Source organism: Aegilops tauschii, chromosome 7 (genome assembly GCF_002575655.3).
Source record: "Aegilops tauschii subsp. strangulata cultivar AL8/78 chromosome 7, Aet v6.0, whole genome shotgun sequence".
In the NCBI taxonomy this organism is placed as follows: Eukaryota; Viridiplantae; Streptophyta; class Magnoliopsida; order Poales; family Poaceae; genus Aegilops; species Aegilops tauschii.
The window spans coordinates 642,546,948-642,618,403 of record NC_053041.3 but is presented as its reverse complement, the minus strand read 5'-3'; the positions used below and the strand labels follow the sequence as shown (position 1 = coordinate 642,618,403).

Here is a 71,456-nt window from a genome sequence, read left to right as displayed (position 1 = left end):
GTGGGGTATATCCCTGACATTAGCCCCCAGTTTAATTCGGATTCATCCATGTTAAATCGATCCTGCAAAATAAACACAAGAAGAGATTTGACAGGTTGTGCTCCAGGTTAAAATTTTTCTTGAACCGACACCTGATCATCCTTAGTCCTTGTCATTTCCTTCTTGATACGTGTCCATGGTCTCATAGCAAATCTCCTTTAACAAATATGTTCAAACTTTGCCAATGCAAAAAATCCAGGTACTTCTTCTGAAAAGTCTGGGTCAATAGGCCAGCTTAAAAATCAATTTGCTGACATTGGTTTCTTGCAGAAAAATATTATAAAGAATAATCCATTTGATTCAGCTTCCAATGCTTAAAAAAAGTATTGGTCTTGAAATACTCATCTGATTTTCAGCTGGCTTGAAGATGTAGATCCTGCCAATTTATGATTACCCAAATTACCGTGTTATAAAATAGATGTTGCCGGGTGATGATTGTTGCTGACACCGGGTCAATCTTATAGCGACTTGGTGCTTACTGGTTTGCTCAAAACTGAGAATTTGAAGATGTTCCTCCCTTATATGCATATCACCTATAGCCCCCAAGTCTTAAAAAGAGAACGTAGTGATAGCTTAAGACTTGCTTTAAAATGTTCGCAGCTTTAGAGAAATCCGGGTTGTTCATGCAAATCGCCAATCATAAAGTGCACATTTTGAACTTTGACAAGAGCAATTAATAGCCCCCAAGGGCCGGCTCATCACCATGTGATGCGTCGGGTCTTCAATGAGGCGAGTTAAAATGACTTTGCATTAGCCCCCAAGTGCCATGGTGCATGCTTGCAGTGACATGAGACTTGCATACAAGATGTAATCTTGATTTGAATAATGGAGCCCCCAAGTGCCGGGTCGTATGCCTGCAGCGACTCAAGACTAAATAAAACCATATTCATTGTCCGAATGATGTTTGTAGAAAGCCTTTGCATATCAATATTGAATCATTCTCTCTGTTGTGAACCGATACTCTTGGATGAAGAAATAATAGCCATTGCTCTGAAGCGGCTTTTGAAAACCTCAATCATCCAATATTGGTTATAATAATCATAATGAAAATCCAGCCATTTTGGCTATTTAAAGATTTGAATAATATAATCCGGTCTGAAAACCTGGCGGCTCTTGGCCGATGGCAACTTAATGTGCATCCATTGTACTCCAGGATGTAACCTGACGGCTTATAGACTTTGTAAAAATCAAGAACTGATAACCCCTTTAAAACACCAATTTTAATCTTTGATGATGGGTTTGAACTTAATCATTTATGCAAGACATAGCTCTGCATGTCCTCCACCAAGTTAAACAACATATTCCCTGGCGACTTAACGTCAAAAGCCAGGGCGGGTAAGACCCCAAATATAATATAGTCTTATGTAATTATGGTAAAAACTAGAATTAGGGCTATCAAAGCCAAAATATACTGGCAACTTAAAGTCAAAGGCCAAGGCGGGTTATCAAACCTCGCATATTCATATAACCAGGAAAACATACCTGTAGATTTGATTTTAAATGGTGCATTTTGAACACACAAAAAGTCTGGAGTTCAAATAAGTTTAAAAAATAAATCCCTTTGTAACAGATGAGTTTGAATCCGAAACCCTGATACTTCGAAAGAGATTGTCCATTTTGTACATGAAGTGCATCCAGCTTTTGCCGTAACCCTCTCAACTTTTTAGGACATGCTATGTGGGTGAAATGATGATACCATGCCAACTTTCAATCTTTTCAGAGTTCATTTATAGTGCTTTTCAATTTCAGGGCTATTTAGCTATAAAAAATCAGTAAATGCATGAAAAATACCAAATAAAGTCGGAAAGGGTTAAAAATTGATGATGTGGCTTTGAATGGTGCATTTTGAACACATAAAAAGGCTGGAGTTCATATAAGTTCAAAAAAATGAATTCCCTTTGTAACAAATGAGTTTTCGTCCGAAACCCTGATACTCCGAAAGAGATTGTCCATTTTGTACACGAAGTGCATCCAGCTTTTGCCGTAACACTACTAGGGAAAACCTTATACACAGAAGCTTACCGGTAGCGCGGTTTAAAAGGAGGCGCTACTGCTACTTAGTACTAGCGAGAGGTATAAAACCCGCGCTACTACTATTAACCCGCGCTACTAAGTGGTCTTCACCATGCCCCAGGACAGGCCATAGTAGTAGCAAGGGGTGTAAAACCTGTACTACTGCTAAGTTAGTAGCTATAGCGCATGTAAGCCCGCACGCTATTACTAAGCATGTCACCATCCACCCCGGCCCGATCCACTTCCACCCCACCACTCTCTCTCTCTCGTCCCTAAAAAAACTCTCTCTCTCATCCTCGGTCCACCCCATCCCGGCTCTCCCCACGATCTCCTCGCCGCCGCCGCCACCCACTCCGGCTGTTCCGGCGAGCACGGGCCGCGCGCAACACTCCCCCAAGCTCCCACCTTCCTCTGCTCCGATCCCCATGGAAGCCACCGCCGCCGCCTCCCTCGCACGGACCCTCGCCTCCTCGCCGCTCCCCCGCGGCACCCGCCGTAGCCGCGTGCGCGTGGCCGTGGCGCCGGAGCGGCGGAGGAGGGGTAGGGCGGTGCTCGCCGCGGCGGCCTCGACGGGCAACTACGTGGTGCCGCTGGACCCCGCACCGTCGGGGATCACGCGCCCGCTCGTCGAGATCCTGCGCGTGGCCGTGGCGCCGGAGCGGCTGAGTCGGGGTAGGGCTTCTCCGGCAAGGAGGAGGAGAGCGAGCTGGTGCCGTCCTCCCTCGCGCCCATCGTTCCCATCCTCAGTATGGCGAGCTGGTGCTCCAGAGTTGGTAGCAGCAGTATCCGTCGCCCGCATCTCCTCTGGGAAGACGAGTAGACGACCAAGGTATATATGTGCTTCAGGCCTTGTGTGAACAGGAACGGGGTATGGAATGGGTGCAGCAGATTAATTATAAGCGGAACCATCCGAATCTAGTTTTGACATCAGGCCTTGTCTGCAATTGTTAAACTTGTGATGTTAGGCAAACTCAATTTCTTCTCTTTTTTGATGTACCAATTGCTCAACACCATCAATGTGTATTGTGAATGTGTAGTATTTTCTCATTGTCAGGGGGGAAACATGTATCACTGCTGATAAAATCCATTGCCTATCTTTGATTTTACCTGATGATGAATATGGGTTGCAGTACATCGGGCCTGACTGACTGATTGCGTCTAGCCAAAATCTGCTCCTAGAGTAGTGTGTGGCAACATCTGAGGAGTGATTGTATTGTGGTTGTGCAGGGCTAGGGAGTGCTAGCCTTGATGTGCAAGGAAAGAAACCTGCCTGCCTTTGCGCTAAGTCCGCTTCAGAAAAGCTTGATTGATGCCGCTTTTCAGAGCCGCGACTGCGGATGGCCGTGATGTATGCTGGAGCGCCGTGACCTTGTGCTTGGAAGTGGTGGTCTGTTCCCTTTGTTGCAGCAGCTCAATGAGCATGGCAAGCTCTCAATGCTCAGGAATGCCACATGGACACTCTCCAACTTCTGCCGTGGGAAACCACAGCTAAACTTTGAACAGGTTTAATTCTGGGAAGTTGTCTCATTGATTGAACTTGCTGTAAAAAATGATGCTTATGAGTTGATCTGTGTGTGTGGCAGGTCAAACCGGCTCTCTCAGCACTGCAGCGCCTTATCCACTCTCAGGATGAGGAGGTGCTCACTGATGCCTGCTGGGCTCTCTCGTACCTGTCTGATGGTACTAATGACAAGATCAACTCATAAGCATCAGGTAAGCTCATTTGAGTGCTGTTCTCTTTTTATATATGACCTGCTGTTATTTCAATGATTAAAGCTGCAATTCCTTGTTGTCCATGTGGTAGTTAGTAGTACCTTGGGTATTTAATTATGTGTCCTCAATGTCTATAAATTTTAACATAACTTACAGCTCATAGAAGTGATAAAATAACTTGACAGCTATTATATGTTCGTTTATGTCGGAGCTTATTTAGGTATGTTGGTGGTTGAATTGCAGTGCTGGTTCATGGAATGTATGATTCTTAGATGTGTTTTGTTAAATAGTAGCTCATTTATTTAGCTTTGTTGGTCCCTCTCTTTTCATAATTTAGATGCTGTTTAACAATTCCTTTTCCTGGCTACACGAGTACAGCATGCATGCGTCTAAGTAGTGCTCCAAACAAGATGATCCTTTCGTTATCAATTTTATTATGGCAACCATACAACTTTTTTTTGCTTTTTGGTCTAAGATGAAGTTTATTCATGATAATTTTTTATCATGTCAACCATACAAGTTATAACACTAACTATAGGAAGATTACCCTTGAGAAAACTATTAGGAAAATCTAAAAAATAAGATGAACTATAATAAGGGTTAGATATAAAATTTTGCCTAAGTAACCGACCATGTGTCATATGAAAAACTTAATTTAGTTTAGCATATGTGGTTGCCTCACTTTCACGCTAGCACTAAATTTTGTTCATGTAGCTCATTGCTCCTCTGTTTTGTTTTCCACCTGACTGACTGACTTGTTGAATTATGTTACACAAGGCCGTTTTACTGCATTCGAGAAGGTGCACAAGATGGATCCAAACTCGAGCAGGCGCGGGGTTCGGCAGTTTAAAACCTATCTGCTGCATAGGCTGGAAAAGGTATGTATGCGCACGCATGCTGCTATAACCAAATTACTTACTGCAAAAGCAGAGGATTAATCATCTCTTAGTGTCATGATAAATTCGTCCGGCCGGCCAAGTAATTTTGTTGAAATGCAGCAATCCAGAGGAGCAGGTCGCTAGAAAAGTAACATGTGCCCAGCCGCCAGCGGCGGCAGTAGAAGGACTAATCACCTAACTGAAACACTAATATTCTGTAAATGTCCAGGTTGGTTCCATTTTCTGTATATGTCCTTGTACACTTATATTCTCCCATGATTGAGGTCTGCAATTCTTATGGGACAATCTTTGTTTGCAGGTTAAAAGAGTTGCAAAAGGTAATTTTGGGTCAAATTTCCATTGCAGCAGGATAATAAGATGTTGAAGCGGCAGACTGAATCCATGACACCGAAGTGCAATTGCGGCAGATTATCTCTATTTTTTCTTTTCATTTTTCTTATTAGTGGAGTGACAACAGGTAGAATGAGGAACTGTGATAGTAGATACAACAACTGTAGTAAAGAGAAACTTTTGTTTGCAATTGTTAATGACATACATACTTGCATGTTCTTTGATGTGGCACTAGTAGAAAAAGGGCCTATTGTCCCGGATCGTGAGGGCCTTCTGTCTCGGTTTTTGAACTGGGACTAAAAGGTCGTTACTAATGCCCTTGGCCTTTAGTTTCGGTTCTTACATGAACCGGGACAGATGGTCCTTCACGTGGCCGCTGCGGCCAGCCAAGGCAGGGTGGCCTCAGACACCAACCGGGACCAATAGGCATCCACGCGTCAGCATTTCAGTTGCTGGGTTTTTTGTTTTTTTTTGAAAGGGGGGGGGGTGTTTAGGGGGTTTTGGGGGGTTAATTTAGGTGTTTGTGTTAGCTAGCTAATTAATAGAGAGAAGTGTGTCCTCTCTTATCTCCGTGCTTGGTCGACGCTGCGTACTATACGTATAGAGAGGACTAGACACGCTAGCTAGCTAGTAAGCAAATGAAGGAAACAGATAAGTGACCAAATTAATAGAGGTTCATCATCATATTAAAACCAAAGTACATACATAGTTCTCATTGAACAACATATAGTTCTCCAGAGCATCTAATTATACCATACATTGAAATTATGTAAAACATTTCAATGCAACAACAAATGCGATCATAATCGCAATCAAGGTAACAACTGATCCAACTGCATAATGATATCAAGCCTCGGTATGAATGGCATATTTTCTAATCTTTTTAATCTTCAACCGCATTGCATCCATCTTGATCTTGTGATCATCGACAACATCCGCAACATGCAACTCCAATATCATCTTCTCCTCCTCAATTTTTCTTATTTTTTCCTTCAAGTAATTGTTTTCTTCTTCAACTAAATTTAACCTCTCGACAATAGGGTCGGTTGGAATTTCCGGTTCAACAACCTCCTAGATAAATAAAATCTATGTCACGTTGGTCGGCATAATTGTCATAAACAATAAATGAACCAAATAGTTATGAAAAGATAATATATACCACATCTGAATCATAGACAGGACGAGGGCCGATGGGGGCGGATACCAAAACCATCGCACTATATAATAACAAGGAATAATAAAAGTAAGAAAATTAGACAAGTATCTATCTAAAGTAAGAATTTTTTTCTTTCAGAAAGAACATAAGAACAAGAGGCTCACCACGGTGGTGCCGGTGACGAGACGGCAGTGAAGACGGGGACGGGACGTGATGGACCGCTAAACCTAGACAAATCTCGGGGAAAATGGAGCTCGGAGGTCGAGTTTCGAGAGAAGAAAGATTAACTAGTGTGGCTCAGACATTTCATCGAACACCTCATGTGCAAGGTGGTGAGCTAGAGAGCACCCAAATGCCCTTCCCTCGCCGGCTGTGGAGTGCTCTGCCGTGGCGATGGGGTATATATAGGCAACTCATTTGTCCCGGTTCATGGCTACAACCGGGACTAAAGCTCCACCTTCTGTCCCGGTTCTAGCCACGAACCGGTACCAATGGTTGTGGTTGTGGGCCAGGAGCGAGGCCCATTGGTCCCAGTTCGTGCCTAGAACCGGGACCAATGCCCACGAGGCCCGGCCGGCCCCCTGGGCTAACGAACCGGGATGAATGCCCCCATGGGTCCCGGTTCTTGACTGAACCGGGACTAATGGGCTTGTCCTGCCTGAACGAAAGCCCTGTTTTCTACTAGTATGGTCATTCGTGCGTAGTAATGCATAATGATGGTTTTTGGCTCATTTATTGCCTTCGGTGTCTGGTTAACCATGAAATAGGAGCCAGAGCAGTGGTCACTATCGTGTTTGTCTGGAATTGTATGCATAAAACGGAATTGGTTGATTTTATTTTTTTAATTTCTAATAAGTTAGTAGTGGCGTGGGAAAAAACTGCGCGCTACTAGTATTTAGGATACTAGTAGCGTTGGTACTATAGACATGCTACTACTATTTCGTTAGTAGTAGCGCGGGTCCGTAATAGCAGTAGCGCGGGTGGCACACATGCTACTAATAACAAAGTTAGTAGTAGCGCGGGTGCATCCACGCTACTACTAACTATTAGCTGTAGCATGATACTAGTAGCGCGGGTACCCGCGCTGCTAGTAGCCATTTTACCCGCGCTGGTAGTAGCCTTTTACCTAGTAGTGTAACCCTCTCAACTTTTTAGCACATGCTATGTGAGCGAAATGATGATATCATGCCATTTCAACCTTTTCAGAATTCATTTGTAGTGCTTTTCAATTTAAGGGTCATTTAGCTCAAAGAATGAACTAATAGCAAAATGAATGAACTAAAAATAAAATATTCTGTTATGATCAACTAAAAGAAAACTATAATATTCCTCAATAGCAAAAAGAATCAACTAAAAAGCTTTTATAAAACTCTAATAGCAAAAGAAATCAACTAAAAAGATTTTATAAACCTCTAGTATTTTTGAAACTAAAATTATATAAAATTTATGCAACTAAAATTATCATAGTATTTTTTTGTTCAAAACGTTAATAGCAAAAAGATTTTTCATAAAGATTTTTTGTTAAAACTTTAATAGCAAACTAAAATAACAAAATCAGTTTTTCATTAAAACAAACATTTAAAATAACCTAAAAACTACCAAATTGAATATAATGATAAAACACAGTAATATTAAGTAGTAGGAAAAAGAATCACTAAAAAAATCTGTTTTTATAGAATAGTTATTCACAAACTAGTGATTCACACAAATTTCAAAGAATTCGAATTTAAACTATTCAAATTTGAAAACTAATGGCACTAACAGAAAGTTTATAATTTTTGTGACCTAAATTTGAAATGGGAAGATTGTCTTCCATGTGCCGAATTCTCCTACAACAACAGCTTCCAAGCGAGTTCGGGCAAGTCCCCATTCGAGATTCTATATGGCAGAAAGTGCCGTACTCCTCTCAATTGGTCAGAGACTGGTGAACGCCAACTTCTTGGCAATGACTTAATCACAGAGGCTGAAGAAATGTGTAAAGTCATCCGTGAGAATCTCAAAGCCGCGCAATCGCGCTAGAAGAGTTACTATGATAGCAAGCACCATGATTTGGCTTTCGAGATCGGAGATCATGTCTACCTCCGCGTCTCTCCAATGAAAGGCACTCGTCGCTTCGGTATCAAAAGGAAGCTTGCCCCTAGATACGTGGGTCCTTTCAAGATCATTGGCAAAAGAGGCGACCTCGCCTATCAACTTGAGCTTCCCTCCAACTTCGCGAACGTGCACGATGTGTTCCACGTGTCACAGCTTCGCAAGTGCTTCAAGACTCTTGAGCGCACCATCAACTTCGAAGAGATTGATCTCCAAGAAGATCTGTCTTATCATGAGCACCCCGTTGCTATTCTTGAAAAAACTGAGCGCAAGACTCGCAACAAGTCAATCAAATTCCTGAAAGTGAAGTGGTCGCACCATTCCGACCGAGAAGCCACCTGGGAACGCGAGGACCACCTCCGTTCCGAATATCCGGAGTTCTTTCAGTCCTAGATCTCGAGACGAGATCCTCTCGTAGTGGTGGAGTGTTGTAACACACCGGATATAACTTTCCATAATTGTAACTCCAACTCTTGCCATTTTCGACTATGTGTTATGATATTCCCTCCGTGGTCGGGTTTTTGTTTTTCGTTTTGCATTTTGTTCATGTCATGCATTTCATATCATGTCATCATGTGCATTGCATTTGCATACGTGTTCGTCTCTTGCATCTAAGCATTTTCCCCGTTGTCCGTTTTGCAATCCGACACTCCCACGTGCACCGGCGCACCCCTCTTGTTTCTTTTCGTGAGCGGGTGTTAAATGTTCTCGGAATGGACCGAGGTTTGCCAAGTGGCCTTGGTATACCACCGGTAGACCACCTGTCAAGTTTCGTTCCATTTGAAGGTCGTTTGATGCTCCAACGGTTAACCGGGTAACCGCAAAGTCCTTTTGTGTGTTCCAGAAAACCCCCCTCCTAACAGCCCAAAACCCACCTAAGTCCCCTCCATGCTCTCGGTCGTTCGATCACGATCGTGTGGGCGAAAACCGCACTCCATTTGGAGTCTCCTAGCTCCCTCTAGCTATAAATAAGTGAACCCCCTCGGATTTTTCGCACAGATCAAACCCTAACCCGCTCCCTCTCCGCCGCCGGACGCGTCCGCCCCGCGCCGGACGTTTCCGCCGCCGCACGTCGCCTCCACCGGAGCTCCCGCCGTCCCGCGCCCCGGCGAGCTCTGCCGCCCGTGCCCGCCTCCCCCGACGGACCCGGTGACCTCCTCCCTCTCCGGCGCCCTTCCTCTCCGCTCCGCCCGCCGTGCGCCCCGACGCCGGCGTCCTCGAGCCCGATCCAGATCTAGGTTGACTTCTCCCTCCCTCCGAATTTCTCTAAGTCCCATATATTTTACATTATATGCTCCTGTTCATCGCATCATATCTCCGTGCACACTGCTCCGTTTCGTGCGTGTAAGATGTCCTCAATCACTTTGGGTTTGTAGGTTTGGGTTTAGGATTTGGGTTTTCCTCACTTCATGATTTTCGCTCAAAGTCCTCGAGGATGGGATGCTCTCAAATGACAAGTGTTAGTTTCTCTCGGAGCAGCCAACCAGCTAGTGGTTGTAAGGGGCGGCTAGTTATATCCTAGGGACACTACTGGAATCAGCTTCTTTGCCGTCCTCCATGGCGGACGGCAAAGGCACAGATCCCGGACGCAAAGGCCTTTGCCGTCAGCCAGCAGACGGCAAAACGTCCTGCTGAAAGAGCGACGGCAAAGGGCACTTTGCCGTCTGCGGGCGGACGGCAAAGGTCATGCCTCTTTGCCGTATGCTGGCGGACGACAAAGACAGGCTCTTTGCCGTCTGCGGGCAGATGGCAAAGACCGGATCTTTGCCGTCTGCGGGCAGATGGCAAAGACTGGATCTTTGCCGTCTTCCAGCTAATGGCCAAGAGGCCTCTTTGCCATCTGCTGGCAGACGGCAAAGACTGCAGGCTCTTCGCCATCTGCTGGTAGATGGCAAAGAGACCAAATAGGCATTAATTCTGTTTCTTCTTATATGCATTCATTTTCACAGAAAATCAAACACACACACACACACACACACACACACACACACATATATATGACCAATATAGGATATTCAACACATGTTACCAATAGTAGCAAGTTTCATCCATACATATACATAGTTTCATCAATATTACACAGTTTCATCCATAGGTAGCAAGTTTCACAAAGTAAAAAACAAAAACTAAAGACAAGCACTCCATATCTGAAATTACAAGAAATGACCTAAAACTAAATATCTATTTTCCTAGGCAGCACACACTTGACCACCATAGCAGCTTGCCAGACCGTTGTATCTGTGGAGCACAAAACAACAGTCAGCCTGATTAGAAATTTTAAGAAGAGCAGTGCTAGTTTAAGAGTTATGAACAGATAGAAATGGTGCATAAATTAATATTATTCAACAAACATAAGTTCTTTCCAAGTGAAACACGGGGCAATGTTATCCACTTCAAAATAGAACAGAACACATAGGTACACACATCGTCAAGTTTTTTCCACAAATGAGTTACTGTTTGAGTTCAAGAATGACCAAGGGCCTAATTGGTTCACATGACCTAAAAACTCATAAATAGGAAAATCACTGGGTTGCAATGTCATGCCCTCTCTTGATACAATATGATCGACAGGATGTTTGAGTGCATCATAGAAAACCATAGGAGTTTTTCAAGGCCGCATATTACAATCATATGGAATAATTTGAAGCAGAGAGGCCCCAAAAGGGGAAATCATGTTGTGTGGGAAAAGAGAATACCATTCGCCGCAATGAAAAATATAGAATGCCAGAATCACTATTCTAGAGCACATATCCGTACCAAAACATTTATAGTGTTTACAACTCTTCTAAGCATGTGAGAGCACTATGAGGACAATCAAATTGAGTTATCTAAGCAATTTGACAATCAAATGGAGTTAACACGGGCCCCAGCGTTAGGGATTTAGTGACGGCAGCAGTCTACCAGCCGGCTTCCTCGATAGAAGGGACAGACCCAGTGCTAGAAGCAGAACAAGAACATTGATACACAAGATAAGCACAAGCCCTTGAGAGCAGTCTGCTTGGCAGAACAATTAATTAACCTCTAGAAGCAGAAGAAGCACGTTGATAGACAAGTTATTATGAAGAACCAACCTTGACAGCAGTCTGCTTGCGCAAGATATCATTGGACTTGAACATGACTGTGGCAATCCAGATCATGACGAAGAAACCTACACAATATAAACTCAATTGTAATGAGGAACTCGCCATCATCTTCTGACCAAGAGGCATCAAGTACCTAGACAAAAAAGTAAGAGCACAATAAGATACAATGTATGCCGGTGGACATGTTTAACAGCAAGAAAACTACCCTATGAATAGCATAGTTAAATGGATTCCTCCTAGTAGTATGTGTTCTATTATTCATAGTGATGAGAGCCCGACACTATGCCAATATTGTCCAGAAAGAAAAGGCCTCCAAAATGTAGCATTATTTCAGTAGCAAGATTTTCTTTTCGGAAATAGGTTTATCCGAGGAGCATTGACCTTCGTCACATAATGTAATACAGGCACTTCATTTGTTTTTAAGAAACTTGAGATTACTGCTGGTGCTAAAACAAACCCCACCAAAATCCTCTTTCAGTTAAAATACCAATTCACGTACTAGCTAGCATCACTAGTTAAGAAAACAGATTTATCACTTATAGCAGCGCTGACCAAATTGCCACGGCAGCAGAACCCCAGCCATATGAGTACCCTGTCTTAAATCTAGACTATACCAATTGTGCAACTGACATTGAGATTTCAGAGGGCGGGCGCAGCAGAACGGCAAGTGCTATACCCTCACATTGGGGTCCCTCAGGTTGGCGTGCAGTCACTCGGCGGACACAACAGGCTCGGTCTGCGGCACCGCGTGGACGACGCCCGACGCAGCGTTGGCGGCGGCGGCCTCCGCTGACGACGTGGCGTTGAAGCGCGCGGCGATCCCGAACCGCGTCATTGACGGCGACAGCGACGCCCCGCACCCGACCTCCGCCGGGCGCGCCCATCCGACCCTGCCCTACAAGTTTCCAAGAAAATTATGACAGCCTCAACAAGTACTGAACGAAAAGAAGATCTGACAACTACTGCCTCTGTCTCATAATATACAGAAACATCAGAAACTTGTGTACCTTCCAAATGGACCAATCACTTTGTTGATCGCTTGGAGAAAATATATGCTTTGAGGAAGAAGAATTATTGTCGCGCTGCCTACGTAAGAAGGTTGCCGCATAAGTAATCAGGTTGATCATGAGGGTGGTTTATGCTATGCAAGAGGAGAGTACAAGGTTGTGGTCAGAATATTGTTTTTTTACCTGAAACACACTCGGCCATTCATGGCCTCTACGGATCTGCAGTATCAGGTGGTGGCATCAGAATTCAAGCGTACAAACATGTGTGTGTCTCTGCTTCAGTCACGCTCTTGAAAGCCTGTCCAAAATCCAACTTTCGCAGACCTGAAATCATTGGTAAATTGGCATTGGCAATCTGCAGTGAACCACAATTGGATGTGCTTGGCGTCCGTTAGTAGCAAATGTTCAGAACTACCCACACATGTACAGTCAAGAGCTTAACACTAAGCAGTTACAGAAAGTAGTAGAGATGAAGCAAGCAACAATATTTACTTCCGGGATATTATCGGCGGATCCATGAGACATAGCATTTTTCGATTTTCATAGGATTCAATCCACGCATCGAAAGGATTTGGACCAGTGGAAACATTTGAGCCGTGTCAAGTGTACTACCTCTCAATAATATTTTTACTCCTGTTAGAACTTGTTTAGCCGCTGTTTAGGGGCAGTACAGGGGGTCACTCGATGTAATATTGGTAAAGCTAGCTAGATGCATCTACAGTAGTTAGTAGCAGCAGTACAGCAAACAGCGATGCAAGCAGTAACTGCAGCAGCAGAAGTAGCAGCGCAGCAGGGGAGCATGCTAGCGGACGGCAGCGGGCGCGCGCAGCGTAGGGGACGGGCAGGGGTGGCGTAGGGCCGTAGCAACAGGGGGCGGCGCCGGCGCAGCCGGGCGAAGACAGGCGCGGCCAAGCGGAGCGCGCGCGTAGCGAGGCAAGGCCGCGGGTGCAGCGCAGCAGCGGGCAGCGTCGGGGTGGTCGCGGGCGTGCGGACAGCAGCAGTCTACAGCAGCGGGGCGCGTACAACACGTGTACGACCATGGACGAGCACAAGGCGACGACTACAACGACATATCAAAGGGGGAAAGGAGGGAAATCGACATAGGAGCTCACCACGGAGCTTGTGGACGTGGTCAGGGAGCGCGGGGGTGGCCGGACACGAAAGACTCGAGGACGAGATGCGGCGGCCGTGGGCGAAGACGACGGCGATGGCGAGCGTGCGGGGCCTCCTAGTTCGAGCCCTTATGCGAGGGCAAAGAAGACGACGATGGAGGAGCTCCTAGACGTCTTGGCGCGGCGAGGGGGAGCTGGTGAAGGGGAAATGGCGACAGGGCTGCGGGTGCGGGCGGATCTGAGCGAGGGAGACAAGGGTGAGGGGAAATGGTGAGGTGGCAGCGCGCATCGGCGGGCGGAGGCGAGGTGGCGCAGCGGCGCGGGGTCGAGGGAGGCGGGGTCGGGAGGCTCTCGGCTGTGGGGCGGGCGTCGTCGAATCCCGCCGGAGCTCACCGGAATCGGCCGGCGTAGCTTCTCGTGGCAGGGAGAGGGAGAGACGAGCGGGAGAGAGAGAGGGTTGGGGCAGAGAGAGGGGCGGAGAGAGAGGGGATAGGGATAGAGGAGGTGGGGCAATGGTTTTTTTACCCGCAAAAAAAAAGATAGCCCCCTCGTTGCCGTCTGCCAGCAGATGGCGAAGAATCTTTGCCGTCCGCGAGCAGACGGCAAAAAGTGGGGTTGGACCATTGCAGTATACTGGCATCCGGTGGCACCTCTTTGCCGTTCGCTGGCAGATGGCAAAGATCTGCCAGCAGACGGCAAACAAATAACAGATGGCAAAGACTTTCTTTGCCGTCTGCCAGTTCTTTGCCGTCTGTTGTTTGGTAGCAGATGGCAAAGATCTTCTTTGCCGTCCGCAAGCAGACGGCAAAGAACTGGCAGACGGCAAAATCCCTGATTCCAGTAGTGGGAGCAGCCTGACATGATAAGACATAAATGCCCTTCAACGATATGACCGTTAGATGGGTAGATATTTTGGGACAGCTGGCACGTAGCACAGCAACGGTCAGATATTTGAGGTTCGAATTCCTTAGGGATATCATGTTCCTCACTGTGTAGGCAATCCGCACTGACGAATTCCTAACTCCTCAGTCAGAACAAATTCCTCAGAGTCTTCGTCTCTGTCACTGAAGAAATTGACTGAACTGATATGAGATTTCCAATGGCTTCACTGGAAGGATTGGGTAGGTGTAGGATTTTGAGATGAGCATCACTTGGAAATCAGTTTCCTCAGTATTACCTCGACCCCCTTTAACAGTACGGTGTTTCCTATGACTCACGAAGAAGAAAACGAAACTATGAAAACAAAAGTCTTCGCGCTTCATAATCCTCGCATGAATATCCAAGTCTTCAAGGTCACACCAATTTCTTCACTTTCAAAGTCTTCGGGACAACCAAAGTCTTCAGCCGAAGACATTCATTTTTAGGGGTTGACTTTCAATATAAATATCAAACTCCTCATCGACTTATAGAACCTGTGTACACTCACAAACATATTAGCCCTTGACCTATAAGTCTTCAATACACCAAAATCACTAAGGGGCACTAGAAGCACTTACAGTTAGTCCCAAAAATAAAATAAAATAGCATATAAATGCATATTAAACATCCAAAACAGATAATATAATAGCATGGATCAATAAAAAAATTTAGATACGTTGGAGACGTAAAGGCCCGAAGAAAAGGTTGCGCCAGAATGAAAAGTTCACGATCACAGAAATCGCGGACGATGGCCAACCGATTGCTCCCAAGTGGACCAAGGACACATTTGTATCTCAGTGCGGAGCTATTGTTATGGACAACATCCTGATAAGCATCCATCAGTGGACTAAGAGTAATGACGACCCTAAAGTTTCTTATGTCCATGATAGAATGAAAGGTGATCTTTGGACCTCGCTAATGACAAATTTCAGCCTCCCACCAGAGGAGGATCCGAATAACCCTGTTATAGAGCCAAAGGTCAAGGCGTTTCCTTTTAAGAAGATGGCTGATCTATTCAGGAACAGGAAGAGAGAGTTGAACACAAAGTTTCTCTACAAATGGAAGACTACATAATTCACCAGTCGATACAAGAATATAAGAGATCAATGACCCACATTTGTGGCCTACAAGAAATCAGAGAAGGGTCTGAAAAGGTCAGCGACAAACAAGAAAAATGTTGCAAAGAAGAAGTATCACCATCACATGGTGTCAGGTGGTTACTACAAAGCCCGGCCATTGTGGGATAAAGTTGAGCAAGACCTGCTTGCTAAAGGGGTCCAACTAGTGACATTGAATTGGCCAGACCATGCAAGGACTTGGTTCTTCAGGGTTGGGGGAACTTTGGACTCAGTGACAGGGGAGTGTGTTTGGACGGACAAGCAACTTGCAATACCCATCAAGAAGCTTCACAAATATATCAGGCCAGCGCAGAAAAGGACGTTCATTCCCGACAGAGAGAAGGACAAGCTGACAGAGGTCATCGGGAATCCTGAGCACCCTGGAGGAACACGAGGCACACCAGGCTCCATTTCGTGGGTGCATGGGTTTCCCGGCCAACCATCTCAGCGGTGGTTACAGAAGCCGAGAGAGGAAGAGCAAAATGGAGAAGCTCAATGGAAGAATAGCAGCGCTAGATGAACTTGAGAGCCAGCGAGCTACCGGCCAACATCTCACAGTGGCACGAAGATCCTTGCTTCGATGCTGCCCCAGAAGCTACCCAGCATCTTAGCGAAGAAGCTGTGTGGCTTCCACGGAGCTCGTTTAGCTTGATTTCACGGCTCCTCGCTACCCTGCGGATAGTATCACGGAGGCTGAAAATTGCGAGCTAATGACAAAATTCATGAACCTGACTTTGAAGGCGGCGGTCGGCTCTACTATACCTCCTCAAGCTGAGGGTACTGTTCATTGCCATCCGATTCCACATGGCTATGCTGTTGTGACGGTGGATGAAATAATGGAGGGATTTGAGGAGCCGGAGTTTGACTTCCCTACAGGTGAAGGGGAGAATCATCTGCGAGCAGATTTAAGGAATACATTTCTATGGAGGAAGGAGTACATCAAGCTTCCAAATTGGACGCCTCCTCCTCCTCCTCCTCCGGCGAGTCAGTACACACTACTAGGGAAAAGCCTAGCAGTACCGCGTGTTTTTGGCCTATCAGTAGCGCGGGCAACCGCGCTTGTGAAAAGGCACTACTGCTAAAGATTATCAGTAGCTTGTGTCCACCCGCGCTACTGCTATATCCACTTAGTAGTAGTGCTTCCTCGGAAGAGCGCTACTGGTAATTACTAGTAGCGCTTCTGGCAGCCCGTGCTACTACTATTATTCCTTATTCTACTTCTTTTTTATTTCATGTTGTATTGATACACCTTTATACAAGTTTTCATACAGTAGCAATTTAGAGATTCTTTTTAGATCATAATGAGTTATTACATCACGGCGTGAAAGAATCGTGGACTAGTTTCAAGTGGATGTCCATCCACTTGAAACTAATCTGCGGTTCTTTCACCCAATGATATAATAAATATCATCATCATCATCAAATCATTAACAACTTATCATCATAATACATCATTGTCATATAAAACCTCCTCATGATCATCATTTTCATCAATGAGACATCATATAGCAAGTTGGTCACTAGTCATAATCACAACTCTTCCTCATCATCATTAACACATTGTACCTAGGACCTACTTCTCTCATAGGACCTAGTACCTTCTCTTAGGTAAAATAGCATAAAACAAGATAGGCCCTGACTCTCCATTATGAAGAATGGAGATTATCCTATCTCCAATTATTTCCCTTCGCACAATGTTGCTTCCAAGTAGCTCCCTACGAGTGACCATACATTTTTTTTCCAATCTTTGATTGTCATGTCTTCATTGGTTTTAGAAATCCAATATGGATAGGAGTGATTCGTAGGATGACCTGGCCATGTATTCAAAACATCAAGGCGACCTTTCTGAAACATCAGATGAGGCACACACTCCTGCGGGATTATCTGTTGAAAAACATAGTAATAACTTCGTAGTTAGCAATGTAGTTCAGTTTTAGAAGAATTTATGCAAAAGATGCACAGATGTCGTAATACTAAAAAAACTTACCATGACATCTCCATGGATGTTACCATAGGAACCCTAGGAACCTTAGCTCGGCAGAGGTAGGGGAGGAGGAGGAGGAGGAGGTGTAGGCGTGCTCACCTCGGGCGCCGGCGGAGTTAGGGAGCAGTCGAGGGAGGGGCACGCGGCATCGACGTCGGGGTCGGGGTCGGTGTGGAGGTCGGGGTCGGGGTCGGGGTCGGCATCGAAGACGGGGTTGGGGTCGAGGGCAGCAGCGGGCGTGCGGAGGGCGATGTGAGAGCGCGCGGCGGCCGACGGCGATGCAGGGCGACAACGGCGGCTAAAGCAGATCGAGGTTGGGGGAAGTGGCCGAGGGAAAGAAGAATCGCGCGGTTAAATCAAAAATAGCAGTAGCGCGTTCGCGAAAATGCGCTACTGCTACATTAGCTATAGCTAACATAGCTATAGCGCGGGCTAACAGAACGCGCTACTGATATGTTAGCTATAGCGCTTGTACTGAAAGTACGCTGCTGCTATGCCTTTCTCCTTTATTTTTATTTTTCTTTTATTTTCCTTCACATTTTATTTTTTTCCTTTCCATTTTTTCTATTTCTTTCACTTTCATTTACTTTTGTATATGTTTTTATTTTCTTTTCTTTTCATTATCAGTAGCGGTTCCCGCGCAAAACACACTGCTACAACCATCTTAGCAGCAGCGCGCTTTCCTTGAGCTCGCTGCTACTATTCCTAGCCTGCGGAGAACAGTGTCGGAATTATAGTAGTAGAGCTTCTTTGGCCTGGCATGCTACTGCTATAATATTAGCTGTAGTGCATTTATTTTACGGGCGCTAGTGGTAAGTAGTAGTGGCGATTCTTTTTTACGAGCGCTACTGGTACGGTTCTGTGATCAGGGCACTCCGCCTCCTCCGGCGCGTGAGGCCACTCCAGCTCCACCTCCGCCTCCTCCGGCACGTCGGAGCACTCTGCCTCCTCTGGCGCGTGAGGGCACTCCGGCTCCTCCTCCGCCTCCTCCGGCGTGTCAGCAGACTCCGTCGCGTCAGCAACGGCGGACGAGAGACGCCGCCGCTCCGGCGGCTAGTAGTACAATCAGAGGCGGGAAGCAATTCAAATACGGTCCATGTCTCAAGGCTCCGGAAAAGTTACTCTATGAGAGGACAGACAAGGAAAACGCGGACATCTGTGCTGCCGAAGTGAGGGACTTTTTTGCATGGAACCTCCACCTCCGAAGGAAACGTTAGATCCGGTGAAAGTGGAGCGCACTCTGGACGCTCTTAAGCGACCAGCACCGCCTCCACCGCAATCCAACTATGAGCGCATTATTGAAAGGACATATAAGGAAGCGCAGCGGTCGGGAAGTACTTCCAGTGATGCAATATTAGCACAACAAAGAAGTGGGAAAACAATTCCCCAGCTCGGCGAACAGGCGATGCAATCGTGCCCCGCGCTTAGGGTGTCTAGCGATATCGTCGCTAATCATCCGGGGCTATTGCCCGGTAGCAATGCTGGTGATTACCTGAGCGATGATGTAGAGTTTGAAACGTTAGAGGCAGTAGAGATCTTCAGATACGAGCATGGGAAGCCTCTCGTCAAACCTGATCATCCTTCTCTAACAACGATGATGCGAAGATTGCATGAATGGTACATGGATAGCTGCAGGAAGTCTGGGAAGGATAGTTTGATGCTGAGAATTAAAGAGGAGCACGACCTCGTTGGAACTGATCTGTTGCCTGTTTAATTTGTGGAGTTATTCCAGTTATACAAACAAGACGCCCTCGACAAACAACTCGTGACTTGCTACTGTCTGTAAGTATTACTTATGTAATTAAGTCTCTATAGCTCACCTCTTTCATTGCATATATATATATATATATATATATATATATATATATAATTATAATTATAATTATCCTCACTATATTATGCAGCCTGAAGATTGTCGAATGCAAAAAAAAAACAAATCTATGACATTGGGTTCATTAACCCAAATACCATAACTGAATGGTCGGTTAAAAAGAGAGTCGAAGATATTCAGGACAACTTTCTACAATCGTTACATCGAAATCAAATGGGAAAATACTCTTTCCGTACTACTTCAAGTGATTGTTACTGTCTTGTGCATATTCGGTTTGGCTTACTCGAGGTTAATTATAATAATGTAATTGATGAGTTATGCATGCATGCGCAGCTTCCACTTTATTCTGCTAGATATTAAGCTTGACCGGGGAGTAGTAACTGTCTTAGACTCGAGACAAAAAGATCCCTAGGACTATACGGACATAACTGCAATGCTTCAGAAGTAAGTTCATTCAATCATTACCGCACCATATCGGCAACTTCCTGAATAGTTCCGGGACTACCGAGGGATCTGCGATTTACACACCCGAAAGTAAGTAGTACTAGCTAGTTCCACTCATCTCCCATTTATTCTTGTTTAATCGATACCATTTATCATGCTTGATTATCAGTTTGATTGAACTCTATTTCTCGTAAAGGTCTTGTGGCAGGAAGGCACGAATAATTTATGTGGATACTACGTTTGCGAGTTCATCTGCAACGCGACCTCTCAGCGGGGCTACTCTGCAAAACAATTTGAAGTACGTAAACAATAATATTTAAAATTTTATTTTAATACCATCATTTGTGTTGAGTTTCATTCATATATATGTATTGACCCCCTTCTTTAAATTAGATGTGGCAGATGCTGGATGAACTCCTACCACATGATCGCATTCGAGCAATTCAAGAGAAATTGGCGTGATTTTTTTCTCGACCACGTCATAAATGAGAAGGGAGAATGCCATGTGGAAATTGAAATGGATTTTAGATAGGGATTGTAAGAGATGTTATATTGTATATATGTAGTAGTGTCGATATACGAAAACTTGTTGTTCGACCAATCTCTCGGAGAAATAGAGGTCACTTCTCTCTGTATATGTCATGACGATCTAGTGTAATTAATGATTCTTTCATTTGCTTACTCTAGCTAGCGTGTCGAGTTCTCTCTATATGTATAGTAGCTAGCGTCGACCAAGCACGGAGAAAGAGATGTCATTTCTCTCTATTAGCTAGCTAATACAATATGAAACCCCTAAATTAACCCTGCAAAACCCCTACCCCTTAAAAAAAACAAAAACCCCAGCGCCTGCGAACTGCTGACGCGTGGTAGTCTTTTGGTCCCGGTTCGTGTTACCAACCGAGACTAAAGGTCCTCCTGCTTGGGCGACCTGCTGCGGCCACGTGGAGCCCCTACTGTCCCGGTTCGTAAGCGAACCAGGAGTAAAGGTTTTGGGCTTTAGCCCCGGGACTAAATAGGCCCTCTGGAAGCGGGACTAGTGCCCTGTTCTCTAGTAGTGTTATCAGCAAAATCCTAGCAGAAGGGTGAACAATATGGTTTGGACGATGACTTTGAGATACATATCTATGAAACTTTATCATCGGATTGTTAATGAAGTTGAGAAGGTTTCACCCAAGTTTGCATCAAGGATTCAATCAAATAATGGCCGATATATATTTATCACTCTAAGCGCATGCAAAGTGGCCGAGTCGTTTCGGACCGACCGAGTTGATTTTACTCTGTGAGACCGAGTTTGCTCGGAAATTCTGAGTGAGATACAGAAGAGTACAGAAGGTTGGACACATTCACTTGGTGGGACCGAAGCAAACCACTCGGTGGCTTCGGGTTGATCCAGAAAGTAGCCAAAGATTCCTGTCTGAGTTAGTTTAGGGTTTTTGATGTTTTAGATGTAATTTTTAGTCATTTTCTTGTGTGGGAAGTCCAGCCGCGTTATAAATAGATGAGAGGTGACGGCCGATTGAACAACAGCAATCGACAAATCATCTACAACTTTTACGTTTACGTTTATCTTCTCCTTTTGTTCTTCTTCTTCCTCGTTCTTCGTTCGTTCTTCTTGTTGCAGGGCGGTGAACCTCGAAGCCTTAGGGGCGGTCAGGCCGACCTAGGGAAGCCCATAGCCGCCGCTCGTCCTGACGGGGTTCCTCCCGGGCGTGTGGGGATTCGGAGTTCTCAAAAGCACCCGCCGGATTGCTTAGGTACTGCGCTTCCGGACGGATCTCCTTCGATGTGATCTGCGGTGCATTACTCTCGACGTTGGAGATACATGATGACGTGTACGTGTGCAAACACCAGCACAATCAGCAAGTAATGTTCTTGGACCAAGTTTGTGATCAAACTCCAGACAAGATCGCACTGAGAAGTAGGTTGTTGCTGTATGCTTAACAGTGAGAGACAAGGTCCTGTCGTCGCCCTTCGCTCCTATAATAACTTAGACTCGTACATTCGCAAAAAGTAACAAATAAATAACTTATTGTCGTCCGCACAGAATACGATTGCGCCGGACTGCTCTGCCCTATCTGTGGGCTGCACTACTCGACCACCCTTGTTGGCGTCATCGCCTTGAGCATCATCTCCGCATACTCAGCCTCGGGGTCCGACAGCGCCACGATCGCCCCACCTGCCCCAACCGAGGCCTCTCCGTCATGCAGCACGATTGTCCTTATCACGATGTTCAGGTCGAACCTGCTGTTGTAGGAGAAGAACCCAATCGACCCGGAATAAATGCCTCTCGGGCTGCTCTCCAGCATGTCGAGGATCTCCATCGATCTGACTTTCGGGGCGCCGGTCATTGAGCCTCCTGGAAACGCGGCTTTCACGCAATCAATGGGGCTTACATCAGGCTTTTTTGTTCCCCGGATGGTGCTCACCATGGTGTGAACAGATTTATATGATTCGACGTCCATGAGGCGAGGAACGTGCACGCTCCCAGGCTCGCATACCTTGCCCAGATCGTTTCTCAAGAGATCAACAATCATCAAATTCTCAGCCTGATCCTTTTCACTGTTGAACATATGCAGAACAAAAACAGTATCAGCATTATGAGCAATGTGGCATCCCGATTCACGAGCTAGCAGGAATAAAATCGAAGACATCTACATGACAGTGGTACATAACAGCCAAGAGGACACGCAAGAATGAACCACATCTGTGAGCTAAGGTGCTTGTTACAAAATTCAGGATTGCTAAATCTCAGTAAACTGAGAGTTAACGAAGTCTCAGTGGATGCTATATTCTTGAGATCTTACGTGAAGATTCTTATAAAATTTCTTTTACCTTTTCTTCTTCTTTCTATATGTTGTGTCATTTGACTAAAACTTGATTAAGTCTCAGTTGGCTGAGATCTAGCCACACCCTACAAAATTAATGAATAGAGATCTCCTGCGAACAAAAAAAACAGTACTACATTCGCAAAAAGTAAAAAACATTGTACGACATGTTGGAGTATATAGGCATATCTCTGTATATGGTAGACTATGATTTGTATCAATCTCCTGCTTATCTTTAGGAAAGGTTTCTTGCCCTCTAAACCTTATATTCTATATAAACCGCCCGAGAGGCTTAATACAACATTCAACGCATTACGCCAATACCTCTCTATTTTCCCTCTAACATGGTATCAGCCTAACCGATCCAAAACCTAGCCGCAGCCGCTTCCGCTCTGCGCCGCCCTCGGGGCAGTCGGTCTACATGATCGCCATCGGGGGCCGCAACGTCCGTACCTAAGGTTCGTCCGCCGGTCGTGTTGACCGGCTGCCCTAGAGAGTCTTTTCTCTGATCGTTTGATCAGGGTTTCTCTCTCTCCCGCTGGTCATCTTGACTGGCATTTTTCTTTTTGGTTATAAAATCGGTTTGAGTTGTCCGCTACCGCTGTCGACCCCACGTGTTACTTCATCGACATCTTCATCGTCTCCGGCTGAAAAGTGCCTCGGGCTGCACGCATGTGTCGCGAGCACGCTGATATGGCTGTCGCTCGGGCGGTCCTATGTTTGACTCGCTCAGCCGCGGCCACTTACACGCCATGCGCCGCCGTGGTTACTGCTTGGGCGCCCATCATCCTCCCACATCAGCTGCATCACAGCGTCCAGGTTGTTCCTCATCGCATCGGTTGTGGCGGCCCGTCGGCTGCTATTCTCTCCATTCTGACCGTTCACGATGCTCCTGCGACGCTACCGCTATAACTGCCGAGAATGTTGGAGTATATAGACATATCTCTATATATGATAGACTATGATGTGTAATCATCTTCTGCCTTGTCTCTAGGAGATGCTTCTTACCACCAAGCCTTATACTCTATATAAATCTTCCAAGTGGCTCAATACAACATCCAACGCATGACGCCAATTCCTCTCTATTCCCTCTAACACTACAGGATTTTTGAACTTTGCCCGGTGACAATGGCACACATCAATTACAAAAAAAATACAAGGCAAAGTGTCTGCTGAGCGAAACACTCGCAAACACGACTCGCCTGGACTCTAGCCAGCAAACTTTATTTTGTCGGGTTCTTTTTCATGAGTAATTAGCAAAGACATACTAAAACCTAAGTACTACCATGGCACGTCCAGATAAATCAATCGATCGATTAGCCCATACGTCGGGCTCGAGCATGGCGCTGCCGCTCCTGCGCGTCGATGCCTCCCCGAGGAGCTCCACTGGAGGGCCATTGACAGCCTAGCCGTGCCCTTCACGGAGTCCTTTCGCCCGCTGCTTCCGCGGACAAGCCGGCAACGGAGACACGAGCTGGCGGTGGAGAGATAGATAGAGAGAACATATGGTCTAGACGTGTTTTGTCATCCAACGCAGTTTTACATTGGTCCGCGGGCTGGTCTGGACTCATTTTTTCTCACAAACCGGAGAAATGGGATGACTTTACCAGCGTCCCAACCGCTGTCACACCCGCTTTTCATGACCCTAGCCCACCAAAATAGCTCCTCCCTGTCTCGCATGCCTTTCCACGCGGCGCTAGCTGCTCACATTCATGCCGCTTTAGAGCGGATGCTTCGTATTGACGCCCGCACAGAGCAGACGACAACATCTCACTGGCTCCGGCAATGAAGCGGCATGCGCACAAGGGCGCCGCTTGTGTCGCGTTTCCGTTGTCCGCGCCTATTCAATGCCGGAGATACGCGGACCGGACTGGACAAAACGGATATTTACCATGGCCAATCAATGGTCGTCCATCCGTATGCTGCCATTAAACAGGCTCGCTGGCCGAGAAACCCACACCGGCACCGCCCATTGACGCATCCTGACGATTAGCCTCACTGAAATACGCTATTTAAAGGGAGCCACACTCGGCTAGCTCCACGCACAACAAAGCCGCCTGGCAGAGCCGTCATGCCAGGCGCATCGAGGTCAACATGCCATCCATCTCTCCGATCTGTCCAACGACGATCTCACAATGAAGACGGACTCCGATGACGACTTAGCACCAGACCCCGCACTGGTGAAGTGGGCCTGACCATGGAGAAGGTGCACACGCACTTCAATGCTGCCATAGTGGAGGAGCAGCCTGCACTGGCTCCGATGTCGGCGTTCCAGCAGGTCCTCGAGTAGCACCGGTTGGCGAAGTGCCAAATCAATGGCGAGTGCGCGAGCGAGGAGACCGCCGTGGCAATGGCCGCGGCAAACGGCGACTTCGTCTTGGAGCAGTGTGCGATCTACAAGGTTGCTCGCGCCGCACAGGACATAGCAGACAAGAACACCGGTTGCTGCGCGTCCTACGCCCCGCCAAATACTGCTTGGCCGCACCGGTGGGTTCATTTTCACCATTAAACTCACGTCCATCAGCGACGAATAGGCCGCGGACTTCTCCGAGAATGAGTAGGGCATGGGTAGCGGCATGGCCTTGTGCCCCATGTCAGCCGGTCCTTCTCCAACGTTCTACTCTTCCTCGCCGCCGACCGAATTTTCGCGGGTCTTATTCTCGGTGCTCTTTGAGATGGAAGATGGAGGGCGTGATTGTAGGAAGGGAACAAGAAGGTCTTGACGACGGCCACTACCCGTAGTATTTGTTTAGATCCCCCCCCCCCGCCCCCACCCTAAATGAAAACAATCCGAAATGTAATGAATGTGCTACAATTTGTATGAATATCATCCGCTTTGGACAAAATTCGTACGGTGTGCTGAAACAATGTTTGAAATGCATGCGGGTAGCGTTGAATGGCCATCTTCCGCATCCGTATCCGCGGACTGGTGTGCCCTATCCATGGATGGGTGCAGGTGTAAAATTCTGGGTCGGCGCTAGAGATGCCCTAAGAGATGATAAGAGAGAGAGAGAGAGAGAGAGAGAGAGAGAGAGAGAGAGAGAGAGAGAGAGAGAGAGAGATAGGGGAGGGAGTGGCAGGGAGGAGGAAACTGGCTATTTGATCTCGGGGTGGTGGATGGTGTGGATTGATGACATGTCATCCATATGCCCCACACCCTACAAACCAAAAGATGCCGAGTGTATTTTAAGAATACTCAACAAAGACATTTTCTTGCTTTCCCTTTTTCTTTCATTTCTTTTATAGTTTTCTTTCATTTATTTTCTCTCTTGTTTTCTTTCTTCTCTTCTCTCTTTTATTTTCCTTTATTTTCATTTGATTCTATTTTTTAGTTATATCCATCATATACCTATGAAATCATTTATGACTTCAATAATGGAAAAGAAGCCGTATTTTTTCCAAAATTTAACATATCTCAAGTAATGATGTAAATTGAGTATTAAAAGAAAATTAAAAGTCAACCAGTGAAGAAGCCATTAACTGGCCTTTGAATCTGACTTGTTTCCTTTCGAAACAACAATGTTTTCTTGGAGATTGTCTAGTTTCTAAGAAGGCTATGTGACATTTTTTTTTGAAACTGTCTCAATTCTTAACCAAAACATATTGATGTCATATGAGGTCTGCCAAGTTTCATGTTTTCTAGACTTCGTTTGCATTTCTTATAACTGAAAAATCGATAGCCTTCATTTTCGGGCCGAATCTTGGCACTCTGAGGTTCAAATTAGTTCCCTTTTATTTTATAAGGCAACATGGACCTCAGGGCACAAATATGATTTTAAAAACTAAAAATGCAAAACAAATTATGCACCTGGTGTTCAAATTTACTTAGATGCACTGAATGCCTAGAAAATGAAATGATAAATCAAATGTAGCATCCGGACCAAAAAATATGCCAAATTTTGACATCCGTCTTATAATAGTATATCTTGAGTGTAGAAAAAAATGAATCAATCTCAACTGATGAAGCAATCGTTACCTTGCCTTCAAACTTGACGCTTTGCCTATAAAAATCACGATTCGACAACAAAGATGGTCTAGTTTCCAAGCAATATATGTGATTTTTTTTTTTGAAAACTGACTCAAATATGTACGACAACATATTGATTATATATGAGGGCACCATGATAAGTTTAATATTTTTTGTACTTTGTTTGCCTGACTTATTTTCAAAACACCATTCATCCCCATGTTTGGTGTCGAGTCTTAGCATCCTAAGGCTCGGAATTTCTTTTATTTTATTGCATAAAGCCTAAATATGGACTTAAGAGCAAAATACGATTTTTCAACCTAATGTTCCTAAATTTTGAAGCACTTGCAGTTCAAAGTTTACTTATATGCACTAAATGCCTAGACAATGAACAAATGACTTAGATTAGCAAAGGGACATCAAAATATGCCCAATTTTTAATGTCACAATTAATTGTGTATCTTGAGTGTAGAAAAATATATTCAATCTTAACCAGTAAAGGAACAATCACTTTATCTTCAAACCTGACCTGTTTTGTCTAGAAAAAAAGATTCTTCATTCGAAATGGTGCAATTTCCGAGTAGTGTACGTATCAAATTATGCAAAACCTGCTGAAAGTTTTACCACACAAAAGTGATGAAATATTTGGGCACCATGCAAGGTTCATGTGTTTTAGACTTTGTTTGCATTTCTTATGTTGAAAAGTCCAGTCATCTCCATGTTCGGGGTCAAGGTTTCACACCCTCAGGTTCAGAATGCCTTTTATTTTATTGGATTAGCCTAAACATATACTAAATAACATAAATATGATTTTTCAACACATTTTTCTTATTTTTTGATGCACTTACATTCAATTTTGAATTATATGTAGTAAATGCCAAACAATGCACGAAATGACTGAAGACTAAATAGAGAGGAGGAAGAAAAAAAATGTAGCAAAAACAGAGCATAAAATGCAAAAAAGGAAAATATATGATATATAAAAAAATGAAACAAAAGAACGCGGTTGGAAGAAAAAAAATGTGTTTGCCCAGTGCCACCACGTTGCAGGAACTCCACAAAACATGTGTTTGTCGAGTGCCATGTGGCAGTACTCATTAATTGCCAAGTGTCATCCTTTTGCCTAGTATTTTCTTCATGGAACTCGACAAAGGTCATGTTTGCCTAGTAGATAATGAAATGCACTCGGCAAACAACCTGGGCAATGCTCCGGATTCTAGTAGTGATAAGTGTATGATCTTCTTACTATTATAACAACGAAAGAACTACCTATATTATTATATAATCATGTCATTTTCGATGAAAAAACCATGATAATGTTATGAAAAAAATAAATAGTTTCCACAGGTGTAGTTGGTTTCTCAGTAGGATTGTTGAAAAAACCTTGACGTCTAAAGGTCGTACAATTGACATGCTTAGCACTCAAAGGGTCGAATCATTCACAAAGTAAATTAATCCAAAAGAAAAATCATTATTTCGATATCTGACTGCAATGATTGTAAGTAGTGCAAAAACCAAGTGTGAAAAATAAGAAACTATATGGCCCATGTTTAATCGGAAAAAAATGATGTATGGAAAATGGAAGGGTACATATTTCATATACTTGCCTGTACTTCAGTTGCAAACGTAAACACTCATCTTCCTCGGGTGTTCTGCCACGTGCTATAGTACCTTTGATTGGTTTTGCCTCTAGAATTGCATTTCGATCTAGTCTCAGAAACCGTTCAGGAGAAGAGCAACATATACTCAGGTTGACTGAGGAGAAGTTAAACCAGGCTGCATAGGGGGCAGGATTTTGCTTTCTCAATTTAAGGTATAGTTGCAGGGCATTTATATTTTCTATCCTTCTCCTCATACGAGTAGTCAGGCACAACTCATAACTTTCTCCGTCTCTGATAAAATCCAGGCAACTCTGAACATCCTTAATGTATTGATCCTTTGATTTTTCTACAACAAAACTATGCTTATTCACATCTCTTGATCCGACCAGCGAATTTCTATTAATCGGTAGTGTGGGCGCCATAGCAACCATCCTGAGAAGCCTCTTCTCAGTCTCCAGTAACCATGAAGTATGTGTTGCATTACCATAAATTCCATTCCCATTATTTGAAGAATACTCATCATATAATGATAGAATATATACATCACCATTGTTGTGATCGATCACCACAAGGTTATCAGCAAAGAAGAAGCATGCATCAGGAGTACTTGATTTAGCTTTGTTAGATGATGCATCACATTCAACTTTAAGACCATACCTGGTATAAAGATAATCTATTGATGTCAGATAAGAGCTGGGCGAACTTCAAAACAAACTATGGTACTTGAATAAAATAAAAAAGCTCTAAGAGAAACATAGAATATAAATATTTGAATGGGGACAAAAGAATGCGTCGATTGTTTGTGAAGCAGAAAACTATGAACAACAATCTCAAGGAGCAAGGAGTAAGGCCAGGCGGACGAAGACGTCAGCTTTTGTCGGGCGGGCTGTAAGTGAGCCGGCGACGCATTTCAGACTTGAGCGTTAAAATAAAAACTTAATCCAAATAAAACATTATAATATTTAAAACGCAGGGGAAAGTCCACTAACTTTAATTAAAACTTAAAACAGTACCATACAAAATTTATAAAAAAACAGACCCGCAGCCCGCAGCCTTAGGCATTGCCGTCGTCCTCCTCTTTAGTTAAGACGACGAGCGTCGGCTCCTCCATCAACGTGAAGTCCTGCTGGTAAGCTGCCAGGGCCATCTGCTGCTGCTCCGCCTGCCGCTCGGCCACCATCTGGCACTTCGCCTTCTCCCGCTCGGTCGCCAATGCCCGCGTTTCGGTGTCGTACATGTGTTGCCACTCCTCCTCGTTGGCCACTCCCACCCACATGGGCGGGCACAACGTCCTCGTCCACGTCCATGATTGGAGTGGCTCGGGCACGGGCGGCGCTGGTGGTGGTGGTCGTGGCGCGTTGGCCCCCTCTCCGTCCGTAGATTCAGTCAGGCCAAGGGCCAGGCCACCTGCCCATATTTCACGGTCGGCCTCCTTGAGAACCCGCCTTGTCGCCTCCCCGAGGGCCATGACGTACGCCGCCTCCTCCTCCTCCTACACCACCACCGGCGGTCGTGGTGAGCTGGGCCTAATCTTGACGCTGCCTCATCGGCGCACATCGCGCTCTGTGGCAAACCACACATCCCAGCTTGGTGAGTTCGCCGCGTAGTCTGGGTGGTGGAGGAGCTGGGGCGGCAGTTCAGCACGGCGGCGGTTGTTCAGACTAAGGCACTGCTGGCACCGGAACCTGTCGGGGTTGAGGCACCAGCCGTGCGGGAGGTTGATGTCCGGCCATGAGAGAAGCACGCAGTACTCCCAATGTTATTGGTAGCGGTGCATGGGATTGTACAAGCGCTGGCTTGCTGGCCGGCACTGCGGCGCCATTCGTGAAGTTGGCCGGATGATGCATCGACGAGCAGCCGGCCTTGTGGTCATGCTTACCACGCTTTGTTGAAGAAGCCCATGGTGGCGAGGGCTAGGGTTGGTGTACGCCTGCCGGGGAGCAAGCTTAGATGTGGACTTTAGGATGGAAGTGGATGAGGCGGCGCCCACTACACGTTTGCCACTAAAAAGTACATGCGTGGACCGTTTCCCGTGGTTGACGGGTGAGCCAGAGCGTGCACAAGGCATTTAATAGGGCCGAAGGATGTGACTGGGTGGCCGATATGCAGGCCGGAGGCAGACACCGAGCAGAAGGGGTGCATGTCCATCTCGGTCCGTGTGGATGCAATTCAGGCTCAAATTTGGTGCAGAAATTCGTTCGGACAGACACATGGCAAACATTAATTATTGTGGGGGCAGCGCGTTGGGCCGTGGTTTTCAGTCAAGCGGACCAAAACAGATAGGAGCGGACCAAATGTCTCGTCGCGTTGGAGGTGGCCTAACCTAACTGCAAGCAGGAAAAGTGTTAAATATGAAAGCTGAATAAAACTGTTGCTTATTGATGATTTGGTGCGGCATACAGGAGTATATAAGAGGGTACAAACCGACTTGGGGTAGGGGTACAAAACTGACTTGGACTAGAAGTCGTATACCATAATGACTACTCTAACATCCCCCCGCGGTATCAATGGCAGGCTCGACGACGTTGAGACTGAAACAGATATCTTGAAATGGCTTAGTAGGCAGTGCCTTGGTGAAAATGTCAGCAAACTGAGCCGTAGAGGGAACATGAAGCACCCGAACCTGACCAAGAGCAACCTTTTCATGAACAAAATGAATATCAATCTCAATATGCTTTGTGCGTCGGTGTTGAACTGGATTGCTGGTCATGTAGACTGCTGATATGTTGTCACAGTAGACAATAGTGGCCTGCTCAATAGGCCTGTGTAGCTCGGAGAGTAACTGCCGAATCCAGATTGTATCTGCAACGGCATGTGCCACAGCGCGATACTCAGCCTCGGCCGACGAACGGGAGACTGTAACCTGTCTTTTCGAAGACCAAGAAATCAAATTGTTACCAAGAAAAACACAAAAACCGGAAGTGGACCTTCGAGTGTCAGGACAACCAGCCCAGTCTGCATCAGAGTATGCGGTAAGCGAGTTTGGAGAAGAATTATTGAGGTGGAGACCATGATTGAGAGTTCCTTTTAAATACCGAAGAATGCGTTTAACATGATTATAGTGAGGAATCCGGGGATCATGCATATAGAGACATGATTGTTGAATAGCAAAAGAGATTTCAGGACGAGTAATGGTGAGATATTGGAGAGCACCTGTTAGGCTACGATAGAGAGTAGGATCGGAAAAGGGTTCACCGGTAGCCGAAAGTTTAAAACTAGTATCGACAGGAGTGCGAGATGATTGACAGTCAAGCATACCAGCACGATTAAGAAGATCAAGAATATACTGGCGTTGGGAAAGAAAAAGGCTGGTGGAATCTCGAACAACAGCAATGCCTAAGAAATGATGAAGGAGTCCTAGGTCAGTCATAGAAAATTCAGATCTAAGAAGAGAGACAATATGATCTAAGAACTTTTGAGAGGAGGCGGTAAGAATGATACCATCTATATAGAGAAGTAAATCGGCAGTGTCAGAAGTTTGATGGTACACAAAAAGAGAGGTGTCGGAGAGAGATGGAGTGAAGCCTATTGTTTGAATGAAGGAGGAGAAGCGTTGAAACCAAGCTCGTGGGGCCTGTTTAAGACCGTAGAGAGATTTCTGAAGAAGACATACATGAGTTGGAAAGGATGGATTTTCAAAACCCAGAGGTTGCTGGCAGTAGACAGTTTCTTGAAGGGAACCATGGAGGAAAGCATTTTTAACATCAAGTTGGTGAATGGGCCATGAAGAGGAGACAGCAACACTAAGAACGGTGCGAATGGTGCTAGGTTTAACAACAGGAGAGAAGGTTTCTTCGTAATCAATTCCTTGTTGCTGAGAAAAGCCACGAAAAACCCACCTGGCTTTATATCGTGAGAGGCTCCCATCGGAGTGGAACTTTTGGCGAAAAATCCATTTGCCAGAAACAATATTGGTATTGGGAGGATGAGGAACAAGTTGCCTGGTGTTGTTTTGAAGTAAAGCATTATATTCTTCTTGCATGGCAGCGGCCCAATTGGGATCAAGTAGAGCAGTTTTGTAATTCTTTGGAAGAGAAGTGAGAGATAGTGAGGTATGAAGGTTTAGGCGGTCTTGGGGTTGATGAAATCCTTATTTGGCCCTAGTACGCATGCGATGATCATTAACCGGGCTGCTGTAGGAATAGCACGAGGGGGTAAGGTGGGTACTGGTGAGTCCGGCGCAGCGAAAGAGTCGGACGAAGGAGTAGGGCTGGGTGGTGGAGTGGGAGCAGGGCTGGGTGGTGGAGTGGGAGCAGTGCTGGGTGTTGGGGAGGGAGCAGGGGTCAGGGGTGTTGGGGACGTCTCGGGTGGGGTGAGTGTATGGTTGGGATTGGCTATGGTTGGTGTTAATGGTGGTGGTGATAAGTTGTGTTCGGCAGTTAGGGGAGTATATAGTTGGAAAGGACGGGGAGAGGGGGTGTTTGCGGAGCTAGGGGTGTTGGATGGTGTAGTAGTGCGTTGTGAGAAAGGAAAAATGTGCTCAGCAAACGTGACATGACGAGAGACATGAACGTGTCCGGTGTGAAGGTCGAGACAGCGATAGCCTTTGTGCTCGTCAGAGAAGCCGAGAAAAGCACATGGGATAGAGCGTGGTGACAATTTATTTGCAGAAGTGGCGTAGGCATTGGGAAAACAGAGACAGCCGAAAACACGAACCGCGGAGTAGTCAGGGTGGGAAAGAAAGAGGGAATAATAGGGAGTAGTGTTGGGTTTAGTTTTAGAAGGTCGAATATTTAGAAGGAAGGTGGCCATGTGTAGGGCTTCAGCCCAAAACTTGGGAGGCATAGATGATTGAATGAGGAGAGTGCGAACTATATCATTGAGGGTGCCAAGAGAGCGTTCTGCTTTACCATTTTGAGGGGAGGTGTAGGGACATGAGAACCTAAGCAGGATGCCATGTTGTAAGAAGAAAGTACGATTTTTAATGTTATCAAACTCGCGATCATTGTCACATTGGATAAAGCGAATTGGGAGGAAGAAGTGAACAGACACATAGCGTTGAAAATTAAGGAAAAGAGAATGGACCTCGGATTTGTTGCGTAGAGGAAAAGTCCAGACAAAGTGGGTGAAATCATCTAGGATAACAAGGTAGTATTTAAAACCCGAAACACTTGCAATGGGAGAGGTTCATAAATCACAATGTATTAATTCAAAGGGATAAGTGCTACAAGAACTAAAGGGAAGACCCACATGTTTGCCTAATTGACAAGACTCGCAAAACACAGAATTATGAGAGTCCCTATTACATGGTATGGTAAATTCACTAAGCATAGAAGCTAAGACGGCGGGGTTGGGATGGCCCAGGCGACGATGCCAGAGATCGACGGAGGCCAGCATGGATGTTGGAGGGGTGGCGGCAGGAACTCCATTAAGAGAATAAAGATCACCGGAGCTATTGAAGCGAGTGATCTCGGCCTTGGTCAGGTAATCTTTCATAGATAAACCAAAAGGGTCAAATTCAGCCGAAACTAGATTGTTGCAAGTAAATTGGCGAACAGAGATAAGATTTTTAATGAGGGCGGGTGCAACTAGAACATCGCGAAGTAAAAGAGGTTTGGTGGAAGAGGGAAGTTGAGCCTGACCAACACAATATATAGGAATAGATGATCCATCTCCAAGGATAATGGAAGGGAAAGGAGATTTAGTGCAAGAAGACAACCAATTACTAGATGCAGACATATGACTAGAGGCCCCTGAATCAAAGATCCAATCCGTACCTGAGTTTCCTTGTGCAGCAAAGTTATTCATGGCTTGGAGAAAGGCAGCTTGATCCCAGCTCGGCGTCGCAGGTGAGGGTGGCGTCGGAAGCAGTGCCGGCGGATACGATGGTGAAGGCAGTAGGGCCGGCTGGGGAGTGTAGTAGGCATTGGCCGGCTGTGGTGGGGGTGGCGTCGGGAGCAGGGCCGGCTGAGGTGTGTAGTAGGCGCCGCCGTCGGTGGTGTAATGACCATAAGGAGCATACGTCGGGGCGGCGTGATAGGCAGTGGCCGGCTGTCGGGGGTTGAGAACCCCGGGAGCACCAGTAGGCGGCCGAAGGCCGGGTTGCCAGGCACCTGAGTATGCCGGCGGAGCACCGAGGGTGGACGGAGCGGACCAGGGCATGGGCCATGCTTGAACAAGCCCCGTCCAAGGATCATGAGGAGGCCGCCATGCAACCGCAGATGGAGCACTGGTGGGTGGTGCAGGACTCGGTGCTGGTGATGTCGTAGGCGGAACCGAACGAGTCGACGGCGGCCAGTAGATAGGGTTTTTGCCGCGGTAGTTCGGACTAGGACGCCAGCCTGGGGGCGGTTGAACAGATGACGATGCGGACGGCCCGGCGGCAGGAGCCGGCATGGAAGGCGGCGCTGGTGTAGACGACAGAGGAGGACAAGCCGCAGCATGAAAGACCTTGGGGCGAGAGTCCTTGCGAGCTTGTGTTTCCGCCGCGAGTTGTAGCAAGGAACGAACTTCAGCGAAGGTAGGAGGGGGCCGTATCATCGGTATGAACGAGGCTTGCTTGTCAAAGTCTTCGCTGAGGCCGACGACGACGATATTGATTAGCTGTGAGTCGCTAACTGTATCGCCGAGTTCGCGGAGCTCATCACCAATGGTCTTAACGCGCTGGCAGAACAGGTTCACCGGGGCGTCTCCTTGCACCATATTGCGAATCTCGGTGTGGAGAGCGTTTTTTCGAGCGTCGGTGTTGCTTTGGAAGAGCTGACGGAGGGAGTGCCAGATGTTGGTAGCGGTGGCGCCGTCGTGATCGAGCATGTTGAAGATCTCGGTGGTGATGCGGGTGTAGAACCACCGGACGATCGCGAGATCGTCTTTCAACCATTGCGGATCGTCGGGGCGGGGAAGACAGTTGGCGGCGACATGCGAGCGCAGGTTGTAGCGGCCGAGGTGGAGATCGAAGAGATGTCTCCAATGGTAGTAGTTGTGGGCGGCGAGATCAAGAACTATGGGGATGTAGGGGCTGACGTCTGAGATTGTGTCAGCAAGAGATATTGGTGCGGCGAGGATGGGTGCAGGGTAGTTTTGTGGAGCTATGATGAGGGCCGAGAGAGAAGCGGCCGCGGCGTTGGCAGCCTTGACGATGAGTGCGGCCCGGCGCTCGAAAGCCGGGCGGCGGCGGCGTTGGCGGAGCCATACCCTAAACCCTGGGACCGGTATCTGATACCATGAAAGCTGAATAAAACTGTTGCTTATTGATGATTTGGTGCGGCATACTAGAGTATATAAGAGGGTACAAACCGACATGGGGTAGGGGTACAAAACTGACTTGGACTAGAAGTCGTATACCATAATGACTACTCTAACAAAATACTCAGCCCGTGATGAAGCCATGATAAAAATGTACGTACCCTAGATATCCAACAAAGCCACCGTGGAATTCAAATGGAAGCCCTTGAAAATCCTCTTCATTGTTTTGAATGGACTGAATTTCCTGTGAAATGTGAATTTGTGAGAAACTGGAACTCCTAAGCAAGATTAAGCTTGCTGATGAGCTGAAGAGTTAGTAGTATACATTAGGTTAATACAAATCCAATCTAGCACGAGTTCATAATATTAGATGTAGAATACAAACAATGTAAGTCAAAGACAAGGAGATGATGGTGAGCACGGACCTATGAATTGGGATGCAGAGCCACATCCGTACCTGTCCCACTTCGTACTCAAAACCAGTCAGATTAGTTGTATGATATTTTTTGCGCTGTAGCTCAATTTGTACTGGCTCCCAGCTTTTGCGGGCTTATGCAGGATGCCCGCTTGCATTCCTACCTATAAGCTCAACTTCCTCTAGAGGGAGGGACAATTGCTGTTCGCGATTCTGGTCCCGAGGTGTCCCCCGCTGAGGATCGCAGTGCCAATGCCTCGATATGATGGCGTAATCTTCTCCAAATAAAGACAACGAGCTATAGTTGGCGCGCCGGGCAGGAGTTGCATGTGCCTGAAGCGAGGTTCAGATCGGATCAAAGCTTTGTGGCGACATCGTTTAGGGCCAGAGCTTTTGCTTTCAATCTCTAAACTTCACTAACAATGTGGCCAGTCACCTCGCCCTCACTACTACGGTATTACAATCGGTCTCTCGTAATATCGAATTCGAGAGGTCTCTGGTGGGGAATGATGGAGCTTGTGGCTTCACATGGTCCGTAGGTTGATGGAGGTTTAACTTTCTCACCAGCCAAATGCCATTCATTGGAAGTTAACTACAAATGGTAGTTTGTTGGTGAAATCGATGTACTTAGATCTTATTGATTATGGGCCAATGCCGAGATCCCTCCATATCTGAAAGATAAAAGTTTTGCTTATAATTAAAATATTTATGTGGTTTCTTCACAAGGGAGTGATCTTGACGAAGGACAACTTGGTAAAGCGCAGATGGGTAGGTAGCTCTAGATGCTCTTTTTCTGACCCGAACGAGACTACAAAACACATGTTTCTCGATTGTCCGCTTGTCAAACTTCTTTGGCGTACTTTGCATATAGCCTTCAACATTAACCCTTCACATAGTATGAACACATTATTTGGGACGTGGCTAAATGGAGTGTAAGCAAACATAGTGAGTCATGTTCGGATTGGAATATGTGCACTATTTTGGGCTATATGGAACTGCAGAAATGATATGACCTTTAATAGAAAAAACTTTTCCAACTTTTAGCAGGTTATCTACAGAGCCACTGTTTGGATCCGTACGTGGTTGTTACTCACGCATGCGCATTCCAGGGAGCTTTTGGTTACTGGGTTCAACCATTGGGATACGACAGTACGGATTATCTTCAACCGATTTGGATGGCGAGCAACTAATAGGCTAGGTGTTTAGTCATCGCAGCCTGGTCTTTTTTCGCTGGATGTGGCATCTTTTTTACCTTTTCATCAGGCCTGTTTGATCTTGTACTTTGTTGGATAACTTATGATTAATAAAATGGCTGCATGAATCACTCTGATGCAGAGGCCGGGGGTTATTGTCCTTTCTTAAAAAAAAACCTCGCCCTCGCTGCTGCGCTCATGGAAGGCTTCCAGCTTGAGTTCAGGAGCATCAACTTCATCACCGACAACCTCGGCGCCATTCAGCACCTTCACTAGGACAACGGCCAGTGGACGGAGCGCAAGACCTCTGCTAGATGTGCTTCATTTGAAGGGGTATACATGGTACAACTAAAATCCACCTAGCTCTGCTACTACCACACCTAACCTTGAAGTGCTAGAAAGACAACAATTCCTTCGAACGCGGATCACCGGAACCTCTGACACGGAGAATGTGTCAGAAGAAACCCGCAAAGTTCTAGATGAAGAAGAGGCCTCGCTTAGGACAAGGTGACCCTCGAAGCTTGGGAGCATGAGTGGCAGGAAACGGTAGTCTAGATCATACGAAGCAGTGACATTGGCCTCGAAGATGGTGGATCCTAACTCGAGTCAACAGCCCGCTTGAGTTTAGCGTTTAGAGAGATTGACACTGGTGGTGTTGCACTCATGGGTGCGTTCTGCGCTTCCTATCAGTGATCACTCCATTCGGGCTCGACATCTTTCGGATATGGATAGCAAGTCCAGGCTACGGATTTTGGGTACGATGGCCAAAATAGCCTGATATGACCCCTTGAAGTCAATGACAGGAAAGTAAATTGTCTCAAACAACAAGTTATCGGGTTTGCCGAAAACCACCCAAGGAGATTCTGCCTGGAGGATGGGTGGACTTCCCAGGAATGATGTCGTGGAAAGGCATAGTGTTGGGTTCTGAGGTCTGACAACATATTTTCATCTTTTTCAGCATGTCAGTCTAGAGAACATTCATAACACTAACATTGCCCTTCAGTACTTTGGTGAGCTGATACTCAACAATGATAGCGATCCACGACCAAGGTAGACTTTCTAGGGCAAGGAATATGCTCGTGATGATCCGAACATTTTACCTATTGAGGAATCTATGGGAACTTTGCGTTCACTCCAAGGGTGAGCATGTGATGCCTTTCGCACTCCAACCCTTGGAAGATCATGACGACAAGGCCCTTCTAGTCAGGGAAATTGTTTCCACCGCTACACTTGGGAGTGTTTTGACACTTCTCGGATCATACGGCAGACTTCTGATTGCTGTCTGCCAACCATGTGTGGAAGTTGCACTAGCAGTTAGTGTGCTGGGCCGACTTGCCCTTCCTACTATGGCAGTTTTAGGGCTCATCCATCACTTCTTCATACGTCAATGAAGAACATGACATCCAACATATGATAAATTGATGAGTTCGTGGAGGCTGTTGTCAAGAAGTTCTCATGCACTTATATGTGGAACAGAACCTTCTGGGACATCGACAACTTCGTCCAGAAAGAGGGCGAGTTGTTCTGCAAATACATCCAACACTGGACCAAGGAGCGCAACTCCACGGAGGATATAACGGAGGCACATGCCATGTAAGTATTCAAGCATAGGGTGATGTGCAACAAGATGAAGCGTAAACTTGCGAGAGACCTGCCAAAAACCATGAGCAGACTCATGGAGGTACCAAAGAAGTATGCCACTGCATAACATGTAGTTCTCAATGCGAGCAAGTTTGTGAGAAGGGCAAGGCTACGCAGCAGGACTCCATGTATAAGGACAACCCCTAGTCATATGGCCATGGTAACAACAACCACAGCACCCGAAAGAACAAGAATGGCTAGGGTCGTAGCATGCGCGAGCTCATCTCATCCATATATCGTGATGCTGGAGGCTCTGGCCAGAAGTAGAATCATACGCTAAAGCAAAATAAATCTTAGAAGGTCATGTATGATGAAGTGATGGACAAGTCCTGCTACTAGCATAGGAGGAATGGAAAGCCCGGTGATCACACACACCAGGAGTGAAGCTTGCGCATCCGGCTGGCAGAGGTCAATCAGAAGTATGCCACATGATCTAACAAGGATCAAAGCCATCTCAAGGGAGGCAGTGGAAACGGTCCCCCCGCCTAGAATGACGTCATCATGGTTACTTTCTTAGGGGCGTAGTTCAAAAGGGCTTAAAATGTCGCCCTCTGAGAAGGTCCCAGCCTTTCCTTACTCGTGAATCTGGTTGGGTAGGAGCATCCTATTCGATAGTTGTAATCATCCCTAGAATGTCTTCCTTGGTCATGGTCACTCATTGTTTGGTAACATCTAACAAAAGTTCATAGGGGCGATGGCAGTGTCGTGAATATACTCCTTTCCATGACATCATTCCTAGGATGTGCTCCCAACCTCTCGGCATTATCTCGTTGGACGTGGTTTTCGGCAAACTAGACAACTTCCATCTTGAGACACTTCCCTTTCTGGTTGTTGACTCAGAATGGGCATATCAAGCAAATTTTAGGTTGCCCAAATTCATGGCCTGCCCATGCTATGGTCATCTGAAACTTAAATGTTAGGCCCAAATGGAATCCACACATGGGACACGGGGCTTGAAACATGCCGATTTGCTGGCCACGTACTTGGAGGAGCCTCATTGGAGTGAACACCTTGCTTGAATTTAGTGTTTGATGAGTTCGACACAACAACAATCCCTCGTGGTGGTAACAGAGAGCTGCCTGGGTTCGGCTGCACCATGTAAACCCTTTCACTAACCACAACTAGCAGAACTCTTGCCCGCCTCTAACTCGGAGTCAAAGATAGGAAAGATGGACTAGCCATGGTTACAAGTTCTAAAGAAGGAACACCGTTATGATTGGCTAATTAACATCCCAGGGGTTTCCTGCTAGTGAGCTCCTTCCACTGGTTGGTCGCTGCATCACAGAGTTGCACGGCGTCGAGCTTGTCGGCCATGATGCTCCCGAACTCGAGGTCGCACCCTTCTGTGAGAACAACCTGAACCTCCCTTCTGGCACATACAATCCCGACATGGCACACCAACTATCATGTTATTTTCCGGACGGTTGTCATTATTGGGTGACGCAGGTGCCCATGATCTGGATGGTGCACATGAGGTGAGATTTACATAGGTTCAAGCCCTTGGACCGTGGTAATACCCTATTTTCTGCTTGTTTCTATTGTTGGATATAACCTCATACCAGAACTAAGGTTTTTGTTGTGTACAAGGGGTATACGAGAGGTTTTGTTATGTACCTTGTAAGTACCGATTAGGGGGGGGGGGGGGGGTCCTGAGCAGGCCCTATATACTCGGGCATGGCTAGTGCTCCAATAGTCCCGATCTGGTTGTTACTGTCTAATACAGAAGACATACGCTAGATGTCAGGTAGAGTCTTTGTCTTGTGTCTGAACGCGGCGATGCGCCACGTATTGCTGGAGAACTCTGCAGACCAGGCTTGGGCCTCCCTATGGTCGTTGGGCCTCTTCTGTCCTCCGTGGCCACAACCCCGGGGAATAACATCATCATAATTCTTCATACTAAGATGCGTAGGACTTGTCTTCTAAAAAATGCCTAGGATCAATGAATTATTTTACGCACATCTGGTACCAATGAAACACTTTTATTTAGTTCTGTAGGAAAAAACTTCTAGTTCCTGTCTAATGTGTATATAGTGTCACTGTGCTTAATTATTGAGATATGTTGTGTTGTCAGAGAAACCACATAGCTTTAATAAAGTGACAGAAGACAAGATTACCAGTTTACCATCACAGCAACAAAATGTGAGATTGATATTAAGCGTACCAACGAGTGCACCATTTCAACTTATACCTTGTGAAGAAATTCCAAGAAGCCATCTTTGAGAGTGTTTTTCACAGCAGATCCGTCAGCACGTCGAATAGTAATGTTCCCTTCAGAACTGGATGTACACATAATTAGGAAATCAGGAAAAGAAGAAGAGTTACGAGACACATAAAAATGCACTAAATCTCAATTCTTCTATTTCTGAGAAGCACATTCCTACCTTTGATTGGAGAGGTGAAATGTCATTTGCTTCCACAGAGGTCCGCCCTTACCACCCATGAATGAAAAACGTGCCCTATTCTGCGAGAAGCAATATTTGAGAATAAAGTATGGTCAGCATTCAACTTAAACAGGAGGAGACAAAGTGCATTGTCAAGATCAGGGAAGAAAACGGAATTAGTATCACACATTAGTGAATACATTTCCCAATTCCGGACTTAATTAACGTAGATGAAAAGAATTATTATCCGCATATTTTCTTCTTATATCATTTCATACAGCGAAGCAAGCTTTTTACAAAAAGACTTGAGTAAGAAGTAGGAACTAAGAAAGACAGAACTGGGACAGTAAATCTGTATGTAATAACACAAAATCCTATCCTCGTCAAGCTTCACTTACATCAGATGAAATGCACAGTAAAGTAACTGGATGATCAATCAAGAGTTTGGCACCTGGTCGACTGATGAGCTGTCCAGCCAAAATGTATCATCAGCGTTTTCATGACCAAAAAGCAATGAAAAAATATCTTCAGATCCACCTGTGCGGCTGAGGAAGTTATCAATCCTCTTCCATCTCAAACGTAAATATTTTTTCTCGCTGCTTCTCTCTGGAAGCATGCGAGCCTCAACAGAATCGCGAAGCTCCAGTCTTTCAGTGTGCAACAAGCCCTTCGGGACATAATTGCATTGATCTGAACAATTTACGTGCTGAACAATGAGGAAGTCAATTGGGCGATGGAGTATGAAGGGTAGGTGCAAGAAATTTCGAGGCGTGCTTCCGTAACCCCCCCCCCCCCCCCCCCCCCCTTCTGAATATATTGAAAAGGGTAGTTCGGTCCATGCATGTAAAACAAAACCATTAAGAAATTAATCTCCTAATTGGTGCTGTGATTAACAGCAATGCTAGACTCACGGGCATTTTAGGGGGGGTTAACGGGGTGGTTACAATTGATTAGCTGACTTTGGTTAAATGAGGCACGCCTAACAGTGAAAGACCGTTGTTTCTTTCCGTGCGGGTAGTATTACCGGGTGATTAATTAAGTAAGGTGTGAGTAGTGGAGGGAAGAAAATCTTATACGACCTGGTCTAACGCACCATCTTGAGAGACCCCATCCATCAGATGACACGTGGCTTTGAAATCTCAATACAGCCAAAGGACAAATTATCGTGTTCCTGGTTAATGTTTGTCTGTTTAGTTCGTGATGTCCTGTATACCAGCCGCGTTCTCTCCCTCCCTCAATCCCTTGCGTCTGCAGTCCGGCACACAACGCACAGTGGTGCACGCATGCAGCCGGACGCACGCACTGCATATGACCACACTGTTGAGTATAATGTATATTAGGAAGTATGTGATAGATTAGGATTTGTTCTGCCTTGTCTTGTACTCCAAGTAAATCATTGTACTCTTATATATATGCTCACGAGGCTCAAGCAATACAACGAACTATTCTACCAAATTCTTTTCTCCCTTTTAACATCGTATCAACCTAATCGATCCAACCCTAGCCGCCGCCCGACGCTTCCGCACCCGCGCGCCGCCCCCAGGGCGGTCGGCCTCCATGACCGCCTCCGGGGGCCGCGCCGCCAGTACCTAGGGTTCGTCCGCCGGTCCTGTTGACCGGCTGCCCTAGAGAGTCTTTTCCCCGAGGCCTTGCTCCGGATTTTCTCTCTCTCCTGCCGGTCACCTTGATTGATGCGTTTTCTTTTGGTTTTTCCGATCTATACTTGATCGGTTTGCGTCGTCCGCCGCTGCCGTCGACACCCCGCGCCTCTACTCCGACACCGGCGCGACCTGCCGGCTACTTCACCGACCCGGCGGCCTCGCGCGACAGGCGGCCCCTCAAGGCCGTCATCCGCGCGCTGGCCCGCCCGTCGCCCTGCGCCAGCCGTCCGTCACCGCCTTGCTCCGACCGGGACACCTGTATCGCCTCCACCCGGCGGCCTCGCGCCATGCGGCGGCCAATTATAGCCGCCGCTCGCGCGTCGGCCCGCCAATCGATCCTGCCACCCGCCTCCGCCGCGTCTGCACGGCGGCCCTGCGGGTTGCCTTGACGGCCTCGTCCCCGGCTGCGTCGAGCCTATTGCGTCAGGCCCGTCGGTTGCCTTGAACTCGGGCGCCGCTGCTCCGTTGGTCGCCGGGCCTCGCTGCGCGGGCGACGGCGCTGCTTTGGTGGCCCGGGTGCCGGTGCTGACGCGCTCGTCCGCATGTTGTCCCATGCCGTCCATTATCGCCGGCTTCATCTCGGACTCCGCCGCCACCCCTCCTCAACCGAGCGGCGTCCACGACCTCGCGCGCGATCGGATTGATCACCCGCCCGCCGCCGCGATCCACCTCATCTACCCCGTGAGACCGACCTGGCCCGTCTGTTGCGTGCGCCTCCGTAGGCCCTGTGATGACTGTCCCGAGTTTAGCGCACCCCTCTACCGATCGAGCAATGGGAAGCCGCTGCGTCGCCCAGTCGGGCCGCAGCGCCGCCGCCCCGTGGTTCTTCTACCGGCTGCACCGACCCGTGTCACCGCTGCGTCGCCCATTCTGGCCGTAGTGACGCGGCCCGCGGTCCCCCGCCGCCCAGAGGCCGCCCGCTCCAGTTCGTCCCGTGGCTATACCGACCCTCGCGCCGCCACTGCGTCGCCCCGTCGGGCCATAGTGAGCGTGGCATGCGGTCCACGCCGCGGTCCCGAGACCGTTCCTGCGGTTGCACCGACCCGAGTTTCGCCGCTGCGCCGCCCCTTTAGGCCGTAGCCCGCGGCCCGCGGTCCACCGCCGGCGCCACGCGTCGACCTCCCGTGGTATGTGTCGCCTCGCCTCCCTTGGCGCGGGTACGCCACCGTCCGAGCCGGTCTTCGTCATGCTGTTGGGTTCTCGTCGCCTACTTCGAGCACCGCCGTCGCGCTCCTAACCTAGCCCCAAGGTCTTCCGCCGTCGCCCAGACCTGCCCGCCGCCGCTGCCTCGCCCCTTCGGGCCGTAGCGCCGCGGCCCGCGGTCCACCGCCGTCGCCACGCGTCGACCTCCCGTGGTATGTGTTGCGCCGCCTCCCTTGGCGCGGGTACACCACCGTCCACGCCGGTCTTCGTCATGCTGTTGGGTTCTCGTCGCCTACATCGAGCACCGCTGTCGTGCTCCTAACCTAGCCGCCGCCGCCACCGTCAGGCCGCCGCCACCGCTCTTCTTCGGCCGCCGCCGCCGCTACCCCCGTAGCTGACGTCGCCGCCCGTCCACCTCCCTTCGTATTCGTCCAGCACCAGCCCGTCGCCAGCGTCGCCGTCATCTACCCCGACCACTTCGTCTACTCCGACCACTGTTGGCGACATTGGCCCCGCGCCGATGGACGCCGCAATCGTCGTCGAGTCCTTCTCTGCTGGGCCCTCCGACTTCTCCGACATGACGTACAACTCGTGCAGGTCCCTCGTCTACGCATGCCCGATGCTGGAAAGACCGCTGTGTGCTTTCGTCCACGACGTGTCCCCAGGCCTGGCAAGCCTGGTGCGGTGCTTCGTCAACTTCGTCTACGTCCGTCTTCGCATGACCGGTGCTGGCAACACCGACGCGTGCCTTCGTACACGATGTGTTCCCGGGCTTGGGAAAGCAGACGCGACGCGTCGTCAACATCATCTAGTTCCTGGCGCGCCACTACTTCGACACCACTGCGCCCATGACTAACTCGGCGCATCCTTGCGCCCGCGGCTCCACGGCGACTTCCTCGACATCGGCCACCCTGACTCGACATCGACCACGGCATTCTTCGCACAGCTACCTCGACCACGGCTCCACCACACACGCTCTCGGCTACCTCGACAAACAGTACAAAGGGCTACCGCCTTGCTTGAGCAACCTCGTCGATTTCCACTCCAGCCATGACTTCCGCGATGCATCGACTGTTGCGACTATGGGGGGGGGGGGGGGGTGTCCATCGGCTTACCTTCGGATTCTTCGACAGTCTCACCGTCTGCGTCGCTACCGTTGTGACTGTGAGGGGATGTTGAGTATAATGTATATTAGGAAGTATAGGATAGACTAGGATTTGTTCCTGCCTTGTCTTGTACTCCAAGTAGATCATTGTACTCTTATATATATGCCCACGAGGCTCAAGCAATACAACGAACTATTCCACCAAATTCCTCTCTCCTTTCTAACACACACCAACACGACGCACCGTACAGGACGCATGCATGTCATTCTCGTCTCCGCCATTTCCGTCCATCTTCTCTGCCTCCCACATCCTAGGCCTAGATCAATGTATAAGAGGGATACAGAGTCTCCTGATGACACTATCTTCTTATTACAAGATGATGACGACAGTGCTACAAATTTAAAATTCCTCTTAACTGCCTTTGAGCAGATGTCTGGTCTGAGCATTACTTCCACAAAAGTGAAATTTTCTTACTAGGTGGGGCTGGATAAATCTTGCATTTACCAGGAAATATTGACTTGTGAATTGGGTAAAATGCCTCTAAAATATTTGGGCTTACCTGTTTCATATAGGAGAATTAGAAACAAGATGTGGAAAATGTAAAAGAGAAGATAGAAAAAAGATGTGCCTGCTAGCAGGGGAGACTACTTAACATAGCAGGGAGAATTACTCTGGTTCAATCATGTCTATCTAATATCCCTATGTACATGATGTCCTTTTACCCACTACCCACTGGAGTGAGGAAAAAAATTGATTTCTTTGGAGCCAGGTTGGTCTTGCATGCTGATGAACATAAGAAAAAAATACCACTTAGTCAAATGGAGTACTTGTTGTTTGCCAAAAAATGCAAGGAGGATTAGGACTCCTCAATTTTGACATCTTCAACATTGATTTATTAGCTAAATGGTTGTGGAAAATTTAAAATGAATCTGGGCTGTGGCAAGATGTCCTTTGGAGGAAATATATAAAAGATAAATGCATTTCTGGAATCCACCACAGACCTAGAGATTCTTAGTTCTGGTCTAACATTTTGAAAATTAGGGAAATTTATTATAGACATATTAAAAAGAGAATTGGAGATGGTAAAAACACTAGATTCTGGGAGGATTGGCGGGTGGGAGATAAACCACTCATAGATGCTTACCCAAATCTACATTTCATCAACATGAATCAGAACATCTTTGTGTTTGATGTGCTGTTAAAGGGGTGGCAGTTTTTCTCAGAAGATCATTGAATGACGAAGCTGCTGCCCTGCGGAATAGCCTATAATCTAGATGTGAAGATGTTAATGTATATGAGAGCAAAGATATATGCATGTGGATGTTAACTGCAAATAAATATATTTTCTGTTAAATCTCTGTACCTACTCCTGATCAAAACTGAAATTGGCTTTCCTCAAAAATTTATGTGGAAAACTAAGGTGCCTGCTAAAATAATTGTTCTTTCGGTTACTGACCAAAAGAAGCATTCTAACTAGAGATAACCTACTGAAAAGAGGCTGGAAGGGAGACAAAAATTGCCTTTTCTATGGGCAAGATGAGACAATTAATCATTTGTTATTCTCTTGCTCTGTGGCCAAATTGATTTGGAACCTGCTTAGATCCTCTTTGGATCTACATTCTATTCTTGCTATTTGGGTGATTGTTTTGGCAGATGGGTTCGAACCTTCACTAAATCAGATAGGGGAATTGTCCTAGTTGGTGTTTCTGCATTATTTGGTGATGTGTGGAAATGCCGCAATGATGTGATATTTGAAATAAAGAAAATTAATGATCCTTTATGTGTGGTGAAACTAATTTGCAACTGGATCTTGGATTGGTCTATTTTGCAGATCAGGGACACAGAGAGAAGAATCCTGCAGCTGGGAGCAAAGGTGGTAGAACGAGTGGAAGTGTAATCTTCAGAGCTTAACAGGGATGGCGACCGGGTGTGCTGAGGCTGGAAAATTGAAGAAAGGAAACAACACTGCCGTCCCATTTTGATGCTCCTTCAGCAGCTTTTGCCTACTTGTTTTCGATGCTATCATGTACTTTCTATTTCGTTCTATCTGGACTAGTCAAATTCTGCTTCTTTATGTGAGCTGGCTTGTAATGGTACTTCAAAATAGACCAGTAGTCTTAGTATGATGCGAGTCAAGTAAGGGAGTCTGTTACTAGAACTGGGTTTATTTATATGAAATCGGAGAGGGAAAGCCTCTCTTTTGCCAAAAAAAAAAAAAAACATTCTGGGCCCAGATGGCAGTGATTGACCGCCACCAGGCTCGCAAGCCGGTCGGTCCTAAGGGCATCTCCAATGCCGACCCTCAAACCGCCAGCATAGTTCCGGACTGCGCGGTTTAGATGTGTTTTGCCCCCTCCAACGCGATCCTGTATCGATCCGGACACAATTTCTCCTGTAAATTGGAGACAAAGTGGGAGGGGGGGGGGGGGGGTTCCGAAAGTCCGCCGCTGCCACGTAGGACTCCGAAACCCAAGGCCCACTAAATCCACCTCCCGGTCCCATTTTCTTCCAGTCCGCTCATTCTCTCCCATGCTTTGCGTCCACACCATCCACCTTCGCCGCCATTGTTGTACCTCTCTGGCCAACACATATGCATTGTCGGAAGTCTGCAATCAGCACCGACGTGCCCGCTCGCCTTTTACTCCATCGCAATCCACCCTGGAGATGTTTATACCTAGGTACACTACGTGCCTCTATGATGACATCCATGGCGGACACCACGCCTGCCTGTTGTTCGTTCAAGTGCCATTTAGCTTACTTTCAGATGTCATGTCGTTTTTTCAGAGTACGAAGGATGGTGGGGTACTGGATCATTGAGGATGAGCTGTTGTGCGATGTGTGGTTTGCCATATCTGCGGATTTCGTAGCCAGGAGCACAGGGTACGAAGGATGGTGGGGTACTGGATCATTGAGGATGAGCTGTTGTGCGATGTGTGGTTTGCCATATCTGCGGATTTCGTAGCCAGGAGCACAGGGGGTCTCTTCTGGAAACATTGTGCCCTACAACATGCACATCATTCAAGAACGCAATATGAGGTCACTATCGTATCGCTGATACGCCATCCAGACCATCGTCACTAAGTTTTTTCATGTGGTTGCTCGGCTGGAAGCAAGGTGGCCATTGCACGGGGCAGAGGAGGAAATTGTAAGTTTTGCTTCTTCTTGCTGGATACCCGGCTAATCTCGTCGAATTAAGACGTATTTGTACTAGACTTATTTGCATGCTATATATGGTGATTTGTGCTATTTTTATCCGAACTTCGATGAATATGAAAATGTTTGCATGAATTTCGTGCGCTTAGTTGAAACACGTCTTGAAATGTATGCAGGCAACATTGGATGGCCGCCTCCCACATCCGTGTCCGCGGACTGGTCCCCTGTCCATTGACGGATGTGGGAGCAAATTTGCGGGTCAATGTTGGAGATGCCCTAACCGAGCTGTCCTCAGGTGGTTCGGTCCGGTCCGGTCTGGACCGCCGGCGGCCGACTACACGTCAGCTCGGTCAAGGACATGACCGGACCTTTTCCGACCTGAGTCATCACAATTCATAAAAGAAGGATTTAAGGTTTCTGTTGGGTTTGGCGTCTGCTAAACTTGACTTAATTATTTTTATTGTCCATCATGCCTTTAATTACGAAGGGGTACAGACCGATCTCAGTCATTGATGAGTTTAGAGAGGGTGTACCGAAGCAAAGTGAAAAATATTATTCATTTACGGTACATGAGATTTTTCCAGTTTACCAGCACTGTGAGCCTTTCTTTCCAGAAACGAAGATGACGGTGATCCATATTCGGTTGTTATCCTCTTGAAGTTCTGAAAAATATGTCTTCCATAACGAGTAGCAATACTCTCTGGATGAAACTGAAGTAGAAGGCAATATATTATAAGAAGAATTAACAATCTAAGAGGTAAAAAACGAACAGATGTAGCCACTAGAAACGAAGTATACCTGCACTCCATAATGAGGCCTGCTAGAATGCTTGATACCCATGATTATCTTGTAGCCATCTGGTTTACCAGGATTGTGTATGGTAATCGGCACTTCTCTATTGTTAGTTACTTCCGAAGGGTGTGTAATGGAAAAGTTATTTAATGATCCCAATAAGGGACAATTATCAGCCTGATCGCTATCTACAAAAGATAGCATTTTGGGAGAGGCACACCATGCTATTGACACAAGATCCTCAGGCAGTGAGGTTGCTTCTATTACAAGTGAATGGTAGCGCACTACCTGAAAAATAGCACCATTAATTATAATACTTATTGCAACCTACATGGAAAGTCCATGCTGGAACACAAATGATACAGAACTGGATACACTAACCTTGAATCCAGAGTTTATACCCGACGGGATATGATTAAAGAGGTAGCTTCCATTATGTTCAATTTCACTGATTTAAGAAAGATAAGTGTCAGGTCATGTGGTAACCGTAGTGCAGGTGCAACTAGAACTTCAAGATCATGATATACACACAACAATTTGCTAACGAAAAGGATTTGCATGGATCAGAAACCTGAAAGTACGTATTAGCGTGAAGAAGAGTTCAAGGTCTCACCTAAGTCGTCCATGTATAGCTTCAGGAGCGTGAACAATTTTAGCGCCATGTACTAACCCCAATGCCTGCAACGTTCAACATTAAAACAGGATGTCCATTTCAGGCAAAGCTGCCACCTGAAAATTTCCTTTTTTTTTTCCTTTTTCATGAATGATCCCTAAATATTTTAGAAGGACAAGTATTATTATTTCACCTGGTGGCCAAGGCAGACACCCAGGATGGGTATATCTCCGCACTCAGAAACTATCCGGAGACACAGACCTGAAAAACAACACATATATAATGAATAGCACACACCTGAAAAATTAACATATATAAATAGAAGCATTCTCTCACAGATGCAACAGTATCAACTGAAGTAGAATTGGTGAATAGTCCTCACCTATGTCGCCAGGACACGCCGGAGATCCAGGGCCAGGCGAGATCACGATGTTGTCAAAGGCCCTCTTCTTGTACACCCAGTAGTACACGTCCCCCCATGCCCACTCGTCGTTGCGCACCACCACAGGCGGCACTGCAGTGCAGATACAGACGACCATCATGACACCATCCAGCAAGCAACTCAAAAGTGTGATTCCTCTCAATCCACTTCAGGACATCTCCAAGAATCAATCAATTCAATCCAATCCACAGACTTTATGGTAAGCAATAGAAAGAAGTAGTAGCCTGTGGGATGCTGGGAGAGGGAAAGTTAGTGGTTCACCTCCATTGACGACCGAGAGCTCCTGGAAGAGGTTGTAGGTGTAGCTGTCGTAGTTGTCAACCAGGAGGGTCCTCACCGGCGGTGCCTCCGCCTCCTCCGGCCCGTCGTCTCCACTGGCCCGCCGCCGCGCAAGGCCCCTGCGACGCCTGGCGCAGTCCTGGCACAGGGGGTGCTGCCACCGCCGGGGGGACGGTGGCGGGGACCACCTCGCGATCGCCGGAGCCGTGAGGCAGAGTGCGGCCATCTATTTCGGTGGAACGGAGCGAGAGAGATCAGAGGAGGGAGGGAAAAGAAAGAACAGAAGAAAAGACTGCTCCGTTTTCTTGGGTGGTGGTTCCCTACTGGTGCAGAACTATTTATGCGAGGCGTGCGTACAGCCGTACACCCACGGTAAACCAACACAGTTAAAAAATACTCCCTTGATCTGCTATATGTATTAAATCTGCGACACTACTATAACCAATAGAGTGCCCGTGCGTTGCCACGGGCTCTTGAAAAAGTTTACAAGAGATACATGTTAAATTGGTCTTACACCATCGTGTAAGAACATATCATCTCTCATAGCAAACAACCGATTTTCCCTTGAAAGCAAACAACCGATCCTTCTCTTCTTACCTAAAAAAAAACAATTCACCCTCTCACTCATCGCACGATGCAATGGTCACACTCACATCTCAATTCCCTGGCGTGCTCTGCCCACCACGGCTTCTCATTGTCGCCTCCCCTCGACGCCACGTCATTTAGCTCGCACCTTGCTCTCGGCGCACATGCCACCGTCCCTGCTCCTCCCTCTTCCTAGTAGAATGCCCGTGCGTTGCTATATGCTATAATGCATATAGATAAATGAAAAAAAAATGTTAAGATCGTCTCCAAGGTCAAAGACCGTCTGGACATGTTCAAACATGAAAAGGGCCCAACGGGCTACCCAAAATCCAAGATAGTCTGGACTCCTTCAAATCCAATCAATATGTGAGGGAGAAATATGGTTGTTCAAAATATCCATCATGCTATCTTCAACATGCGGTCCCAACAAAAAAACCAAACCTCACGATGCATCCTTCTTTTTCCTGCCGGGTCCTCCCCTTCCCGCTCAGTTTTCTCCTGTAGCGGGACATTTCTCGCTAGAGCCCTCTCCTTTAAACTGGATGACACGCACCTCACTGGATGACGTCCACCTCACCTTCGCCATGGTGCCCTCCCTCCTTCACACCGTACTTCCCCACATACCACCAATGATGAGTCCCTCGCCAACCGCCCCTCCCCTCCCCCCTCATGTTCGTGCCGATCCGCCACCGCCATCAAGGGGGGTGAGGCATGCGCCGCCCGTGATGCCCCCCCTCCCCCCCGCCACCCCAGGCAAGAAGGCAGACCCGATATCTACCGAGTCATTGTTATGGTGTAACATACAGTTGAATGTCGTCCATTACCATAAAACAAAAGTATGATGTCCGTTGTTGCACACGCAGCGCTTACGTCACCGTGTCCATTATTAACTTTTGAAGTAATCAACCAATGCATTTATCCTTCTATCCTAATCAAAAATTAACTGACTTGATGAGGAAAAGAATATGAACCGCTCGCCCATGCATTTTTCAGCAAAGTCATCTCTAATGAGATGCAATTTGCCGCATTTTCTACAGTAGGGAAATTATTCCTCTAAGACAGTCGTAACCGAACTGACCAACCCCCACCCCGCTCGCTCTTAACCCTCACTCTTATCACAAAATCCACTAACTCATGTTCTAAGTGAGTCAGCGATCGACGTCGCTGTAGCAGACCAACAACAAGGGACAAGGGCAGCAACTTCCATTGAAACAACGCACGAGCATTTATATATGGAACCAGCAAAAGATTTGAAATGACCGTTGACGAACACGTTGACATTCTACTACTACCTTAATCCACTCGATCCATACCTGAGGCACGTACACGCCAACCACAGCTGCCACCAAAACCCTAGCATAGCATGTGACACTGAACTGATTCTTAATATACCTTTAAGTACTCGTCACAGTGATGATTTCTTGGCATGGGGACATGACAAGAGGGGCGTCTTCTCGGTACGATCTGCGTGCAAAATGCTAGTAACGACCAAGTTGAACAGAGAAGCTTGGTCGACGAGAGAGGTGGTGCGTCAGATAATGCAAGGGAGGAGAAGAGTTGGTCCAGACTATGGAAAGTTAGTGTGCCTTCCAAATTAAAAGTTTTCTTGTGGAGGCTTGCGCAAAGTTCTCTTCTTACAAACGATGTAAGGAACCACCGAAACATGTCAACGACATCTTGTTGTGCCATATGCGGGAACGGGGACTCCTGGATGCATTCCCCCCTACTGTGTACAATGGCGAGATGTGTGTGGACTCTGTCTGATCCAGAATTAGTTGAGCATATGATGACAACAGCTGAGCCGAATGCAAGGAATTGGTTATTCTCTATGATGGGGACATTATCACAGGAAGAATTTACAAGGATGGTGGTGACAATCTGGGCCATATGGACTGCTCGGCCGAAGTTAATTCACAAAGGTGATCACCAAAGTCCATTGGCTACTCATACGTTTATTACGCATTTCTTATCCGATCTTAGAGATGACAGTACCACCAAGAGTTTCAAGCGAAGCAAGGGTGCAGCGGGTAAAACAGCGAAGGTGGATCCCCCTTCATCTGGGATGATGAAAATAAACGTTGACGGAGCAGTCCAAGATACAACCAAAACCGGGCAATTAGTGCAGTTTGTCGCAACATTCATGGACAACACCAGCAAATGAATGACTAATCTGCATACAAAAAACCACTAATTGTAAACCAGTGAAGAGAGAAATCTCAAACCCAGTGCAAATTCCTCCTCTGTCAATCAGGATTGTGAGCTCATTAAGGCATTTTTTAAAGACACAAAAAGACAGCGACATATAAAAAAGATTTAAACACAGTTAATCCTTGATACAATTTTTTGATGCCTGTTATTCTAAAAAAAACTGATGGCAGTCCCGTTGCTGGCTGAGACAGTAAGATTGATGATATGATTTTATGAGACTATGGCAGTGGGTTCACATAGTCAAAGAAGATAACTGTAATATCCAGTTGACTCTCCAGAATAAGTACGGCATCAACAGTATACTTATCTATGACAGAAACTCAAAGGAGTGGCCATCTTCTTGGATCAGCTGCAGCAATCCCTTCACCTTCTTGTACATTCCTGCTTCTTTCAGTTAAATGATAATTAGTTAAAGCTAATACTTTAAACATTGACACCACTAAAAGGGTGACTACAAAAGGGGAAAATCATTATAACCTCCCATTAAAACTATCTGACCATTCCCATTAAATTATACAACATTTTTCTTAACATTCTTTACTTATTACTTTTTCCAGGCCTTAATTTACTTATTTCCATTTGTCTGGTATCCATATTTGCATCACTCCTATAGTCAAAGATCTATAGCCATGTAGATGTGTGCCAGAAAAAGAAGAAGTCCACATACCCACTAGAGATTAACAAATGGCACTGGTAGAAAAAAGGCCTTTAGTCCCGGTTCGCAAAGGCCTTTAGTCCCGGCTGTGCAACCGGGACTAAATATGCGCGACTAAAGAACCTCCCCCTTTAGTCGCGCCTCTTACGAACCGCGACTAAAGGCTTTAGTCCCGGTTCTCGTGGCCAACCGGGACTAAAGGCCCGTCCTTTAGTCTCGTGGCCAACCGGGACTAAAGGCCCGTCCTTTAGTCCCGGTTCTCGTGGCTAACCGGGACTAAAGGCCTCCTCCGCAGGTTTTTTTGCGAATTTTTTTAAATTTTTTTTATTTTCAAATTTCTGAATTATTTTAACCTCTAATCTCTAATCACCACCCCTCATCACTGCTCAATTTAACCTCTAATCTCTAATCTCTAATCACCCCTCATCATTCCAAATCATCTAACTTCCCGGACGGTCACCCATCCTCTCACTACTCCAGCCTGAGCACGCTTAACTTCCGGGTTCTATTCTCCCTCGTTTCCAAGTCTGCACTTGTTGTTTTCCTGACAATAGTAGGATGTCAATTCTATTAACCCTCAGGAATTTAGCTTGAGCATGAAGTGACACATTTCACTGTTTGAGTTTGAAACTATTGTTTTAAAAAACAATAATTATTTAGTAACACTAATATTTCTGGAATAATTAGTTTGACCATTGTTTGACCACTGTTTGACCAGATTTGACCAAAATTTAAAAAAAACTGAAATAATTATTTAGTAACACTAATATTCTAGAATAATTAGTTTGACCATTGTTTGACCACAGTTTGACCACAATTTGAAATTTTTTGAAATTTTTTGCCTCTCCAAATCTTAAAAGCCCCGTAACTTTTTTTCTGTTAGGCTTTTGAGGATTTTGAAAATGTTTAACGGGGTTCCCCCGATTAAATTCGGATGTAACTTTTGGAGTAGATGATTTTTCATATAAAAAACTTTTTCATCCGAGTTCGTATGCAAAAGTTATGCCCATTTTAAGAAATTCCAGAGAGATTTTGCAAATAAAGTCGAAATTCATATTTGTTAATTTTCCCAACAACTAGACCACATATCACATGGGAAACTTATTTTATTTTATTTTTGACATTTCCATCATTTTCTTTTGTTTTTTCTAAAACTGTAAAGGCGATCCAAGGGGGGGGGGGGGGTAGAGTTTGAAAATGAGGCCTCAAATCCCTTTAGTCGCGGTTGGCCAGACCAACCGGGACTAAAGGTCTAAGCTTTAGTCCCGGTTGGTCTGGCCAACCGCGACTAAAGGTTCGGGCCATTAGTCGCGGTTGGCCAGGCCAACCGGGACTAAAGGTCTAACCTTTAGTCCCGGTTGGCCTGGCCAACCGCGACTAAAGGCCTTCGGGCCAGCCTGAGGACCTTTAGTCCCGGTTGGCCAGGCCAACCGGGACTAAAGCCCCTCCCGTCCGCCAGCGCGCGCTGGGCCCAGATAGTTGGTCGCGGGTCTCCTCCCGAACCGCGACTAAAGACCCCTTTGGTCGCGGTTCGATTATTTTGGGGACTAATGGGGGCGTATGGAAGCCTCTTTTTCTACTAGTGTGGCTAATGATTCTGTCCGGCTGTCCGGCTAGAAATTCGGCCGGCCGCTTTCCACGCACGCCCGCTGACTCTGGCCCCATATGAATTACTCGAGTATTTGACAAAAAACTACCACATTACGGGTTACCGTCCCACAGAACTACCACTTTCAAAAAAGTGATAAAACTACCGAAAATTTCTAATTTGTGACAAAAAGCTACCAAGTCGTGTTGATCATCGTTTTAGCTAGTTTAACTGCTTTCCTAACAGGGCTGGCCCACATGGCAGGCCGACGCGTGCCCTAATGGCTAACGGCGCCCACTCGCGGCAGTTAGTGGCCCGGCCCGGTCGGAACCAGCCAGGTCCAGGTCAAAACGGCCGACCGACCGGCCGAACTCACTCCTCTCTCCCCCGAGCTCTATGCCCTGGCGGCGGTGGTAATGGCGGCTGTGGAACCAAACCTCCTGACGTTGTTGGGGGGCGCGGCGACCTGTCGGAGGTCGATACCTGGCTAGGCAGCTCTAGCGTTGTGGCGCAACAGCCTGAATCTGAGCCATCCCAGGAGTTGGCGGCGGCTCCACCACCGTCGACGACAAGAAGTGCACCTCGCGGCCGGCGCAAGCTTCCTCGTGCGGGAGGCGGCAGGTACAACATATCTTCTTCTTTTCAGTTTTATTGACATTGGTAATTATGATGTATTTTAGGTCAGTTTCCAAGAATGTATGATAACAGAGTAATTGCAAATTGTTAGGAACTTTAACATTGTGCATTATTTATAATAATTCATTTCATTTTTGTCCAGTATTGATGACCCAAAATGGGGAATTTGGTTCCATTCCAAGGCAGAGATTCTGTTGTTAGAAACATGTACCAGTCAGACATATCATTTGGGACTCTCGTATCTCTTTTTGGGAGTGAGGGTTGCTGCTCTGATGATTATATGTACTATGTTAGTGATGATCATAAAGGAATAGAAGGCTTAGAGAAAATATCTTCTGAAGATGTTGTGCAGCAGATGTTGCTCCACTCTCTAAATGAAAAGATTGTGAACATAAGATTTGTGAGAGCAAATGATCTATGTAATGCAGATGAAAATAGAGATTATTATTTTGTTGATCATTGCATTAACACCCAGCAAAGTGGCACTAAGTTGGTGGACACAAGCATGGACAGAAAGGAAGAGCTTAAGAAAAGTATTCTTCAGATAGAAGCTGACCTCAATCATTTTGAAGGTGACACTGATGTGTCAAAATTTCTCTCTGATTCAGATGGCAACAATGTGGAACTGCAAGCAGTTTCTTCCTCTGATGATGAAGATAGACCAGTGGCACAGAAACTGAAGACAGTGAGACATCCTGGTCCAACAATTAGATCACACAATGAGGCTGAGAAAATGGAAAAACCAGATTGTTTTCCTGAAGCTGATGATTTTTTTTTCCTGGTGACTATGGCATTAATGATAAAGAAGATGAGCCTAAAGGATCCTATAAACTACCAGGTGGTAGGAACAGAAGGAATATGAAGTTGAAGGAAAGGGTATGGTTCAATCCCAAACTACCAGACCTAGAAGAACAACTTTGTAAGGGATTGTGCTTCACAAGTGTTTATGAGTACAGAGATGCACTTAGGGATTTTCACATTAGGACATTGAGGAACTTTCAATACCGTAGAAATGCCCCAGATAGGATTATTGTTTCGTGCTCAGAAAGTGCACAGGGATGTGACTTTTATATCACTGCTTCTAAGATAGCTCATGAGAAAACTTTCTTCATCAAGAAGTGTGATATTGTGCACACTTGTGGAGCATGTGCAGAGTCCACAAAGGTTACTACAAAATGGTTGTCCAGATCAGTACAAGAAGAATTGAGAGAAGACATTAGATCTCACGTGGATGCATTAATTAAAAAGACAAAGACCAAGTTTTCAGTGGATGTGTCAAGGAGTGTGGCATATAGGGCAAGGAGGAAGGCTGTTGATGTGGTGAAAAGTGACCACAAGCAGCAGTACTTGAGGTTGAGAGATTATCTTCAAGCTGTTGTTGATACAAACCCCGGGATCAGGTTTATAGTGACAACATTTAAAGATCTAGAAAACCCAGCACCTACTCCTAGATTCAAGTATCTTTTCCACTGTTTAGTAGTTTCAAAGGAAGGTTTCCTTAATGGTTGTCGACCATTTATAGGTAATTTTTTAAGATTTAACTGTTCTTAATTAGTGGTTTCCTAGAAGTTCTATGTTGTAGCTAATTTGTCACTTAATCCAGGTCTTGATGGATGCTTCATCAAGTTAACCACTAGACAGCAAATACTTGTAGCCACAGGAAGGGATGGCAACAACAACATCTACCACATAGCTTTTGGTGTGGTTGACAAGGAAGATGGAGACAGTTGGACTTGGTGTTTAACTCAGTTGAGATGTTGCATTGGTAGTGGAAACAAATTTGGAACATACACCATCATATCTGACAGGCAAAATGTTAGTGTCTTATGCACAAATATGTTTGATCAGTGTGGTTTTAGTGTCTATTGGAATTATTTAAGTTTGATCATGTGCATTACTAATTTGTTAATGTACAGGGCTTGCTTAAGGCAATAAATGAGGTATTCCCTGATTCACCTCAAAGGTATTGTCTTAGGCACATATATGCAAATTTCTAATCAGTTGGATTTAGAGGGCAGGAGCTAAAGAAATGTGTTAACAAGGCCAGCTACTCCTACACAAAACATGGTCATGAATTAGAGATGGCAGATTTGAAAGCACAGTGTGAGGAAGCTTGGAAATGGCTCAAAAAGATTGATGCTTCTGCTTGGGCTAGGTTTGCTATGGATCATACTTGCAAAAATGATCTAGTGGTGAACAACCTGAGTGAAGTGTTCAACAAGATGACACTGGATGTTAGGGCTAAGCCTATAAGGACAATGTTTCAAGGGATTAGGACCAAGCAGATGATCAAGAGGCAACAGACTAGAGAGAAGTTACAGATTAGCAGGTGGACAATCACACCCAACTATGCAGAGATTTTAGAAGAGAACAAGAAATATGTCAAATATTGCCAGGCTGATAGAGCAGGTCCAACAATATGGCAAGTTACTAGCAAAGAAAAACAATATTGTGTTAATATGGAATAATATACCTGTGATTGCAAGAGATGGGACATGTCAGGAGTACCTTGCAGTCATGCCATATCTGCAATGACAAAGCAAAAACTGCATCCTGAGGACTACGTTAGTAAATTTTTCAAGAAGCCATTATACTTTGAGATATACAAAAAATTATATACCTTGTCCCTGGTCCAGATTGCTGGCCTCAAACAAGCACACTAGACATTGAGCCTCCTGTTTTTAAAGAAAAGGCAGGGAAAAAACAAACTGCAAGGAGGAAAGGGGAGTTTGAAGGTCCTGGTCCAAGAGATAGTAGTAGGATGGGGACTATAACATGTAGTAACTGTGGGCTAGAAGGACACAAGTATACAAGTTGCCAGAAGGCTCAGAGGCCTAAGCTTTAGATGAGGAAAAACAAACATCAGGTAATACCCTGTCCCTGGTCCAGATTGCTGGCCTCAAACAAGCACACCAGACATTGAGCCTCCTGTTTTTAAAGAAAAGGCAGGGAAAAAACAAACTGCAAGGAGGAAAGGGGAGTTTGAAGTTCCTGGTCCAAGAGATAGTAGTAGGATGAGGACTATAACATGTAGTAACTGTGGGCTAGAAGGACACAAGTATACAAGTTGTCAGAAGGCTCTGAGGCCTAAGCTTCAGATGAGGAAAAACAAACATCGGGTAATTACATGACTCACAACAAGTTTTCCTTTTTACATGGTATTTACCTCACTAAATGTCCTGTTTCTTACATGCAGGAAAACAGGGCAGTTTATGTAGATACACCAGCTCCAGGCCCTGCTACAACTGGAAGAAGAGCCAATCCTACCATATCAGGCCCTGCTGCAACAACAAATAGAGCATCACATTCAGCTCCAGGCCCTTCTGCATCAGCACCAGCCCCTGTTGGTACAGCCAGAAGGGGCAGGCATGTAGTTAGAGGGACAAATACTGGTTTCAGTGCACCAAGGTCTGCCACAACTTCCTCACATGGTTTGGCAGGGACCAAAAGGAAGAGGTATCCAAGCTCTAAATTTAAGGGCTACTTCTATGCAAGTGGTACCTAATGGTAAGTCTGAACTTTTCTGAACTTAGTTGTGTGCATGAACTTAGTTGTCTGCATGAGAACTTGTCTGAAGTTGTCTGAAACTATATGTAGTTGTATGACAGTTTATCTAAGATGGGCCTGCTGCCCTGTTATGCTTTATTAATTTAGGCCTGGTACTGGGCTCGGTTATTGGATCTCTCTTGCCACCCTCCCAAGCCAGCCATTCTGTCTACAAAAGACGCAGCAATCATATGACCTCTTTCCCCTAACCCAAAACCTAGCCGCCGGGCAAGCACGCGGACCGTAGTTCAGCCAGAGATGGATCCAACATTAGGAGAGGTAGTGGATGAGCATGAGGAGGTTGCTAGGGCGGAGAGGGCTTCTACGATGGCCAATCGCAAAGCGCAGTTGCTGGAGCGACGACAGAGGCTGGCTGCCAGGATTATGGCAGAACGCAACTCCAACGATGTCAAGCAGTTCAACGAGGCATTCCCAGAAGGAACGCACATCACGGATGACCTTGTCATCTGGTGGGCAAGAGACAGGGCAAGCTTCCATCGATTCCAAGTAACAAAGACTCGGTGGACTAGGATGTTGGCTGCGTTCGAAGAAAGAGATGATTAGTTCTCTGCATGTTCAGTGTTTTCTGTTACTATCTAATAATGTATGTCTCTGAACTTAGTTCATCGTTTATACTGCATTTGCCTGCACTTATTTTTATTACTTCTGAATGTTCAGAGCGGGAGCGCGTCGTCTTCGTTGTCTGCAGAGTGAGTGAGCAAGCAACAATGGAGATGGAGCAGCAACTAAAGTGTCGATGCTACTGTATTAGTACTACTTTGCTTAAATTAGTTCGAACCAACCATGTTCTATGCGTTTTCTTGCTTGTTTGGCGTCTGCTTGTTTGCTACAATCAATGTCTGAATCCGGTTAAGGATTATGGTATCTAAGTGTTGCTGAATGTTTAAGTTTATGTTTGAATCTCGTTTAAGTTTATGAATCTGTGTAAATATTTGAGCAATCTTTTAATGTTTGGTTCTATCCAATATGTGTAAATTATCACAAGTTTCAACACACTGAAACTGTGACCATTAACTACAGCACATCTACCACATGTATAGAGTAGTCAAATCTCACCACTCCTCACTATTACTTCTCCACTACCACACAACACCTCCACTTAACTACTACTCCAACACCTATCCACCTCTCTTCTGCAGCACTCCATATAGCCAAGACACCATTCACAACTACTCCTCTCCCTAGCTCCAACCATGGCTGGTTCTTCCTCTTCCCCAGACCCATGGCTAAACCCATTCCCAACTGGAAAGGGATGGGGTGCCATGATTTTTGGTTCAGCACGCGACGACGAAGAACTCTTCCTCGACTACATGAAGGTTGCCATGAGGTACACCTGCGTTCTTGGGCTGGTAAATGCAGTAGAGGAAGTGAGGAAGAAGGCGACTAGTGAGGAGAAGCGGCGCATGGAGCACCACTATGGAAACCCAGGTAAGGTGATCATGCCCATGAAGATGCTCCTATGGGCAATGAAGGAGGCTGACTCCGCCAATGCTGGGCAGAGGCAGCGGGGGGCAGACCACCTCTATGTCGCCGACAGCAATGCAGGCTCGCCGCCGTCCTCCTCCCGTCATCGTCATCGATGAAGACAAAGACGAAGAGGAGCCAAATCCCACCCAACTAAAGCAAGAGGTATTGAGGGAGTCCTGGACTAAGGAGTCCTCGGACAGCCGGACTATATACTTTGGCCGGATTGTTGGGCTAGGAAGATACAAGATAGAAGACTTCGACCCGTGTTCGGATGGGACTCTCCTTGGCATGGAAGGCAAGCTTGGCGATTCGGATATGTAGATTCCCTTCTCTGTAACCGACTTTGTGTAACCCTAGCCCTCTCCGGTGTCTATATGAGCTGGAGGGTTTAGTCCGTAGGACAACAATCATAATCTCATAGGCTAGACTTCTAGGGTTTAGCCATTACGATCTCGTGGTAGATCAACTCTTGTAATACTCATATTCATCAAGATCAATCAAGCAGGAAGTAGGGTATTACCTCCATAGATGGGGCCCGAACTTGGGTAAAGATTGTGTCCCCCGCCTCCTGTTACCATTAGCCTTAGACGCACAGTTCGGGACCCCCTACCCGAGATCCGCCGGTTTTGACACCGACATTGGTGCTTTCATTGAGAGTTCCGCTGCATCGTCACCAGAAGGCTTGATGGCTCCATCAATCATCTACAACAACGCAGTCCAGGGGGAGATCTTTCTCCCCGGACAAATCTTTGTATTCGGCGGCTTCGCAGAGCGGGCCAACTCGCTTGGCCATCTAGAGCAGATCGATAGCTACGCCCCTGGCCATCAGGTTAGATTCGGAAGCCTGAATTTCGTGGCCAATATCCGTGGAGACTTGATCTTCGACGGGTTCGAGCCCACGAGGGCTGTCCCCTGCCACCACGATGAACATGACCTAACTCTGTCATCTGGCCGCACTCAGGAGATTGCGCCTGTAACCACTCTGGCCTTAGATCCAGAGCAGACCGCGGCGTCTGAAGACGGGAAGCTTAACCCCGCCACGGAAGCCGCAGACTCAGCGGCGCTCGAGCCACACACAGACCCAACATCTAGCTGGGCTTGTGTCACCGGAATCTCGGACTCGTCTCCGGCCAAAGGTTCCGGGCCGCGTGCATCCACGTCCATCGAACCCGATTGGGCGCCGATCTTGGAGTTCAGCTCTGCTGACATCTTCCAACACTCACCTTTAGGCTATGTGTTAAGCTAATTGAAATCCCTCTCCTTGTCGGGGGATTCTCAGCCGAACTATGTCCGGTTTGAATGGGAAGCATATGACGAAGAAATTCGTTTCCCACCCACCACCCACTTTATAGCCACTGTCGACGACTTAACTTACATGCTTGACTACGATTCCGAAGACATCGACGGTATGGACTACGATGCCGGAGAGGACCAGGAACCACTGCATACAGGGCGTTGGACAGCCACCTCCTTGTATGACATATACATGGTGGATACACCCAAAGAAAACAACGGCGACAATGAAAATCCAGTCGAGGATAAACCTCCTGAGATACAGCCAAAGCGCCGGCGTTAGCGGAGCCGCTCTAAGCCATGCCGTAGTAAAAATAGCAACACTGTCACATGAGAAAACAATACTCCGGACGATGCCGAAGATAATGAAGACCCCGTTGAGCCAACCTCCGAATAGGACAAATGGGAAGATGGGCAAGCTGGCCCTAATGAACAGGCCACGAATGAAGACGCAGAGGATAGTAATTACCTCGGTGACGAAGACATTATCGTGCCTGAGGATCCCGTGGAGCAGGAGCGCTTTAAGCGCCGGCTAATAGCCACTGCAAGGAGCCTGAAACAGAAGCAGCAGCAGCTTCAAGCTGATCAAGATCTGCGCAATGAAAGATGGACTGATGTCCTAGCGGCCGAAGAGTACGGCCTCGAGCGCCCAAACAAGAGTTACCCGAAGCGCAAATTGCTACTCCAGTTCGACGACGAGGCGCTGGATCCCGTCTTACCAGCACATAATGCGGCTCACCGGCCACCACGCGGCCGAGACAAAGTGGCACCTCGAGCCGAACAACAGCCCGCAGTACCTCGCCGCAAATACAAAAATACAATAGCTCGGGGATTTACATATGACCTGCGCCATAACTTGGAAAATAAAGCAGGCCAGACCAGATCGATCTACGGATCGCGGGGGCGTTCCCCGACGCGCGATGATGGCCACCAGGCCGGACGTGACAAATACAACCACGTCCGGGCCGAAAACAGCAAACAAACTCCATCCGAGCTACATCACGACTTGGCCCGATATAGAGGCGCCGCACACCCCCTTCGCTTCACTGACGAAGTAATGGGACATGATTTCCCAGAAGGGTTTAAACCCGTGAACATCGAATCATATGATGGCACAGCAGACCCCGCGGTACGGATTGAGGACTTTCCTCTCCATATTCATATGGCCCGCGGTGATGATCTTCACGCCATGAAATACCTCCCGCTCAAACTCAAGGGACCAGCTAGGTACTGGTTGAACAGTCTGTCCGAAAACTCCATTGGCAGCTGGGAGGAGTTGGAGGGCGCGTTCCTCGACAACTTCCAAGGCACATATGTCCGACCTCCGGATGCCGATGACTTAAGTCACATAGTTCAACAACCCGGAGAGTCAGCCAGGAAATTCTGGATTAGGTTCTTAACTAAAAAGAACCAAATTGTCGACTATCCGGATGCTGAAGCCTTAGCGGCCTTTAAACACAACATCCGTGACGAATGGCTCGCCCGACACCTCGGCCAAGAAAAGCCGAAGTCCATGGCAGCCTTACGGCACTCATGACCCGCTTTTGCGCGGGTGAGGATAGCTGGCTAGCCCGTAACAATAATCATGCAAGCGAACCTGGTACTTCTGAGTCCAGGAACAACAGCGGCAAGCCCCGACGCAACATACACAAGCGTCAAAACAATGGGGATAACGCCGAAGACACGGCTGTCAACGCCGGATTCAGTGGCTCTAAGTCCGGTCAGCGGAAGAAGCCATTTAAAAAAAACAAGACGGGCCTGTCCAGTTTGGACCGCATACTCGATCGTCCATGTCAAATCCACGACACTCCTGATAAACCAGCCAATCATACCAACAGGGAATGTTGGGTTTTCAAACAGGCCGGAAAGTTAAATGCCGAGAATAAGGAGAAGGGGTCGCAAAGCGAGGACGATGACGAGGAACCCCGGCCAGCCAACATAGGGGGACAGAAGAAGTTTCCTCCTCAAGTCAAAACGGTGAACATGATATATGCTACACATATCCCCAAGAGGGAGCGCAAGCGCGCACTCAGGGACGTCTACCCGATGGAGCCAGTTGCCCCAAAGTACAACCCATGGTCGTCCTGTCCGATCACCTTTGATTATAGGGACCATCCAACTAGTATCCGTCACGGCGGTTCAGCCGCACTGGTCCTCGACCCAATCATTGATGGATTCCACCTTACGCGAGTCCTTATGGACGGCGGCAGCAACCTGAACCTGCTCTATCATGATACAGTGCGCAAAATGGGTATCGATCCCTCAAGGATCAAGCCCACAAAAACCACCTTTAAAGGTGTCATACCAGGTGTGGAGGCCTGCTGCACGGGCTCAATCACACTGGAAGTGGTCTTCGGATCCCCGAATAAATTCCGAAGCGAAGGATAGATCTTCGATATCGTCCCCTTCCGTAGTGGCTATCACGCACTACTCGGACGAACCGCATTTGCTCGCTTCAATGCCGTGCCGCACTAAGCTTACCTCAAGATCAAGATGCCTGGACCACACGGTGTTATAACAGTCAATGGAAACACGGAACACTCCCTCCGTACCGAGGAGCACACCGCGGCCCTTGCTGCAGAAGTACAGAGCAGCCTTTTTAGGCAGAACTTTAATTTGGCAGTAAAGCTCCCGGACACCGTCAAGGGAGTCCGGATTACTCTGCAGCAGGACAGTCCAGCTCGTCCAGAGCTTGACTAGCAATTTGGCCTCCGTCCCAGTTCCAACAAGGCGGCAATACTCGTGTCGCGCGTACATAACTATGCACTTAAAATACCATGGGCACGAACAGAGGCACAGCTAGATCGTGGTACATAATGCGGCTCAACCGCTCCTGTACCCGCATACTTTCAGTTTTTCTTTTTTTTAGGTTTTTTCTCTTTCCGAGGCTTTCTCTGATAGCCTGATCATCAGACTTATCGAGGGACGGACACACCAAGAAGGCAAGAAGCTTTGACGTACAAGGGAATCCCCATGTGGTCTCTGCTAACGATCATTATACCTGTTTTATAAACCCACATGCAGCTCGCCCTTGGTCATGGAATGTCAAATAACCTTATTTGCTTATCGCATTATTTGTACAAGTACGCCTTGACGTCTTAATCAAATTACAATGGAAAATAATTTGCGGCTCCATATTTGCAGCGTCAGCTTATTACTTGACTTTTTCCTTTTCTTTATATATTCTTATCAATTGCACCCGTACACTCTGGTACGTCTTAATTCTCCAGGGGCTTCATTACGCCCCATAAGACGGCAACAAAGTCCGAACACTTTGACAGTACTGTTCGGCACCCCGAACTTATAGCATTATATGCATCGGCTCCGAATCATGTCTTTGGTCAATAGTTGGGTTGCCCGACTCTTGTGCTTGCTACCTTGCGTTCCGCTATAACGGCTAGGGTAGTAAAGGGAGAACTATTGCGATTGTGTCCCGGTTCTTCCGGACGAGCACCTCAGTAGAGAAAGCCGAAAACTGACCGTCATGATGCGGCGAGAGCTGGTCAGTTGTTCGAGAGGTCAACAAATCTTCAGCGATTATTTCCGCATTATGCGATGAATCGGTTTTTGTCCGATTTGGCGTGTATAGCGCCCCAGTTCGGCCTTCCGAACACTAGGGGCTATGCCCAAAATTAAAATTATAGAACTCCTATGGCTAAGTGAGTGTGATAAAGCCATATAGTCCGATTGCCTTGTTCGTTGCGCTAAACACCTCCTTTAAGGACCAAATTTTGGAGTAAAGAGTGTTTAGATTTATCCCGAATGCCCCCGTACTACCTACGTGGGGGCAGAAGCCGACGACTTGCCAACTCTCAGATTTAACAAAACGGCCGCACAGGAGGTAAAATTTTAAATAACAGACATTATATTATATAACAGATCTGTTCGATAGTACAGTACATGATAAACATGAGTTTATTCATGGGAATATGATATGCTTAGTACATTTCTCCGCCACAAGGCGGGATCCCTCCAGGAAACTGTCATAGTATAGCTCGGGTCGGCGGTGCTCCTTACCCTCAGGCGGCCCCTCGGTCATCAGCTTCGTGGCGTCCATCTTCGCCCAATGCATCTTAGCGCGGGCAAAGGCCATCCGCGCGCCTTCGATACAGACCGACCGCTTGATGGCTTCAAGCCGAGGGCAAGCATTGACCAACCGCTTCACGAGTCTGAAGTAGCTGCTGGGCATAGCTTCGGCAGGCCATAGCCGGATTATCAAATCCTTCATGGCTAGTTCGGCCGCCCTATGCAGCTCGACCAGCTGTTTCAGCTGATCACTAAAAAGCACCGGATGTTCTGGCGCAAGGTATTGCAACCAGAACAGCTTCTCCATAGAGATCCCCTCTTCGGCTCGGTAGTATTCTGCAGCATCTGAAATGCTGCGCTGCAGATCCGCAAATGCCCCTGGAGAACTCCAAATCGGGGTGAGTAAGAGAAACCTTTTCTTCACATATTTGCTCTGCATTATATAAGCCTTACCCGCCGCGTTCTTCTTGGCCGCCTGGATTTCCTGGAGGGCGCCTTCGGCTTCGGCTCGGGCATCTTGTGCGCTCTGGCGGGCCTTGGCAAGTTCGGACTCTCAATCCTTAAAATCACGCTCCAAGGACTCGTGCTTCTTGACGCCGTCCTGGAGCTCTTGCTGGACCTCATTGACCCGGGCCTCATGCTTTTCGCATGCGGCCTTTTCTTTGGCCACTCTGTCCTCGGCCTCGGCTAGCGCCTTCTTGAGGGCTTCTATTTCGGTGGTTGCCCCTAATAAACATTATGAAACTTCAGTCAGAACAAATCGTTCATTCTATCTGAATTTAGACAAGGTTAAATACATACCTTTGCTCTCCTCCAGCCGCTTCTTCACGCAGCCGAGTTCTTCCTCGACCCGCTCCAGATTTTCCTTCAGTCCAGAGACATTCGCGGTATGAGCGGCTGCAGCTAGCAGTGACGCCTGCTTATTCACATAGACATATTAGATTAGAATCCTGTGAAAATTATTTGATACTCTGTTTTGCTTTTCTTTCTGAACACCGGACAGAGTATCGGGGGCTACTGTCTATACTGTGACATTATTTTACTTGCCTCAAAGCCTGTTAGAAGGCTAGTGCAGACTTCAGTCAGTCCGCTTTTCGCGGACTGTATCCTCTCAATCACCGTACCCACAAGGGTATGGTGTTCTTCGACAATGGAAGCGCCTCGAAGCGCCTCCAGCAAAGTGTCCTGTGCCTCTGGTTGGACAGAGGTCACTGGCGGGATAGGCACGCCTCCTTCTTTCGAAGAGGGCTGCTCGCCTGATTCCGGAGCCGTATTGGTCTCTAGAATTATATTCGGATGAGGGCCGAATTGAATACGGCCCCCATCGTCAATATCCATCGGGGTCTGCTCCCCCATGTGTCCGGCACCTGAGGCCTCACCCTCTGGCGCCTCCCTGACGGCCTCCGGATTCTCTCCCGGGCCTGGGATCCTTCGGGACGACGCCTCGGCCCCATCCTCATCCTTGGGAGAGGAGGCCGCGGGAAGGGTCCCGCTGTCCATCGCGACCAGATCCAGCGAGTCCTCCGAAGATAAGGACTGTCCGGGGTTGGACCGAGCCGGACTACAAATACATGATTCAACATGTTAAAACGATGAGGTAAAGAGGCCGGATACATAAATGTGTCCGGATAATTACGATTTGGCCAGGGGCTTGTCCCTGGGCTCCCACTGCGAGCTGCTGTCGGTAGCTGCTGTGGAGCTGTCCGGAAGGGATGCTTTCCCCTTCTTGGACGCCGGCCGGATACATAAATGTGTTCGGATAATTAAGATTTGGCCAGGGGCTTGTCCCTGGGCTCCCACTGCGAGCTGCTGTCGGTAGCTGCTGCGGAGCTGTCCGGAAGGGATGCTTTCCCCTTCTTGGACGCCGTCCTCTTCTTTCTCCCCCCTATAGGGGGACGGATTTCTTCTTCCTCCTCCTCTTCCTCGTCGTCTTCGGCGATGGAGGAGTGATCTTCGGCATCTTCGGACGTCGCGTCTAAAGTGCTCTTGCGGCGGAGACCACCTCTGGTCCCCTTGGCCTTCTTCTCCGGCACCTCATAAGGTGCCGGAAACAGCATCTTCGTCAGAAGCAGGGTTTCTGGGCCTTCGGGCAGCGAAGCCGGACTGTTAATCTGCTCCGCTATCTCTATCCAGGCCTAAAATAATTGATAGGGAGACTTAGATGCCTTCCTCGAATATGCCAGTAAAGGGTACACCTTGAAAACATGAATGAACTTACCGGATTAGCTTTGCGAGTTGAGCTGAGCCCCCGATCCTCGGTCGTGGGCTGTGGTGTCTCACCGGCCTTGAAAAGCACCTTACAGATGTCTTCGTGCGTCGTGCCAAAGAGATCTAGTAGCGTCTGGTGCTTGGCCGGATCGAACTCCCACATATAGCGAGTCCGGCGTTGGCACGGAAGGATCCGGCAAACGAGCATCACCTGGATCACATTGACGAGCTTGATTCTCTTGTTTATCATGTTCTGGATACACGTCTGGAGCCCTGCCAGCTCATCTGAAGATCCCCAGGCCAGGCCTTTCTCTTGTCAGGAGGTGAGCCGCATCGGGGCTCCGGATCGGAATGCGAGGGCCGCTGCCCACTTGGTGCCGTGTGGCTCGGTGATGTAGAACCAACCCGATTGCCACCCCTTTACAGTGTCCACAAAGGAGCCTTCGGGCCAGGTGACATTGGGCATCTTGCCCACCATGGCGCCTCCGCACTCTGCTTGTTGGCCGCTCACCACCTTCGGCTTCACATTGAAGGTCTTCAGCCATAGGCCGAAGTGAGGTGGGATGCGGTGGAAGGCCTCGCACACAACAATAAATGTCGAGATGTTGAGGATGGAATTGGGGGCCAGATCATGGAAGTCGAGCTCGTAGTAATACATCAGTCCGCGGACGAATGGGTTGAGGGGGAATCCCAGCGCACGGACAAAGTGTGTGAGAAACACTACCCTCTCCTGGTGCTCTGGGGTGGGGACGATCTGTCCCTTGGCCGGAAGTCGATGGACGATTTCCTTGGCTAGGTACCCGGCCTCCCAGAGCTCCTTGATGTCCTTCTCCTTGACGGAGGAGGCCATCCACTGGCCTCCTGCTCCGGACCCGGACATGGTTGGAGTGCTTTTTTGGGCGGAGAGAGCGAAAGCTTGGGCGCTGGAACTCGAGAATAGATGGGCAGAGGAAGGAGAAGGCATGGGTGAACGAGGATGAATCCTTATCCCTTTATAAAGACAGTAAAAGTCATGCGCCTCCCCACTCGCCTTAAAACTCGCCTATTTCCCCAAGCACCGTGCAGATGACACGGTTGGGTTACCCATGCCCGTATTGATGAGAATCCTATGATAAGGGGACACGATCTCTGCTTTGGCAAGACGTGCCAATGAAACCGCACCTCGAAATATGGAGGGGCGGGCTAAAAAATGTTTTGAATAATGACCGGGCTGTGGCGTGACCTACGAAAAGTTGTCTGCGGATTCGACTCGTGAAATATTATACTCTCTACAGTTGTGTGTGGAACTTGTTTTGCAGAGCCAGACACGATTCTTGTGTTCGAAATCTACTTTGAAGTATTCGGAGAAGGAACCCGCCTTGCAATGCCGAAGACAATCTGCGCGCTGGACTCATCATCATTGAAGCCTGGTTCAGGGGCTACTGAGGGAGTCCTGGACTAAGGGGTCCTCGGACAGCCAGACTATATACTTTGGCCGGACTGTTGGGCTATGAAGATACAAGATAGAGGACTTCGACCCGTGTCTGGATGGGACTCTCCTTGGCGTGGAAGGCAAGCTTGGCGATTCGGATATGTAGATTCCCTTCTCTGTAACCGACTTTGTGTAACCCTAGCCCCATCCGGTGTCTATATAAGCCGGAGGGTTTAGTCCGTAGGACAACAATAATAATCTCGTAGGCTAGATATCTAGGGTTTAGCCATTACGATCTCGTGGTAGATCAACTCTTGTAATACTCATATTCATCAAGATCAATCAAGTAGGAAGTAGGGTATTACCTCCATAGAGAGGGCCCGAAACTGGGTAAACTTTGTGTCCCCCGCCTCCTGTTACCATTAGCTTAGGCGCACAGTTCGGGACCCTCTACCCGAGATCCGCCAGTTTTGATACCGATAGGTATGACGATCAGGACGCTTAGCAGGACAGACACCTAAGTAAATCTGAAACTGTAAGTTTCAGATTCAGTTTCATCAGTTATTCCCAGTGTCACTTATCTTCAGTGTTAGCAAGTTTCAGTTATTCTGAGACAGTAATGTGCTATCTATGTAATGCTACCTACGGTGCCTCCTTTGTGAACTACCTACCTTTGTTCAGTGTTACCAAGTGTGTGCAATCTGTGTAATGTTAGAACTAACACCCAGGACCATATTGTAGGTAGGGGATGCAACTACTTAGGATAAAAATGACAGAAAGAAACTTCATCAGGCTTGGATAATAAGGTTCTTAACTTAGCATCAGGGCATTAAACATAACATCATCTTAGAGCATTACATATCAGGGCCATTACAGCACCCCACACCACAACCAAAATGATCTGAAACCATAGAAAGTTCTTAGGCAGTTCATAGCTAATATTAGTACTAATATGCATATTTGCATCAGACTCCATCATTGCTAGGGCAGTTATATATATAGGCCTCTGATACGTCTGCAACGTATCTATAATTTTTGATTGTTCCATGCTATTATATTACCTGTTTTGGATGTTTAATGGGCTTTACTATACACTTTTATATCATTTTTCGGACTAACCTATTAACCGGAGGCCTAGCCCAAATTGCAGTTTTTTTGCCTATTTCAGTGTTTCGCAGAAAAGGAATATCAAGCGGAGTCCAAACAGAATGAAACCTTCGGGAGAGTTATTTTTGGAACAAACCCAATCCAGGAGACTTGGAGTGGACGTCAAGGAACAAACGAGGAAGCCACGAGGTAGGGAGGCGCGCCCCAAGGGGGTGGGCGCGCCCCCCACCCTCGTGGGCCCCTCATGGCTCCCCTGACTGACTTCTTTTGCCTATATATACTTACGTACCCCGAGAACATCTAGGAGCACCACGAAACCCTATTTCCACCACCGCAACCTTCTGTACACGTGAGATCCCATTTTGGAGCCTTTTCCGGCGCTTCGCCGGAGGGGGAATCCATCATGGAGGACTTCTACATCAACACCATAGCTTCTCCGATGATGTGTGAGTAGTTTACCACAGACCTTCGGGTCGATAGTTATTAGCTAGATGGCTTCTTCTCTCTCTTTGAATCTCAATACAAAGCTCTCCTTGATCTTCTTGGAGATCTATTTGATGTAATACTTTT

At 47.0% G+C, this 71,456-nt stretch overlaps 3 protein-coding genes across 3 annotated transcripts; 1 reads left to right on the top strand and 2 right to left on the bottom strand.

Annotated features, from left to right (window-relative positions):
* Nucleotides 1-2,308: 2,308 nt before the first annotated feature.
* On the top strand, nt 2,309-5,218 carry LOC141027933 (uncharacterized). The gene is made up of 6 exons (XM_073505565.1): nt 2,309-2,881; nt 3,435-3,555; nt 3,636-3,765; nt 4,543-4,643; nt 4,764-4,872; nt 4,963-5,218. Exons 1-3 carry the CDS (start codon nt 2,478-2,480, stop codon nt 3,756-3,758), a joined length of 648 nt encoding a protein of 215 aa, XP_073361666.1. The 5' UTR covers nt 2,309-2,477; the 3' UTR covers nt 3,759-3,765; nt 4,543-4,643; nt 4,764-4,872; nt 4,963-5,218.
* Nucleotides 5,219-27,576: 22,358 nt separating this feature from the next.
* Nucleotides 27,577-41,076, bottom strand: LOC120961897 (probable aminodeoxychorismate synthase, chloroplastic). Its single transcript, XM_040395267.3, has 4 exons — nt 40,947-41,076; nt 40,754-40,841; nt 35,478-35,560; nt 27,577-28,788 (listed from the first exon to the last, which is right to left on the bottom strand). Exons 1-4 carry the CDS (start codon nt 41,003-41,005, stop codon nt 28,002-28,004), a joined length of 1,017 nt encoding a protein of 338 aa, XP_040251201.3. The 5' UTR covers nt 41,006-41,076; the 3' UTR covers nt 27,577-28,001.
* A 6,297-nt stretch (nt 41,077-47,373) lies between these two features.
* On the bottom strand, nt 47,374-50,760 carry LOC109766600 (probable aminodeoxychorismate synthase, chloroplastic). The gene is made up of 7 exons (XM_040395268.3): nt 50,118-50,760; nt 49,797-49,928; nt 49,608-49,675; nt 49,415-49,479; nt 49,183-49,249; nt 48,808-49,089; nt 47,374-48,719 (listed from the first exon to the last, which is right to left on the bottom strand). Exons 1-7 carry the CDS (start codon nt 50,359-50,361, stop codon nt 48,570-48,572), a joined length of 1,008 nt encoding a protein of 335 aa, XP_040251202.1. The 5' UTR covers nt 50,362-50,760; the 3' UTR covers nt 47,374-48,569.
* Nucleotides 50,761-71,456: the final 20,696 nt, after the last annotated feature.

Bases quoted from the DNA above. Each gene is read 5' to 3' on its own strand.
- LOC141027933 (XM_073505565.1), top strand. From the start codon at position 2,478: ATGGAAGCCACCGCCGCCGCCTCCCTCGCACGGACCCTCGCCTCCTCG. The intron at 2,882-3,434 runs GTATATATGTGC...TGTGCTTGGAAG, and splicing joins AAGACGAGTAGACGACCAAG to TGGTGGTCTGTTCCCTTTGT. The intron at 3,556-3,635 runs GTTTAATTCTGG...TGTGTGTGGCAG, and splicing joins CACAGCTAAACTTTGAACAG to GTCAAACCGGCTCTCTCAGC.
- LOC120961897 (XM_040395267.3), bottom strand. From the start codon at position 41,005: ATGGGTGGTAAGGGCGGACCTCTGTGGAAGCAAATGACATTTCACCTC. The intron at 40,842-40,946 runs GTAGGAATGTGC...GTGTACATCCAG, and splicing joins TTTCACCTCTCCAATCAAAG to TTCTGAAGGGAACATTACTA. The intron at 35,561-40,753 runs GTATAAGTTGAA...CACATTTCACAG, and splicing joins TCTTGGAATTTCTTCACAAG to GAAATTCAGTCCATTCAAAA.
- LOC109766600 (XM_040395268.3), bottom strand. From the start codon at position 50,361: ATGGCCGCACTCTGCCTCACGGCTCCGGCGATCGCGAGGTGGTCCCCG. The intron at 49,090-49,182 runs GTTAGTGTATCC...GCTATTTTTCAG, and splicing joins GTATAAACTCTGGATTCAAG to GTAGTGCGCTACCATTCACT. The intron at 48,720-48,807 runs GTATACTTCGTT...CTTCTACTTCAG, and splicing joins GGCCTCATTATGGAGTGCAG to TTTCATCCAGAGAGTATTGC.